Below are 72,089 nucleotides of genomic sequence, written 5' to 3'. Positions count from 1 at the left end.
CAATCATAAGTATGTGGTCCCACCAAATCCAAAACTAATTCTAAAATATAAGATTTTAAGAATATAATTGACATGCAATATAGTTTCTATAAATGAGGGTAATGCCATATTTTTTACTTCTTAATTTTAAGGGCAAAATAGACATTTCATATTTGATGTTAACAGCCACTTAACACCTTTAGAAATGAGGGGGCAATAGTAATTTCACAAAGAAGGGGTTTGATTAGTAATAAAACCAAAGTATAAGGGGGCAATAGTAATTATCTCTTTTTTTTTTTTTGTTAAAACCTAATTTATTGAGCCAAAGGACAAGGGAACCAAGAAACATCCATATTACAAAGATCGAGAAGCCACTAAATAGCTAAGGGCCAAATTATCCTTCTTGCTAAAGGTAGGTCCCGCTGGGCTAGAGCATCGGCTACAAAATTAGTTGTTTCTAGAAATAATGTGAATCTCCAAATTTGAGATTGGCCACATGGTTCTCACATCCTCAATAACATTACATAAGTCAAAAGGAGGAGAAATGTAGTCTTGGAGATTAAGTCCACCAACTTAGCACAATCCAATTCCACAGTGACCTGGACATCCTAAATCCCATTTAACTCGAGAAGGCCAACAACAAGGCATGGGCTTCACCATCTAGCACTGAACCACAAGGGGTGACATTTGAAATAGCCCAAATAGGGATGGTCCCTTAGGATTGCGCCAGCCCACCCAACTGTCCATCATCCTTCCATGCTACGTCAACATTTAATTTGAGAGCATCTACCGTTGGAGGAACCCATCGATCTGCATGGAGCTCTGAAGCCACCGACCCAACTATATTTGTTTGTGCCTCCCAAAACTCGGAGTGCACTCTTTTGGACTTGCAAATAATCTCTTGAGGAAACCATCTTTTTCCATTGAAAATCAAATCATTTCGAAAAATCCACAAGTTCCAACAGAGGTATGCAGAAAGACTAAGGGCTTCCTCTTTAGCTTTCTTATATGGAAAATGAATCTTCTTCCAACTTTGGATGAGCTCAAACAACGTAGGTTGAACATGAGAAGGAACAACAAATGAGAGTTTGCTTCCAAACCACGTAATACAAGCTAAAGGGCAATCCAGAAGCACATGATCAATTGACTCAACCAGGGCACCACACGTTTTGTAGCTTGGATCGACTTTGTACTGTCTTTTCTGCTGCATATTTTCACCTATTGCCACCCCTTGGGCAAGTGATTTCCAAAGAAAAGATTTCACTTTGATGAGAAATAGCATGTGATAAGTTTGGCCGGTATAAGCATTGTCTATTACCAGTGCACTGTGCCCATTCCTTAGGTGAAAGTTGATGAGTTCTTCTCTGGTGACATTTTGCAAGGTTGACCCCCTCAATGTTGAAGCAACCTTTTTGTTTCATGTGGTGGACTCATGGGTCTCCAATGGCCTATTCATTTCTTTTTAATGGATTAATCACCCAAAAAAAAAATGTCCTTGATTTTTTTCACCCAAAAAAAAATGTCCTTGATTTTAGTGGACTCTGCTAGGGATGGGAATTGAAGAATACTTATTCTAAATAAGATCAAATAACAATTATAATTAGGGGTGTAAATAGATAATTGAATTTTATATCTAAATCCACATTCATATCCTTTTAAGAGATTAGCTACATGAACTTGTAAATGAAATGTTAAGATCCATCTCCCATAGCCTCACAAAATGACCAAACAATTTAGAGCAATAAATAGGTTAATGATGGTCATTGAGGCTCAAATTGTTCTACATATTCCACAAGTGTCTACCCAAGAGAGTCGCTTGTTTTTATTTTTTATTATTTTTTTTGGGGGGGGGGGGGTTTAGAAAAGAGAGTCGTATCAAAAGGATAAATCCTCCACATGAAACATAGATATAGAGAAAAATCAAATACTGATTCTAATTAAAAAAAATTCAATAAAACATCCATAAAATATCATATCTTTGCACATCAAGAAAAAAAAATAAAGGAGCAAAATTTACATAAGGAAATAAGTAATTGAAACTTAAGATCTTATACCCAATGAACAGAGATGCTAAGAATGTTTTGTAGCATAAGCAACAAGAATGATAGTAGAAGGGAAATCTTGTATACCATTATTGCCTTTCTCGCATAGTTGAGAAGAAGCTCTTCAACACCGATCAATCTAAATACCTACAACTTTGACTGTGAATATATATATGAAAAGATATGGTTCTGCCTCTACTGTGCATTTATGATTTGCATGTAGATTCTGCAAGAAATATACCAAAAAACAATATAGTGAGATACGTGTAGTGCCAGTCAAGCATCGATTGATAATTGCGATTGCATGTTTAATTAAGGAAAATTACTTTACCAAAAGTACGAAAAATATAAAATTTCAATTATCCATCTTTTTAATAGGATACATTCCTCCCCCCCCCCCCCCCCCCCAAAAAAAAAAAAAAAAAAAAGGTTTCAAAATTCTCCAAGCCAAACAGCTTTGGTAATTTGACTGAAAGAAGGAAAAAAAAATAAATCTCATCCCTCTTTATTTTAACTCTTGGACTTAAAATATATATATAGAATGAAAAATATAATATTTCTTCTTTCTTCAACCATGCTTAGAATAAAAATGGGCATCCCATGTTTTTTTTTGGCCAAAACAAAATGGCAACGATTATATTAAATGAAAGAGTTTAGGTCAAAGGACCTATACAAATGAGAGGAATCCACAATAAACAAAGGTGATATACCCCACCAAGAACTGGCTAGAGATAACCTGCAAGCACCCTTAGCAAGGAAATCAGCAAAGCCATTACCAATTCTAGGAATATAACTAAAAAAACCCTAGGAAAGAAAGAACAACACTTCAAAATATCTTCTACTAAACTGAGACACATCCAATCTAAAGATGAGTGGAGACCCTGGAGAGCACTAACAATAGGTAAACAATCCAGATGAATATGCAAATCAACCGTTCCTAAAGAGAAGCCCAGAATAATGTCATCTTTAATTGCTTCAAGTTCAACTAAGGTTGTTGAAACACTATGACCACATGATGCACCATCTACCTCTTTTGTGTGAAGTACTATCCCATGATCCATCAATAAAAATTTGAAAAAGAGCAAGTTCTTCAGAAATGACATGACTAGGCCTTTGATAAGGATCCCCATGAGCCCTTTGAAATTCCACAATATGAGATTGTATATCTGCACATAGATTAGAGAAAATAGTCATTGTAAGAATTATGGAGGCATCAATCCCTCTAAAAAGTGCAGCATCCCTAGTATTCCAGATACACCAAGCTGAGGCACTCCACATCTGATTCACTAGGGTTAAATTGTCACAATTATTGAACTTTATTTTGATAAAATCCATCCAATCAAATAAATTTGTCCCTAAAAAATTAGATGTATTAATATGGAGGGGAGATAGTCTCCAAGATTATTTTGCATGATGACAGAAAAACAAAGCATGACATACATTCTCCGAACCATGATTACAAATTAGATAAAGTGGGGTAAGTGAAACATTCCTCAAGAAGAGGGAGTTCCCAATTGCAATAGCCTCATATGAGGATCTTCACAAAAATTGTTTAATCTTTGTAAGAGTAGGAATCTGCAAATAATTTTCCAATACATTGAAGAGGAGGAAGAAGAAGCAACATTACCTTGATCATCAGGCATAGCTAAACATTGATAATAAACAGACTTCACAGTGAACTTACCATCCTTTGTTTTGTCCCATATCCAAAAGTCTAAAGTATCGGGAGACAATAAAGAGATTGTTAAAATAGCTTGAACCTCACCTGGAGAAAATAAAGACTGAAGTAAAGGTAATTTCCAATGGCAAGTGTCCCAATCAATAAGCTCTTGCACCCAAATTGAATTATGTCCCAAAGGAGCACTACTAATGCCATGGAAAGGCAAAGAGTGAAGCCATGGGTCCTTAAAAATATGCACATTAGCACCATTTCCCACTTGCCTAATAATGTCATGTCTGAAATATCCCTCCCAGACAGCATACTTCTCCAACTTCATGAGCAATTATTTGGGACATGACAATCAAAATATGGAATGTCTTTAATGTATTTGGCATGTATCACCTAGGCTCATAATGAATTTGGGATGGTTAAAAGTCTCAAACTTTGTTTGGCAAGGAAAGCTTTGTTGAAACAATGTACATCCCTGAAACCCAAGCCTCCATCTATTTTGCCCTCGCACAAGGTTTCCCATTTTACCCAATAAATACCCCTTTCTTGACCATTTTTCCACCAAAATTGTCTGATCTTTCGATTCATTGGTTTGCAAATTTCATTGGGTATAAGAAAACACGACATAGCATAGACAGGAAGAGCAAATGCTACTGCTTTGATTAAAATCTCCTTCCCTGCATGAGAAAGTAATTTCCCCTTCCACCCAGATAATTTAGAATCTAGACGCTTCAAAATAAAAGAGAAAGTCTGCACTTTAGATTTTCCAATAGAGGAAGGAAGACCCAGGTAGGTTCCATGAGAATTAATCTCTTTAATATCAATGGCAGAGACTATGTCAGTCCAGAGGTCATGAGGGGTTCTGGTACTAAACAGAACAACAGACTTTTCAGAATTGATGTGAAGGCTAGAGACTTGTTTATAATTTTGCAACAAAACATTTATTTGTGATGCATTAGAAATAGATGTAGGGGAAAAATCATGCTATCATCAACAAAAAAGAGATGGTTAATTTCTGGAGCAAAATGGGAGAGCCTAAAACCCGGTAGTCGAGAGATACCTAAATTGGAACTAAGCCTTTGTGAAAAAAATATCTTGACAGAGGATAAAAATGTAAGGGCTTAAGAGACAACCTTGTTTAATCCCTCTTTGTGGCACAATAGGTTTAGACAGGGCACCATTGATTTTGATTTGATATTCAACAGTGGTGATGTACTGAATAACTCATTGAACCCATTTAGAATCAAACCCTAGATGTCTCAAAGTATGTTCAATGTATGACTACTCTAATTTGTCATAAGCCTTACAAAGATCCAACTTAAGAGCCATATATCCAGATTTGGATTTGGATTTGCGCATAAAGTGTAAGTACTCATGAGCAAGATATATATTATCAGAAATGGCACGACCTGGAACAAAGGCACTTTGAGTCTGACTAATAATGGACCTCAAAATGAGTTTTAATCGATTAGCCAAACATTTTGTTATGACTTTATATGGAGTAGTGCATAGACTGATGGGTCTAAAGTGAGAGACATCCTGATGGTGGGTTTTTTTGGGGATTAGGGAAATAATGGTTTTATTAAGACTGAACAACATATATCCCCCATTAAAGAAGTGTTGCACAACAATGGTGAGATCATTGCCAATGAAATCCCAGTGTCTTTGAAAGAATTTATTAGGGAGCCCATCATATCCAAGAGCCTTGGTGCCTTTCATTGGAAACAAAGTTCTTTTAATCTCATTAGGAGAAAAATGTGAGCAAACAAGAGAGTTATTTGAAGCCGTAATGCATGCAGGAGTGCTACTGAGAAACTCCTGGGGAGGGATAGGGTGAGAAGTGGTGAAAAGGAAATTGAAATGAGACCATATTGCAGAATTGATTTGAAAGTTTTTAGACAACCAGTTACCTAGATGGTCTTTTAATTTTTGTGATAGAAATTTTCTACCTCCTTTGTGCAGTGGAAGCATGGAAGAACTTTGTATTTCTATCACCTTCTTGTAACCATTGGACTCTAGATCTCTAGCACCATATTTTTTTCCCCTGCTAATAACTGTTTCTCAATCTCTCTTTTCAGCTCAAATTCTTCCTTTGTAGAACTCTCAGAAACATATTTGGTCTGACACTCTTCCAACAATTGGGATAACCTAAAAAATTCCTTTGAGGCATTATTAAAAGTATCTTTACTCCATGACCTTAAGGACTTTGTGCAATTCTTGATCTTTTGATGCAATCTGTATGTAGGGGAGCCAAAGTTGGGTGAGTTCCAACCAATGGAAATTTGAAAAGTAAGGTCAAGGTGATCTTCCCATTTGGTCTCATAATGAAATTTCATTAGGGTGTTTATTTGCTAGATGTAGGGAGACCTTTAAGGGAGTATGATCCGATCCCACCATAGCATGTCTATGACCTTGGGTACTTCCAAATAAATCAAAAAAGTCCATATTGATGAAAGCCCTGTCTAGGTATTCTTTGACAAAATCAGTCCCTTGTCTTTTATTAGATCAGGAGAACTTTGGACCCGTGCATTTTATCTCAAGAAGATTATAAGACTCATTAGCATTTCTAAATCTATCCATCTGAGCCAAGGGTTTAGGTCTACCTCCTAACTTCTTTCATTATTAAAAATCTCATTAAAATCACCTAGAACTAACCAAGGAGAGCTTACAAATAGACCAAATTGTGTAAATTCCTCCCAAATTCTTGCTCGCTGCTCTACCAAGGGGTGGCCATAAATGAGTGTCAGGCGAAACTCTACACTAGAAGAAACCACCCCAATTAGCAAATCCACAATATTAGAAGAAGAAGAAAGAACTGTGAGAGAAGTATTATCATTCCACATTATACCCATTCCGCTTGAATTGCCAATTGCATCCACACAAAAATAGTTATCAAACTTAAGTTTCCTTGATACTTTAAAAATTCAAGTATTTTGATGTTTGGTTTCAAGTAGAAAAACCATGCTGCACCCAATCTTCCTACAAAGCTTCTGTAAGTTTGTTGAGTTAGGGGAGGGCCAAGTCCCTGACAATTCCATGCTAATAGCCTCATACAGATCTTGGGGGCTGATAAAGGGCAGCTTGCCTCACCCATTCAATGTGGGAAATCATCCTTCCCCAAAATCTCATAATTTCCTTAAAACAAAACACAAAAATGCTAGAAGGGTAGATTGAGTAAAAAACATACCATGTTGAAATAGGGAATATAAAGAAACAAGATAAATAATAAAACCGAAGACTCTGTAGATATGAACAGGAAAACAGAGTAAACTAATACAGTAAGAAGACAAAGTATAGAATAAAATGAAGTGGAGATTGTAAAGGTTAATGAAAAATAGAATGATCATGAATATACATATGAAAATCTGCAATCCTAACAAACTAAACAGATGCTAACTACATCGAAGCCGGAAACCATCACAGATAATATTAATTGGGGAAAAAGAAAATTTCATGAGATAAAACATCCAACAACTTCGAAAAGCTTGAAGCAAAAGAGAAAATCAAAACCCAGTTCAGATATAAAGAAGAAAACATAGGGAAAACATAAGAAAGGGGAAAAAAATAAATAAGAGAAGAAAAGAGTACAAAGCATACCATGATGCAACAAATAAAGAAAAAGAAATTAGAGGAGAAGCAACTAAGCAAGATCAAAGAAGTTAATGACAAAACAAAATGATTACAAAATATGCATAAAGTTCTACAAATCAAAACAAAAAGATCATATACTACCTGTAGCAACGATGGAACCGGACACAAAGAAAAAGAGGGAAGGGAGAAATAGCAAACAAGATGGTGATTGAGCATTGAGAATTTAAGGACAAAAATTGAAAAACAATATGTAGAGATAACGGCAGTCACTGCGAAAGATTACTGATGAAAAGACCTACTAAAATAAGCCATCAAGGAGAAAGTCGCCTATAAAGTTGCCGGAGCTAAAAGAGTTGTAAGATAAAAAACAAAGAGAGAGAAAAGAAATGGAAGAAACAGAAATTTGGAGAAAGAAACCCCTCACGGGAGGAAAAACCCCCTCATGGTTGAGAGGATGAAAACCATTACGGGGGAGAAGTGGCAGTACTCACTTGAGAGGAGTCCGATGATCTTCGATAACATCGAGACGGAGAGAAAAAATGTCCAGCACCATTGGAAAAATGCCCTACAAAAGAGGGGAAAAACCCTATCGAAGGGTAACCACCGATAACGCCGCCATTGGAAAAATCCCTAACGCAGAAGGAAGAAACCCTATTTGCAGGGTAGAAGACATCCCTATTTGCAAGGTAGACGATGACCCTATTCGCAAGGTAGAACCAAAGCATACCATGAGCTGGGCATCCCATGTTTGAGCCTTGGAATGTCTTTTGGTCCTAGAAAGTGACTGTGGGTTGGACTTTTTAGTGTCTTATAGACTATTGTTATGAGTGTAACATGCTAGTCTCCCAACTCTATAATGAAATTAAGCAGAGAGGGGGAATCATATTAGAACTTAACTTCAACTTATGTGAAACTCTAACTCTTTTCTATTTAAAGATAATGAAACCTCATCCTAGAAACATGTTGATTGGGGTTCTTTTGCCGATATAGGCTTCACAATGAATATCAAATCACATTAATTCTTGAATTATTATGTATAGATGTTTATGATAAATTTAACATAAGACTACAAAGCCTTGGTGGGCTCAAGTCCACTTAGAGATCTTGAAAGGAGTAAATCGGACCAAAGTTGTATATCCTCCAAACTTGGACTCCACGTCACACTTTTACCCTTACTTTTTTGTGATAATTATACCCTATTAACTTTAACACTGGAAAAAGGTAAAATTGAAGCCTTTCTAGTGCTTGGAAGGATCAAATTTCATCATACCATCCGTTGACAAATAATGTAAAGGTACTGAGTAATTTTTTTCTTATTTCTATACAAAGGAGAAAAAAATATTTGAGTTAATTTTTTTTAATGAGTTTTAAGTTCTTAAAATAGAAGGTTATGTTTCGATAATAAAAAGATAATGATGCCCTATACCTTTTTAAGAGATTTTTTTCAAAATCATGTCAAACTGCAGGATCTCCATTAGGTCTTTTCTGTCCGGAGCCTCTTTATGCCCATCAAAGCACCTTGAGATGCTAATCCACAAAAAAGAATACGAAAAATTCAAAAGAACTCATATACGGAACGAGGGCGACCAGTAAAAATACATCGATTTCTACCCGTGCAAAGGAACTATTTCTTGGCTTCCTTCAGAAATTTGAAAAATACCAAACATGTTTTGGGGCCGTTTCTGTTCAAAAAATATGAAAAAACACAAGAACAAAAAACGTTACCATCCAACCCATAAGAGCTTTCTTCTAATAAGAATTCAAAATTAAAAAAAAAAAAAAAAAAAAAAAAAAGAAGAAGGGTAGTCTAGCAATTGAAGACGAGCTTTATTTATCTATTAACATCAGAAAATTAGCATTGCAGCATTACATGCTCATAATTTTGTTAACCCACCCCACCCTCAAATGCCCTGGAACTCAGTTTTTCTTCTTCTTCTTCATAATCAGTGGAGACAAAGCTGGTCTGAGACTGACTAACAGATTCCTCTTCTTCTTCTGCTGCTGCTGCTTCTTCTTCTTTATGATGATGATGATGATCATCAGTAAATCTACATGGAAACAACTTTTCCATGTCAAGAGAAACAAGATCAAGAGTCAGTCTTCCATCAGCTCTACATGCACGAAGATATTCATGGCGTTCTCTGGTGATCATATCTATCTTGAGACGGTTACCATCTATGTAATGGCGCCTTAACTTCCATGGAGTTTGTGACTTCTTGTTTGAAGTCTGAATCAGAAAAGGGATAGGAGGTGGAGGTGAAGATGGAGAATAAGAAGAAGGTGCAGCAGTAGTGGTAGGTTCAACAACAACATTCTTCTCCTTGTTCATTGGGGAATTAGGAGTGTTTGGTTCTTCATGATCATCGATATATTGAAATTAATGTGCAAGTAAAGCAGTTTTGTTATGGAAACGAAATCGAATATTTTCTTCATTCTTCTTTTCAGTTGAAGACACACAGATTTTCTTTCTATTTTGGAGGAATGGAAATCTTCTGTATAAACTCCGGTTGCTTAAAGTGGAATCCTGGTAAAATTTGAAATTAATTTATTATCATAATGAATGTTAGATTTTGAGAAGCCATTTCTGATTTGTTTTTCATGGATTGCTTTGATAGGGTTCCAAGAATTTGAAACGTGGGTGTGGCCTGTGGGTACAATTATAGAATTAACACGATTTGGTGTGATTTACAATTTCTTTTTACTTCTTCTCTTAAAAGCACGTGTTAAATACAAATATTGTTGGAACGAATACAATTACGTAATTTTTTAGTCAGTTTTCACATTTTTTGTTTTTGGGTAGAAATGAGGTTTTTATACTAAATTATATTTTTGAGTTTTTTACGATTATTCTCCTTAGTGAGCACGAACTAATGTTCGGTCTTTTTAGTCCAATATATTACATGTGGGTCTCAACCATGCTGTCATTAAATATATTCAAATTTAAAACGTAGAGGAACCAAAATCCCCCTTAGATTATTTAATACATTGTGTAATTATACATTTTTTGGGTAATTTTCATTTGGACCCCCTGAGATTTGGTCCAGGTCACTTTTAGTCCAGTTTAAGTTCCTTTTGCATATGGTTCCCCTATGGTTTCAAAAAATAATTAAATAAAAACAAGTTTAACAGAAACCGTTAGTTTTAAAAAAAATCATAATTTTATATATTTTAATATTAATATTCAAAAGTTTAAGATTTTATAAATTTACAAATAGAGTTTTTGCTTCTACCAAACTCTAAACCCTTTTATTTCATAAACCCTAATAAGCCAATTAGGGTAAGTCTGCATCACAGGTGTAGAAATTTTGATGGGTCTTTGTGTTCCAAGTAATTACACTTATAATTGTCTGTTAGAGATCGTTGCGAAGTTCCGTTCGATTGATTCAGTTCAAATGAGGTTGAGAGATGCAGAATATGGGATGAGACTCTGATAAGTTCACGTTGACACCTGTGTTGTAGGTTGGGTTTAGAGTTGGGTAGAAGCAGGGACTATTTGTAAAAATTTATAAAATCTTAAACCTTTGAATATAAATATAAAAATATATAAAATTAATTATGAATTTTTTAAACTAACAGTTTCTGTTAAAGCTGTCTTTATTTGATCATTTTTTAAAACCACAAGAGAGCCATAGGCAAAAGAAAACTTAAACTAGACTAAAAATGACATTGATCAAACCTCAGGGTCTAGATGAAAATTACACTTCTTTTTCTTCTTCTTTTTTTTAACATATTTTTTTAACCATATAATTAACACTTAATGACAAATTATTTCTTCCTATACATTAACAAAATGTATTAAATAACCTAATGGGCAGTTTGGTCCCTCCACATTTGAAATTTGAATTTGCTTAACAACGGCTAACAGTATTAGTCTGGTTGGAACTTACACCAAATACATTACATTCAAGGGACCTAACATTATTTTATGGTCCCCTAAAGGGATCCATACATAAAAAAAAAAAACTCTTATTTTTTACTTCATCTTAAATTGTGTATCCTAGGGTTATAACAGGGTCAGATTGAGTCGGAATTTTTAAAACCCTGGTCTTTTACCTTATTCAAACACTTCACTTGGACTTAACCCAGATCTTAGAGAAAGCCACCTTGAACATCCACCATCAAAACCAAAATTTTAAGCCAAGACAGGACAAACCATGTAGTGTTCAACTGTCCATTGGCAAGGCAAGTATGGTTTGGTTCATATCTTGGATGGAGAATTTCAATGGTTGGAAACATGGCAGAGTTTTGAAAGCAAGGACAGTGATGATGGGAGTCAGCTGGAAAGCCTTTGTTCTTTTGTTATATGGCAGTTGTGGAAGGCAAGAAATGATACAACAATTGAGGGAATAAGATGGAAGGCTGAAGAGGTGGAGTTAGACTGCAAGCAATTGGTTTCTTTTGTTGGAGATTCCTCTTTAACTCCTCCCCCTCCATGTAATCTCACCATTGTACAAGCCCAATTTAGTAGAGGACTTTCTAGCTAGGAGTTCGACTGAATGGCCTTGTTCCTCTCAGTGGTTATTAGAGCTTTGCTCGACCATTTTCTTGCGCCTTAAATGATATGAATTTCTTACCAAAAAAATAAAAAAGAAAGAACAAACCAAGGCGGGTTCGGCCAATAAGGCCAAACTTACTTTCCGCTAGTACTTTCCACTTGCAATTGTTTTTCATGGTTTTTCCTTTAAGATTTCTCTTTGTTTCTTTACCATTTTCATCCCTCTAAACTTTCTTTAGGATTTTCATTTGAGCTTTTTCACTCATTAGGGCTCTTCTTCTTTCGATATTCCTTTGAAAACTTTACATTTTGAAAAGTTTTCCAGATTGATGAAAACTAACATTGGAAGATTTTTCAAGATGTTTAATTTCTTTTTAAGTAAAAATTTACATTGAAACAAATGGAGCTTTAGCATCTATCAGATGTTTTCCTTGCTATTTTGTCAAGCTTCTCTTTACTTTGTTTTGGGTCGTAGGTTAGATTTCCTATTCTCTCTTTTTTCAGTCTATCTTATTTTGTATTTGATTAATTTATTTTAGGGTAATTTTCATATGGACCCCCTGAGGTTTGGTCCATGTCATTTTTAGTCCAAACAAATGGACACTTTGCATCTGGCTCCCCTGAGGTATTCAATAAGATCAATTAAGGCCAATTTTTAATTTTTATGCCCAAAATACCCTCACATCTATTCTACGGTAAGATTGCATATTTTCTCTCTTTATCTCCTTCATCGTCTCCATCTTCCGTCCAACCTCGTCCCATCTCTCGCCTCCGGCTCGTTGGATGCATTTGCGCCCGAAACCTGCGGATGGCGTTGCTCGTGCTTCCGGTTGGCGGATTTCTCCTTGCGGCCGATCGGTTGATATATCAAATTCCCGGAACTATAAGCATGCGGCAGCGGTGAGGAAATCCATCATTAACAATGGTTTGATTCCATAATCATCAGGCCTCGTCGAGAATCAAATCTCATCCGGTTCCGGTCGTTGCGGCGTCGTCCGCTTGTCGCGCTCATTCCGGATCGTCGCTTGCTTGATCTCGTCGTCATATTCCGGCTTGGGCTTGCAGCGTCAGCCGGTCCCGTGTGGTTGCTCGTGTGTCGTCCGGTCTCTTCGATTCAATACAAAATGAAACAGATATGATGATCGGAGGGTAGCGCTGCACGTGGTGTTTTTATGATTAACAACTCGGTTTTTGTTTACCCTTCCTTGTTCTTGTTTCACAATCTAAGCGTGGTACATAGGATAGATATCGGAACTTCACAGAAACAAGAATTAACGGGGCGGGGGGTGAGCGGTCCGGAAAAAATATAACTAGGAGAGCTTACAGTTCGATTCCTACAATCGGGTCGGGTTTGTGGGTTGATCCTTCTTCTTCGGTGTTTCGGTTTGACGGTTTTGGTTGATTTGCTTCTTCTTCGGGATGATTTCGGGTTTGACGGTCACTCGGCAACAATCCTTCTTCAACCTTTTGGACCTGTTTTCTCCGGAAGATCATCTTCGTCTTCCATGTTGTTGCGCCGGTTCTCCGGTTTTCCCGTCGGCTGAGCGCTCGAAGTGCCAACACGTTTTGATTATTTCCAAAAAAGCGTCTTCGATTCAAGAGCTCGTTCCATCAATTTTGTATGATGCATCGAGAAAGCTTCAATGGAGTTTGCAAATGCTCTTCTGGTGAGTCTACTCTATCGCTGAGACTTCTAAATGGGGAAATGGTAGTGGTTGCGGCTCGTGAGCCTTGCGGACGTCGTTTCCATCCGCTAGGTTTCGTGGTAGCAAATGCTTTTATCCAACTATCGCCGGAATTGAAGAGGAAAAAAGGGAGATGGGGCGGGTTGAAGATGGAGAGTGGAGAGAATATGCAAATCTTCCGTAGAATGTGTGTGGTATTTTGGTCATAATTACAAATTGTCCTTAATTGATCTTATTGATACCTCACGGGTCGGTGCAGTGTCCATTTATTTGGACTTAAAATGACATGGACCAAACCTCAGGGGGTCCATATGAAAATTACCCTTTATCTAATATTATAAATTAATTTCACAAATAAACTATAATTTAAAATAAATTATATATACACTCTTAAAATTTGTAAATCATTATGTTTATTTCCTTAATAATTTATTAAGTTACAAACGTTCCTCTGTGCTTCATACAATCATACCATTAGTTTTATAATAGAAAAAAATTACATGTGAGAAAAATTTTTTTAAAAAATTTAAAAATTAGTTATAGTTATTCTTCACCCTCCCCTCTTATTTTTGTTTTTCTTTTCTTTTTTCCCCTTGTTGTTTTTCCTTTCAAAAGTCAAAAATAAGTTTGAGGGTCTTAAAAAAAAAAAAAGAAGAAGATGTGTTCATCAATTAACCTTATTATTCTAATAGTAAGGTTGTATTTGATGTAAATCTAAATCATAGAGACAATTCCAAGAAAGATAAACATAATTTGGAGACTCAGGGGGAGTACGGTGTAGGAGGTAGGATTTAAAGACAATAAATCCAATGAGGTCTTGGGTTCAAGATTCGTCCCTCCACATCTCTCCTCCCCTTCCCATCCCCAGGACCTTGGTCATTGTGACTAGTTTGATAATGTCCAAAGATGAACTCAAGAGGTATATATGTAATTAACTTTATAAATTAAACTTCCAACAACAAACAAACCCCAGGGTGAAATTCTTTTATTTTTATTGATTAGAAGACATTATTCCATAGGGTATTCAACATAGGGTTGATTTCCTTAGATAAACTAGGACCTAGGATGATGGCCATGGATACTTCAACTCACATTCTCCATCTCTATTCTGTTGTAGTATATACCATCAGATCTCATTGTGTAATAGCAATGCCCATTAATGTCCAAAAACAATCCCCACATTTATGCATATCTTTTTTCTCATTAAACATTTCGTGCAATTGACATAGCACCAGAAAAATCTGTTTTTTTTTTTTTTTTTTTTGGTAAAAGGCAGTAGTAGTGTTAGATGGCTCAAAAACCTGCTAGTAGACCTTTCACTGTTAATACTAGAGTTGAGATTAGATACTGCAACCTCAGGTTCAGGTTCAGGTTCATCTGATCGAGTTTCTTCCTGCAGACCAACAAGCTCATGCACATCTGATGTGGCCTTTCAAGTCGCAACTCCCTCTCAAAGCTTAGTTTCACATTTCAGTTGTAGGAGATTTTACTTTGTTCAGTTCTCAATTCACTTTTCTTATTTTTTTTGGTGGATCTGGGCAGCGTTTGTTTGTTACTGATTCTGCTTATAGTTCATTCAGGACATTAAACACAAGATAAAGAATAATATATATTTCTGAAATTTCCAGAATAAATCAACCAGTGGCTCTGGTTTCAGTAAGAGAGACAAATAACAGCTTCTCACCCTTAGATATTGAGGTTTCAGCGGCCAAGGCTGATCCATGCCTTCAAATTTTTACAAGAAAATTTCACGACTCAATTCAGAGTTCACCTCAACAAAGCCAACACAAAATCACTCAATGTAACGAGCAAAACTCACTTGAAATATATCATGGACTCTCTACAAACAAATATCTCACTCAAAATACACCATGGGCACTCTACAAGCAAATACATGTCCTTCTGTACAGACTAAACAAATGCTTGCCTCAGTTATGAAATCGCCTTTACCTCAAACCTCCCCCACTCTCTTCTCGTTCTCTCTTTTTCTTCTTCGAAGTCACCATCCATTTCAACATCCCAAATTCATTTAGTTCTATATTCTTTTGGTGGTTGGGAGGGTGGGAGGGTGGGGGGGCGAGGAATCCTTGACAGTTCACTTCAATACAATTATTTAACCAAAGAGGGGCTCCCAACCTTCTCACACATTCAAGGGAAGAACAAGTTAACAATACTTTAGTTGCACACCAGCACTTTCTCTAGAGCCGAATCACGCCCAAGATCAACTGCCCACCTTACTCCAAATAAAGAGCAACCATTTCAAGACTATACAAGTTACACATTCAGTTGGATTTTCTTACATCCTGAAGCCATGATAGATGTCCCTGCCAACCCATCTAACTATGGTTAGCATCTAAAGCGCTGCCTGTTCTGGCTTGTGAAATTCGGTTAGCATAGATTGTCACCAACCGCAACTGCATACTGTTAAGCCCCTCCAAATATGGCAAAAATGCTTTCCCAAGCATTATATAGATATCAACTAAACAGAAAACCACAGTCTGCAAGCAGGAAAACCTACGATTAGGAGAGGGAAAGAAAAAAAAAATAATAATAATAAATAAAACAACGAAAGAAAAGAGAAATGTAAGTGTTGTTAGGATGTGAAGAGGTAAGGGCCTGTTGGGTTACATGAATCTAGGGATTTAAAATGAAATGAGATTTCAAATCTACAGATTTATGGCTCAAAAAATTAACTGTTTGGTTAGCCTCAAATCTATAGAAGTTCATAGAGTTCCGGGGTTACTCTGCGTGAATCCCCAAATTTCATCAATTTAATACTTATGGATGGAATCCATGGATTCATGGATGGAATCCATGCATGGATTTCACCCAATACCCAAGAATGGTTTAATTCATGTTTTTAGGCAAAAGTGAAATCCCCAGATTTCATGAATCTAGGGATATTTTACAACCAAACAGGTATAAATCTCCGATTCATGAATCTAGGGATTTGAAATCTTTGGATTCAGATGACAAAACAGGCCCTAAAGACATGCTATCAAAAAGTAAAGAGTCTATATATGCAATTATCTATGGTTCTACAACTTAATTATGCTCCAGTATCACATGCATGTCACATGGCATCGAGTTGGGTCTATCCTATTTCCGTTCAAAGTTGACTGATAATTTCTTTGTTACCATGGTTTGCAGGTTTCGGTGCACTGGAAAATGCACAAATAGGGATACATCCAACTTGACTGGCAACAATATTTGGAATATAATAATAGGCAAAAAGAAATCTGCCCTGGTTCCTGTGCCAGTGCACTCTCATTGGCCCCACACTGATGGAGGGTCATGCTCCCAGACAAGATGCATAGACACAAAGGAAAACAATTCCTCAAGAACAAGCATATAACCTAAGAATAGCCTGTACAAAATGGAATGGTGCTAGTGGATAAAATTCACCTCGAGTACTTTCAGATGTACGCTGAATCTATTAAAAACGCTGTAGGTTCATGATAACAACATTTTATACACAACCTTCTTGTATTCAAAAATCCCCTTCCCCTCTGCCAAAAAGTCAACACCACCAAGAAGGACTCCGCACATTCATAACAGCACTAGAAAATGGAGCTGACTGAACTACATCATGGGGGCCCCAATTTTCTGAAAAATTTTCTTCTTTTGATTAATTTTTTCCCACTACCCACATGTGAAATATAATTATCCCCCCCCCCCCCCAAAAAAAAAAAAAAAATTTGAGAATATGTAAAGATAACGGGCATAGATGTCATTCTCAATAACCATCCAAGGTTTAAAATCAAAAACCCTATATTTAAGGAAGAATTAGTTAAAGCACAATTAGAAGCTAACTTCTCCATCCCTAAAATTCCTCTCTATTGTTCTCTCCTCTTTCCTTCTCTATTTCTTCTCTACTCATTCTTCACACTTGGCTTACAGAAAAGTTGGAAAGCTCAGAACTCGTTCCCATATCTTCTCCACAGTTGAGTATTCTCTCTCTGTCGATTTTTTTTTCTTTTGGGTAATTCTTTTTATTTGATTTTATACTGTCTCTATTTCTTTAATTTTTTTTGTTATCCTTTTTATTTGATTTTATATTGTGAATGGAAAATCTATAATTTGTAGGGTAACCAACTACCATGATTTGTTTGGTTTTGCATCTAGTCTTTTATGTTGGAATCATGTGCCCTCTTTCCCCCCCCCCCCGCCCCTCATTTCGATTTTGTAAGATTTTTTGTGAAAAAAAAAAATTCTATAAGATTTTTTTTTTTTGGGTTAGCAATCCTCATGCTTTAATTCACCTATATTTTGTAATGGGTAAAAATGTCATCATCAATAATTTACCTATATTTTTAGTGTGTGGGTTCACGTCTGAATATGATAAAATAAATCAAATGTGGGCCTCGCATACTATGTATGGTGAAAAAGCATCAGTGTAGACCCCTGATACAGATTCATCACCCATATATAAATTTTATTAGGATGCACATTCTAAACAGCACTAGAAAATGGAGGCTGGCCGATCATAGACCACTGATGCAGATTCACCACCCATAGAAATTTTATTAGAAATAAATTTAGGGTTCTATATAAGCCAATTCTATTGGTCTAAAATGTGGGCACTTAAGGTTACTACAGAATTAGCTAGTTTCTTAGTTTATTTTTCAGTTGTTTTCAGTCGATTAAACTAAACAGGTTCTGTGTGGTTCAATCTAAGTGGCAAGTAATTACAAGCTAGTATCTAATAGGCTGGACTGCATTGAGTTGGTTCTCTCAAGTGATAAGGTGGCAGCAGTTTAATAAATCTAGCAAGTTTGTTGAGGGTCAAATAAGTCACATAAGGGAACATTAGGAAAAATAAGTATGAAAGATCCCAACATTAACTTGGGTGTTTCCTAAGTTGTAGGTGGGGCGTCGGGGAATTCTTCAACGGGTATGACGGTAACGGGTGAATTAGTAGCCAACTGTAGGAAGTCATCACTATTTGGGTCTCATTATATGTGGAATAGTCAATGTAGTATAAATATAACTACAACAACAACAACAACAATAGGCCTTGTCCCAACTAAATGGGGTCAGCTACATGGATTCTTGCCTTCCAATCAGTTCTATTTGAGGTCATTCTTAGATACAAGGCCTAAGCTATGCATATCCTTTCTCACCACTTCTCTTAAGGTTATCTTAGGTCTACCCTAGCTCTTCTAGTTCCTTCAATTTGGATTATATCACTTCTCTGTACAAGGGCATTTATATGTCTCCGTTGAACATGGTCGTGCCACCTCAAATGACTTTCTGAAGCTTATCACTTATGGGAGCAACTCCCAAACCAACTCTAATACATATGAGGAAGAATAATTTAATTATGCTTATACGGGAGTTTGGTTCACTCAAAGAGACCATATCTTTCTTCCCTTTTATCCAAACAATATAGCTCAAAATAGGAGTAAGTCTCAATCCTATGATCTTTCTAACGTAGCTCAGGATAGCCAACATCCGAGTTTCGACTCAATAAGAAGGATTACTAGATATAGTGTCCACAACCTTAACAGATTATGACTGTTTGTAGTCAACTTCAGTTTCCTAGTCAATTTAAGTTCCCTAACAAGTCAAGGATTGGGTTAGGCTTTTTAGTATGTGACTCTATTCTTGAACATTTTATATAAAAGATTGTAAGAGGATAGTCTTTATGGTGCTCCTCTCTTCTTCACCAGTGAATAATTATCTTATGTTTGATCAAGGCTGGTCATGTTGGAGTTTGAACCAATCAATTCCTCGTTGGCGTGATGGGAGGTTCATTTATGGGATTGGTGTTTGAATCAACCAATTCCTTGTTGATGTGAAGCTCCAGAGGTTCATTTATTGGATTGGTGTTTGAATCTATCAATTCCTTGTTGGTGTGAAGTTTGGGAGGTTTGAAATTAAGCTGTCCATCAACTTGTTTTAAGATCTCCTTTTAAGTTATTGTTCAAGTTCTGATTTTCATTTGAGTTTCAACATTAAAGAAGCTGCTACCAAGATTCTACAACCACTCCAAACCCTTAACTTCCCCACTTTTTGAGTTCAATCTCCCCACCACATCTGGATCCTGTCCAGATCTACCCAACCAGCCACAAAACCCCAAACTTGGACCAGGTACTCCTCTACCCCACTGGATGGCTTGATCCAAAGCTCAAGTCCATTCTCTCCAATAAAACCCTAACAACCCCCATTTCAAGTTCTTCCCAGGGAACCTTAAAATTCATCCAACCAAACTATCATAGTTATCTGAAAGTATGACCAATTACCCCATACCCTTCTAACAAAACCATTTGATTGATCAGCCAAACCCTAGGACTTCGAGACTATTCACTTTCCTGAATCCCTAGAACCCATAATTGCTTAAAGTGCAATTCCAGCAATATCCCACAATTTGCAAAAACTTTGGAGTCTTGGACCTTCACCGAGAGCTTCACCTACACCTGCCAAGCATAACCAACGTATGAAACCCTAACCATAAATTGGACCAAAAAGCTCCATAGCCTTTTCAAACCTACCTGTTCACTAGATCCTAGCTGACATCCTATCAATCTTAGGACTACATCAACAACACTCCATCCCCATTTTCCACTTGAAAGCCAGAGTGGCTTGACAACCAAGATCTTTAGATTTTCTGAAATCTTACAATTAAGGGTCCTCAAGGAAATGCTTCAACCCCTGATGGTAGGTCTCACTCCACCATGTCATGGCCTGCCTTAATGACACAATTTTCACAAAAGTTACCCTTAATCAATTCTATTCACATAGATACTTTCATCTCAGAGAATTATGAGAATCACCCCTAATCAATTCAATTCATATAGACAGCTAAAGCAAACTTTTATCGCAAAGAATAATGAAAATCACTCCTAATCAATTCCATTCATATATACACCTAAACCAAACCTTATTTCAGAGTATAATGTCCATAAGACCCTTCTGCTTTCGATCTCGAAAACTTGATTAAATAATAGCTGCACCACCACTTCAAAAACTTCCCAGTAGTGATTATCTTCCAGAGCCAAACCAATCCCTACCACTACTTAATGTAGGTCCCAGAGCTACACCAAGTGGAAGGCCAAGGCATAAGACAAAACCCTAGGCTTGCTGCCCAGAAGCACAATAATTGGCTCCAGCAGGTCCATGCATTTTATCTATTATATAAAGTTTTGGCTTAGTAACGGCATTTCAGTAATTCTACCCAGCTAAGGTAGAAAAATCAGGTCCTTTTACTTAATTCAATTATGTCAGTATTTTATTTCAATAATGCAGCCTATGAGGAGAGTCCATGTAAAGGTTCCAAATATAAGACCTAAGTCCAAATCCAGCTTGGAATTCTGCTTTAAGTCCCAATTCTATTAGAACTCTATTTGAAAGGCAATAAAAGAAACCACCCCAACCCCCCCCCCCCCCCCCCCCCAAAAAAAAAAAAAAAAAAAAGAAGAGTTCTTCACTAGTGGCTTCCTTAAGTGGAGGTGAAACTGAAGGCACCTCCCTTAAGTGCCAAATATTACTGGTGGCTCACCTTTTTATTACTAGTGGCTCACACTTAACAGAGTTACCTAGATTTTGTTTACTAATTCAAATTTTGAATATCAAATGACCATAATGCCCTTATGTGAGGTGTTATGACCCAATTACCCCCTTCATTGTCACCCATACTCTCCCTTATGTGGGTAAAGGGACTCCCCCTTCACCTTGCCTGCCGAAAATCACCCACCACCGCTAGAAACCACCACACCCCTCCCCCTGCCAGAAATCACCCTCTCCGGTCCTCCAACATGCACCCAGGGCTATGGCATCCCTCCAAAAGTCCAACTGATCAAAGACATCTAAATAAAGCTAGACAAATAATGTGAACCAGAGTCCTAGATCAATCGTCCAAGTCACAGATCGTATATTGACTCATTCTTCTTGGGGGTGAACCGAAGCTGCTTTCTGCAAATTCTGTCGGAACAGAATAGTCAAAAATCCCATTTGAAGAAGGGGATAATTTATTCCTGAGTTTTTGTCTTCATGACATTGATTTTAACGGTAAGGAACAACGATACATTACAAGTTCATCAAGTGGATTGGGATCTAGGGAAGGATCTGATCCATGACCCGGCCGGAGATGTTCAGCTAAACTAGTTTCCAAGTTTGTTATCTTTCTTTTTTTTTTTTGTCCCTTTGGGAGATGGGTTTCTAAGGTTAAGATATCAGCTTTACCAAAGGCTTTTCACTGAGATTTGGTCATGTTTGCTTGTTCTTTTGGGGGGCATCTTCATGTTGTATATCTCTTGTGTGTGTGTGTGTGTGTTTTTTTTGTTTTGTTGTTGTTGTTGTTGTTGTGTGCGGGGGCTGACTGGTGAAGGTTTTCAGAAATTTGAAGTAGGTTGCAGTCATTTTGAGGATTTTCTGAGAAATTTCTTAGTTTTAGGGCATGAATGCAGTTTGCAACTTGAATGTTAAATTTTTTGAATGGGGTTGGATTTTTTAAATTTGGGAATTGTAGAACCCTTACAGATTATCGAACAAGACATGTGCATTAAGCACGGGATCAGCGATAGCTATGTTGGCAATATGGTGGCAATGTCGCTTGGAATAGAGAAGGACAACCGGAGAGGGTGATTTCTGGCAGGAGGAAGGTTGTGATGGTTTCTAGCGGTGGTGGGTGATGTCCAACAGACAAGGTGAACGGAGATGGGTGAAACCTAAGGGCGAGTGTGAGTGACAAATGATGGGGGTAATTTGGTCATAACACCTTACATAAGGGCATTATGGTCATGATATTCAAATTTTGAATTAGTTTACAGAATCTAGGTAAATTTGTTAAGAGTGAGCCACTAGTAATATTTGGTACTTAATGGAGGTGCCTTTAGTTTCACCCCCACTTAAGGGAGCCACCATTTAAAAAAGGGTAAATATCACTTACCTCCCCTCTTAGCTGGACAAATAGCACTTACACCCCCTCTTAGCTGGATAATATCACTTACCTCCCCTCTTACCTAGCAAATATATCAAACACCTCCCCTCTGTTAACTTTCTCGGTTAAATTTAACTTTTACCGTTAAATATTTTTCTAAAACCCCAAACTACCCTTGGATTAAAAATATTTTGTATTTTAAACCCTAAATTACCTAATCACTCTAGCAATTAAATACTAAATTACCCTCAATTAAAATAATTGTTAAAAATCAAAATACCATAGTTAAAACCCAAATTATCTTTAATTATTAAAAGCCCAATATATCAAAAAATTTATCAAACAATTAAAAAAAACCCAAAATAGTAGTAAGTATTTTTAATTTTACTTGATAGTAATATGTGTTTAAAAAAAAAAAAAAAAGAGGGTATGTTGGGCTTTTAATAATTTAAGTTTTAATTATGGTATTTTGGTTTTTAATTGAGGAAAATTTAGTAGTTTAATTGTTAGCGTAATTAAGGTAATTTAGGGTTTAAAATAAAAATATATATATTTAGCCAAGGGCAGTTTAGGATTTTAGAAAATTATTTAACAGTAAAAGTTAAATTTAACCGAGAAAGTTAACAAAGGGGAGGTGTTTGATATATTTGCTAGGTAAGAGTGGAGGTAAGTGATATTATCCAGCTAAGAGGGGGTGTAAGTGCTATTTGTCCAGCTAAGAGGGGAGGTAATTGATATTTACCCTTTAAAAAATAAATAAATAAATAAATAAAAGGGAAGCAAAATAAATGGAACACTTCCCCCTTTGTTGTATAAATGAAATTCACAACATAGCGGTGCTTGTAACGAGGTTCTTTGTGAAGTCAACAATAGATCCTATAATTGGTTGTAAATTCAGCCTCCACAAGCCACTCCAGCCCTTCCACAGTTCAAGATAAGGCTTCCCCATCGAGGTAGCCAGCAGCCAGCATTTCCCATCCCAATTCTCTCTTCCCCTTTAATTTCTATTTGATGCCCTACACCATTTGTTCCTTTCTCTCACAGAAATCAAGAAACCTTGCATCTCCATAACCAGACAGAATTAAACCAAACTACAGGCAAACATATTCACCACATTGTCATTAGCCTTGAACATAAAGTGCACCCAATTCTGCCCAGTCAAACCCCAGTTATTTACTTTCTTGATTTGAAATCCTAAATTCAAGAACTTCAAGATCCAGAAATTTTACCATCAGAAACAAATCAAACTTGGGAACCACCTTCTAGGTACTACTGCCTAAGTTTGATCCAAGTTTCATCCCAAACAGAGAAGTCTATAAGCTCCCGAAACCTATCTCAAGGATTTACACCAATAAAAGCCCATTTGCCCAACATCTCTGAAACACCTTGAAGCTTTACCCATTTGCCCTGAAACCAAAGCATAATCACCCCTATGAGATTAGATGGAATTTCCACAGAACTTTTCACCTCGACTACCATAACAACTAATCTCATCATAGCCATATTCCCAAGAATCCGCCCACAATCCTTAACTGAAATTACTCTAGCCAATCCTAACCTAAGGCTGGCTTCCTGCCTTTGTCCTGGTTGCAGGATCTCATTCAACTGAGGCTACATCAGTACTGACTTCAGAATCCTCAAATCTAACAACCCTTTCATTCATCGACCCAAATTCTCAGATAAAAAGATACATTTAAGTCTTAAAGTTTCCAATTCATAAATTGTGTTGTTCTCTCATCCATATTTCCCTACGTTGAGTACATTCTACAGTAGACCTATATAAACCCTCTGTACGGAGCCCATGAATCCCTCAAAAGAAGAAGTTTTAATTGGTAACACTGGAATCCATTCCTTGCTATTGGTGGAAATTACTTTTTACACCACAACAATATTCTATTTTCTCTATCCACTTCACCATATAAGTTGGCATCCTCAAGGGTAGCATCAATATGCAGAACTTGTATGCTAACCATCAACTATCTAAACAAAGCTTACAAAAATATATACTGTGTTGAATGAATTAACATCAATATAAAAAGAAACCCCAAAACCAGCCAAATCATTCTAACGCTCATGTTAGTTGATCCAATGATGAGAGCCATAAAACTCATACAGATATATATTTTTTCATTCTTCTATTTTTTAAAAAGCTGTGCATACCTTACGAACATCAGCACTCTGGTTCCCAAATGCATCAAAAAGAGCAGGAAGAAATGAAGGCAACTGAGCCATTAGCTCCTCCTGTGAAAGCCTGCCCACAAGCTGAAAACAAACAGAAAGCTTGGGTAATATCTCTAAGAAGAACAATGACATCTTCAACTCTAATACAAACAAGTACTAATGGAAGTCAATTCCAATTTTCTCATCAACATCAATATACTTGAGGCAATGACAAGGTTGCTCCATAGTGATCAGGTGGTCATCGGTTCATATTGGGGAACAGCCTCTCCTCAAAGTGGGGGTAATGCTGGATAGATATCTGCCCTCCCCAGCAGTGGTAGAAGCCTCATATATTGGGTATGCTCTTTTAATAAGCCAATATACTTGAATCAGAAAATCTGTAAGTACAACAGAAGAAATCCAGTGTAGGGAGCCTCATTATAAGATGCATTAATAAGTGCAACTTACTGAATTATTAGTTATCATGGTGATATATATGTAGTTATTGAGGATAAGTGCGGGGAGTGTTCATGTGAAATCCCCCCTCCACTTTTCTTTATTCTCATCTCCTTCTTCCCTTCACTATCTCTGCTGTTCTAGTTTTCCAAGACTGCAGTGACTGTTACAATGCTGATAATTAATTTGCAGGATCACATTTTGATATTATGAGGGAACACAAATTTTTTTCTTGGGGTCCTTGTTTGAACTTTGATGAGTAGACAATGGAAATCAGCCAAAATTGGAATTCGAAGCATCAGCGCTAGGAGCAAGAGAGTTTTGATCGAGAGGCAGAAGGATACCAACTTTCCATGAACCAGTGATTCTTAATAGACTCCTCCTTGGCCAAGGGTTCCGAACTTCCAATGAAACCCAGCTTGACTTGGACCAAGTCCTATCAATTTCTTAGCCTACACAAGTTTCCAAACTCTTCACCAGGTTTCCTTCAATTCTGACTTCACTCAGCTGAAATTCAAGCATCAAATCAGAATGCATTGCTAAGTGGGCCATCAAGATACTATTTAATGTGGTCCTAGATTGATGGGAAATCAACTAGGAGCCAACAAACCAGGATCTTGATCTGAACAGACCGTTTGTATGGGCTATAATTAGGTCTTTAAAATCAGGGTTTGAGAGTTATGTCAATTAGAAGAAGAGGAAGCTATCAACGAAGATTTACGGCTTTGCAGATGACGTGTAAATGTTGAATTTAAAGTTTCAGCAATTCAGAATTAGGGTTTCGAGTTTCAAGGTAGAGAGCAATGTGGAATTCTAGGGATTGGCTGATCAGAATTCGAATTCAGACGGTTTTTTAGGAGGGTATGAGGAGTAATCAATCAAATTTTTGGTAGATAATTATGATGATTGGTTTGGTCTAGATAAAGTTTTGGGCTTCCAGAGAAGAACCAACGATAGCGGTCTCCCGGTTGGAGAGAGGGGCCTGAAGGTAAGACTAAGCTTCCCACAGGGGAAGGGAAGGTGTTCAATCAAAAGGGAAGGATTTTATGGTTGGAATGATCTCTGGATGATTTCGGGTTTGGGAAAGTTTAAAATAAAAAAATAGGGAAAGTTGGTTATAAGGCCACTGTGTAAAAGTATCACATATCGGGTTGGGTGATTTTACGAGATGTTTCATTTTGTAAAGTACTGTTATCATATCATAGAACTACAAATTAAAGGAATCCTTGTGTGTAGGACTCTGTCATCACTTGACTGAAACTAAACCAAGCACCAGAATGAAAGTAGGTTCGACTCCTAACAAGCTGAATCCAACTAACCTTAATTGAACTTAACTAAAACAGATCAAAATTACCAAAATGCCATTAGTTATGCAAAACTTCCTGTAGGACCCCTAGAGTGCTGGGCTACCACCCTAGGCGGCTAGGCCATATTTCAACCCCAGGAACTTGGTTTGTCTCAGTAATCAATAGCAAGAAAGGTAGCTTCTCTGGTTGCATGTCTAGTGCCACCTTTAGTTTCTAATTGGAAACCTACAAACATATGATGCTATCCATTAATAAATGGTTTGTGCGTTTGATAAGTTTCCCACATCATAGTATATAGTGATGTTCACTACTCATGACCTACGATGCTGCGGGACAAGGGTGGATAGATGTGATGAGAGATACTCATAGAAATTACTATCTTATTTACCTCATTTGTCAAACTTCTAGCCCAGAGTAACAAAGTGAACGAAAAATTTAATCCAGTAAAAAGTGAAGCTCCAAGCCTCCAACAAAGTTTTAAGAGAGATTACTATCGAAAGGTAGAAAAGCAGAATTTTTTGCAATACACTGGTTTTCCATCCCCATCAAGTTCCTTGAGAAATGTAACCAATAAAATTAGGTTTTAACTTATGGTCAATACATGCCAATACATGCTAGAATCAAGGACAAAATAGGCATAGAAAAAGGAAAATAAGGGGCCACCAAAAACCAGCGCTAATTTTCGATAGCCTTGGAAGCTGGAGTTTGAGTCAGTTTAGGACTTTGTGTCCTATTTGTATTTCTGTTTTGGGTGTTTTTGGTTTCTCCAATCTATGTAATATGCAGCTATGAATAAAGGTATTGTTATTCCAAGTCTTTCACAAGTTTCTGTACAGCTCCGCAGCATATCCTGGGCTGTTTTCTCCTGATTCTTCTCATCTCTCTCCCTTATTCTGAGTTCTATTTACATGCTATCAAAGCCAAGCCATTAAAGAGAGTATTCGAAGCCTCTACTGTGGTTCTCTTCCATTGCTGTTCTCTTCTTCTGTTGGGTACATCATTGCTGAAGTCCCCTTGAAGAATCTCCATCTTTTCGAGTAGAGGGCAGCACTCTTGCTGCACTTTTTCTGGGATTTTGAAGACTGGTTCATGAATGATAAAGAACTAAGTCTTCCTTGTGGTGTAGGGACAGCTACATATCCTCTTTCAGGTTCTTTGTTTCTCCCCCTCCCACTTCCCCTCACCACAAACATGAACAACCCATGTTTGTGGTTCGATCTTTGGGGTTATTTTCTGTTGTTTCAAGTTCTCCACTGGCTCTCTTGTTCAGTGGATGTGTTTTGGGACATCTAGCTGTTACTGCTGTTTTGAGTATTTTTCTGTGGCTTGAGGATTCTTCCTTTGAGTTCTCAAATTTTCATACAATTGTTTTGGGCTATTCTGTGGTTCTGTTCTAGGAAACATACATCAGCTGTTTTTTTAATTCACCACTGAATAGTAGTTTTGGGAACATACATCTGCTATCTGAGTTATTTTCCTTCAGTCAGCAGGTATGCTTGTCTGGGAGATAAGTTGCTTCAAGTTCTTTTTTGGGGTGTATTGATTGTCTGGAAAGTCAGTGGTGTTAAGTCTGCTTTTTTCGAGATATATAGCAGCTGTTCAACTCTGTTTTAAGGGAAAAACGGTTGTCTACTGTTTTGAAGATATATATATATATATATAGATATATATATATATATATATATATATTTTAGGGGGGCGGGGGAATACAGCTTGGTCTAATTTGTTTTGGAAGATATATAGCTGCTGTCCTGTTTCTGAGGGAAATACAGCATTGGGGTTTGCTTCTTCTCTTGGGTGATTAATTGAGGAGAATCCTCACATCTGAGACTGCTACGTCCGAAGTATTTTCCTCATCTTCATATCGATCGACTAAAAGAACTTAAAAGGCACTTCCAATTTTCATCAATGGAAAACAATTGTAAAAGTTATTCTGACTGGAAGTAAATAGCATTCCCACTCGACAAATTCAGCCTCCAAGGGTGATAAGAATTGGAAGATTACTGATGCACGAATTTTAGGGGCAGATATCTAACTCCAATTCAAAATTCTTGGAGGAGATACCTTTGCCTGAGACTTTCATAGTGAACAAAAAGAGAGACAGAGTCCCTAGAAAGAGCTTAAACTTTCGCTTGACAAGACTGCCAGAGAAGACAGCCAGGAAAGAACTTACACCTTTGGCTTCATAATAAAGCTTAAAAATAATAATAATAAAAACTTTAAAAAAAAAAAAAAAAAGAAAGAAAAAAGAAGAAAAGAGTCGACGTACCTTCGGGACAGAGTCATCGTAGAGAGCTTAAACATTTGACTCTGACTATGTAACCAAACTTTAAGAAAGAATTAAAAAAAACAATAGATGGAGAGAGAAGAGTCGGCAGAGGGAGACCACCTTCACTTGAGAAGATAACCAAGAAAAAGTCGCTGCTTCACTAGTTCACTGTGCCGCTGAGTCGAGTTTCTTCATTTTAGGTTTGGTAAATTCTTTTGATTGAGATTTCTAAGACTTATGTTGGTTTTTTCTTTTTCTTTTTTTGAACTCTTTAAATGATCCCATGTAGTTGCATGACTGCATCACATTAGATCATTGTAGCATGCACCTAATCTTGTGTTTATTAGAATCTATCGACCTATTCAATCCAAGTTGTCCAAATGGTATCAAGGTGTTAAAAATAAAACATAAAAAAATAAATAGAAGTGATCACCTTGGTCACCAAGGCATCCGAGGAGCCTGAGGAGTCACCTAGACCAAGGCAACTGACTTATGTGATTTCTATAAGGCGACCATCGCCTTACCAATAGAATTACCGCCCCGACGCCTAGGTGTTGCCTTCACAACTATGAAAGATACACTATGGAACTTTAAACTATAAAGACGTGTCAGCATCTAGTGTCTCAATGGCTTGCAATACCAAGACATATCGGACCGTCTCGCCCATCTCCACTGATACTTTCATCAAGGGGTTGATTGGATTAGATACCAATCCCACCAACGAAACAACCTGGTTGTCAAACCTCAACGTTGATTGGATCAAACACTAATCCCCTTAGTCTTGTTCAACAAGACAAAATCTTCACTAGGGAAGAAAGGAGCATCAACAGCTAATCAAAATTTGGTTTTTATAACTACTTAAAAGGGAACACTCCTTAAGACAAAAGGAAATATCCTAAAATAACTTAAATTGAACCACCCAGTTCAAGCTAGTAAGACTTGTTTAATTTAAAACACCATGTAAGCACTAAGTAAAAATATCTAATTACATATGCAACCTAACTACCTAGTTTAGGCCCATTAAAGTGGCTTGTTACATAGCTAACTCATGAGATCAAAGTCCCTACATGTATATAACCCAACCCTAGACTAACTCGTAGCAAATGAAGCCATTTAGGGTGACGATCAGCATCTCCATTTTTCCCACAAGAAAACAGAAAAATGATGGAAATATAACCCAACCACCCCTTCCTCCCCCCCCCTCCAAAAAAAAAAAAGCGAAAAATTAAAAAAGAAAACGACAATAATGATAAAATAATAAAAAAAACCAATATGAAGATCCATGGGCCTACCAGCTAATCAAAAGAGACAGAAATGAACATCAACCTCAATCATAAAGGTAGACATAATTAATAAAAATTAATTAGTGTCAATAAATAACAAAAAGAAATGAAAAAACAAATAAAAAGTAAGCAACACATTCACAATAGAGATTATCCAAATCAATAACAATAAGGGGCGATGCACAACAATATTTTCCCATGAAATAATTGAGATATCTATAATAGAGAATACCTTGGTCAAACAGTTGATACAAGTTACAAGAGTTTTCTCATCTTCAGTAACCAAAAGAGGTACAATCACCTACAGTGTCCAAAAGGGAGGAAATCTTTGTTCTTGTAAGGCTTCAAAACTGGAACTTCCAACAATTTTACAATATCACAATGAACAGGACTGTTTGAATCAACTTACAGTGAGACATCTGAATGGATCATACTGGGATAATACAATAGTTAAACAATTCTCCGCTTCATTGGAAACCTGGACAGAGAAATGGAATTGATATCTGGTACAACCGTAAAAGTTAAAAAATCAAAGACAGTTATTGTGAGGCAGGATACCTTGGCAACTGTATCCTTTGTAACATTAAGCAGCTTCTCAATTACAATTTCAACAGAATCCTCCATAGCATCTTTCTGCAAGTACAAGAACTTAGAATTTTCATCAACTCAATTATCCAACATGTTCATTAAAGCCTTCTGAACCACAATGATAGTTCTGAGAATCCAACAATGGTCCAATGGAAGATGTTTTGTGCACCTGATTATTAAGCATTTCAACTATCAAAGAAAGAGCAAATTCCCTTGTTGAAGAATCCGAATCATCCAATACCTCAAGTACTGCAGTAAGTATCTGGTTGAAGTACTGCAACCAAACCAATTGAAATGCCATTAGCAAAGTATGAAAGCAGAATTTAAAATAGTTCAGTCATAAGAGTATCTCAAATAAATTATAGACAAGAATGCATAATAGTTTCTTAATATAAATACAAAGGGCTCTAAATACATATTTAAGGCATTTTCCCCACAAGAATAGATGCTTCTGCCACATGATATTATAGATAAACCAAAAGACTGCATTACCAATAGACAATACACCTTATGTGAGGAAAAGGGAGAAAAGGAGGGGTCCTACAGTCAAGTGATAAAGGTATATTGAACTTCCACATTTCAACAGACTGATTATTATCAGTATCATTATTTGAAGTACTGTTGTCGGTATGGAATTACCAAAGGAAAAACAGGTAGAGATATATATATATATATATATATTTAAAAAAAACTAAAGAAAGATTTGTAATCACTGAGTTTGTAATCACTGAGATTGATGAGGACACTGCATGCATTTCAGTTCTGATATCAAATTGTTCAATGGCCACTTAGACAATGGGGAAATCTGAGATAGGCTCTAGAAGGGGAAAAAGGATCCTACAGGAACCCAATCAACTGTCTACTTCAAATCTGCTCCTTTCATTGGGTACATGCAGTTATATAAAGGGGCCAAAAAAAAATCTAAGACTCCCATAAGACCTTTAAACTCAAAATTGAAATCAAAACCCATATCTTATCTCCTACAAAATATACCCAAAGTAAATATCAGAAAATAAAAAAAATTTAAGACTAACTAAACTACTACCACCTCTTATTAGACCCAAAAAAACTAGGGTTAGGCCACTTCCATCTGAGTTTAGGTTTCCAAACCCAATCAAATACTGGTCCAACCAGTCGATGCTAATGCATCAGCCCCCTTGACTGGCCTAGTCAGATTCATTTCTTGAAATTGGTTCATCCATCAATGGTTTTTCGGATGATACCAAGAAATTTTTGGGCACTCTTCTTTAGGCAGTGCTGATATCCTTTTTAGGGTATTTGGAAAGAAAGGAACACCAATTATCCCCTCGAAGTATCATGGAATCGGTAAGGTTGTGGAATGACCTCATGGCACGGTGTTTTTTGGGCCTATTTAAGAGGGTGATTCTACCAAGATTTCCTTTGGTGAGTGTGTGTGTGTGTGTATTAAGATCAATGCAAAGAATTTTTCTTCCACAAAAACAGAGAAAAAACAAGAAACAAGGAGGGAAATGAGGAGAAGACTCAAGTACAAGAACCAATCCCTACAGTCAAAAAACTGGAAGGGAAAGCCAAAGGGAAACAAAGATATTGAGTCCAAATAACTAACAAGACAAACCATAACCACTCAACATCTATCCGTTTGCTTTTTCAATTCTTTGAGTTCCTTTCCTTATTCTTCTTCTGATGAAAAGACCTTCGGTTGATATGGATAAGGAGGACTGGAAGGCCCCCGAGACCTATCAAAAACGCCTTCATAGGAAGATCCGCCATCAACATCGATCAAGGACAAAACAGCTTTTATTGGCATTAATTCTTTTGCTCGTCCAGCATTCCTAAGAGGTACCCTTTAAAGCAACACTACAATTCTCAATCACATGAGTATTGGTATACTGCCCACTCAAACCGTCAATTATCAGATCAGAAATGAGTTGTACTCTGTCGCTACACGCAGCAGTGGAATGAACAGAGGGATTCAGGGTTGCGGTGCAGTCTGCATCACTCACATCAACTCCACTGCTACATGCAACAGTGGAACAAACAGAGGATAGGGCTTTGCTACGGAGTCTGCATCACTCACATCAAAGTCAGGGAGAACCACTGTGTGAAAGTGAATAACTGAAAGCAACAGGTTTAGGAGAAGCCACAACATAACATCAGTATGATGATTTACCTCATCAATACCCAGACAAGGCTTAGGAGGCAACTGACTCCCATTTTTAACGACAGTGCATGACTTAGTGGCAACACCGTTGCCACCCACTGCAAAGTTACCCCCATCAGCGGAACCGGAGGACTTGGTTTGACTTCATCACACATTGGCCAAAAGAAAGATGAGCACCTAGGTGGGTGCCAATCATACACAACTGCTTGTTCAAAGGAAGAGTAATCTTCCATCACAACATCAATAGACTCCACACAATCTTTAGTTGCAGAAACACCCACAGAAAACCTTAAATAAGAGACATCAGTCAGTGAAAAGAGGAACTTCAATAATTCACCCAATGATGCTCAACACCTACTTCAACCAAAGATGGGAAGGTAAATTGGGAAGATTAGCCCAAAGAGGAACAGTTGCAATAAAAGGCTTGGACAGATCAACGAATGGAGGCCATGCTTGTAGTTTAGCCCGTGCTAAGGAGGAGAGTATCCATGCCAGAGCAAACCCATTTTCTTTTTAAGGAATCCTTCACTTAGTTGAGGGGAGGTCTCCTGCCCAGAAACTGACCAATCAAATGATTTTTTCAGAACTTCACAAGTATATCCAGGCAAAGAGAAAATTGGATTTATCTCCAGAAGATTGAGTTTCAAAAAAGTAAAGCAGCAATCCCTTAGCTTCACTAAAATTTGAAGATAAATCCAGTTGGAAAGCAAAGTGAGCACTGCTCACAGCTCCAACATAACAAAAATTCTCCTCATTAGGAACCCCAGAGCCAGCAGGCTCAGTTGGGGCTTTGAATTGATCCCAAAAAGTCTTATCCAAAATGATAACAAACTCTTCCTCTTCCAATTTACCAGCTTCAGAAAAACCACAACTGTCATTCACAAGAACAGCCATCTCACCATGTTTAACATGCTGACAACCAACAGTGAACAGCTTCACAAAGGTAGCAACCTCAGAAACAGAGGAGTGAAGCTCAAAATCATGTGACTCATGTCGAATGCTGCAAAGAGAACCTACAATTTCTCTGGTTGCCAACTTGAAGCAACTGTTTCTCCCTCAAAAGCATCAAGACTGCATTCAGAGTCCAAACCCTTTGTTGGTTTCAACATTCATACCTGATAAGTTGATTTCTTGCATAGTATTTTGGTTAATTAATTGGCTACATTTGCATGTGTTTACAATTGTTTTATACTTATTTACCCTAATACCATATGAAATTAATATCTGGCACTTTTTCCTTTTAATTCTTGTAATTTTATATATTTTCCAGCAAATCCTAATTAAGATTGATTACTTGAGCTTGAAGGAAATCACCAACCAAATCCTGCAGGAGCATCATGGAAATTTGAAGAGAATTTGGCCAGGATTTTATTGCACTAAAAAAAGGAAAATCTTTTTTTTTTTCCTTCTTCAAGTTAGAGAGTTCCACTCTCTAGAAGATTCCTCAATTAAAAATGCACGAAGAGGAGGAGATCTAAGGGCTTCAAGATTTTATTTCCTTTTTTTGTTTGATTGTAATTAGAAAGCAAGTTTGCTTATGAGTTGTATTTGATTCCGGTTTAGGAAAGTTCTGGAATGTATTAGATTGAGTAAAGAGACCTACCAATCTAGGAGACCAGCTTATAAAAAGGGAAGAGACTCCAGCCAAAAACATTTTTGGTGGAAGAGGCTGTTAGAGATGAATTTGAGAGGAGCATTGCTTGGGATGAATTTGGAGAGAGGCTGCTGGAGTTCTCTTCTTCAACTCTAGAGTGATGTTTCCCTTACTTTCTTCTTCTTTCTCTATAATGTTCTAAATTTCTGTTGCTAGGGTTAGGTTGATCCTTACATGAAATAGTTTTTTTAATTTATTCTTTTTTCATATAATTCAATCCTCCCTTTTGTTTTCTTCAATTTCATTCTCAATGTTTAAATGTTTGGCCAATATTTAGTGGTATGTTTTCATTCATGTAATAATGAGGAATACATGCTAGACCTAGGATTGAAGAATAACTAATAAAATCTAATGCGTAACTGGTAGGGGTTCTAATATGTTAGGGATCCTCATGCATAACAGATGAGCTAATCTAATTTAGGGAATCTTGTCGGCAAGGGTGGAGATTAAATTGGTTGTATAAGAAAAGGGGGAAGATCAACAAAGTATATCATGTTTGGTGAAATCGAATCCCTAGTGATTTCCTTCATTAATTTGTCTTTTCGTGAGCAACTTCGTTATTTCCTTCGTGTTTTATTAGTTTAACTAGTAGCTTAATTAATTCTTGATAATTCGTTCAACTACATAATTAAAGTTGTTTTTGAAGTTCGTACGCAATTTTGATTCTTTTCTATCCTCACAGAAAAGACAACTATTAGGACCCTAGGATGAAGCCATGGGGAGGAGAGAGAGAGGATTAGGGTTAATTTGGGGTAATAAATAGAGGGACAAGGGAGTGGAGAGGGCATCGAATATTATGGGAGTGAATTTGGGCAACCGTAGGCTGAGGGGCACCTCTGGGTGTGGGGGTGATTGGCACCAGTAAAATCACTTTATCAATGTTATTTCTTGCATTTTAGTATTGATTTTCTAAGATATTAGGAGGGTTTTATCAACTGGCATCAGAGCTGTAACGATCCAAGGAGGTGATGGCACTGCCTTTGTTTTCTGGTGAAGGAGGAGTTCGGAGATGGATTCTAGAGGTTCTTCTCTTCTGCTGGGAGAACCAGACCGAGGAAGAGCAGTGGTTGGGGGTGGCGATCCAACATCTGGAAGGAGAGGCACTCGACTGGATCTATCGCAAGCATTGGACGGCATTTTATTGGACGAGATTCAAAGAAGCCCTGAGGTGTGAGTTTAGCAACGAGAGACAACCGAGATAAAATCTGGAGATAGACACCAATCAGGTTGGATCAAAGTATAGTATCAATGTGACTGAATTGCCAAATCGGGCTGTAGAGAAGGTTGGAAAGAATTATCGAACGGAGGATGAAGTACTACCGGCTACAGAAGTCACGCATCACCAAATGTGGAGTAGAAAGACGAAGATAGGATTGAGTAAAGATACCTACCGGACCAGAGTGGAGGAGCAATATTCTGCGATAAAATCGAGATGCGGTGAAGTGAAGAAGCATAGAAGGAGGCCAGGTACAGTCGGCGGCAACTTGCAAGCGGTGAAGACTTCGGTTTGCAGGAAAGGAAGAAGACGATGGAGTTTTAGGGTTTTGGGGGTTGGTTCGATTCACCTCAAACCGGTTCGTGGGTTTGGTCCAATCCCTATGAGCCAGAGATTGTGCTATTTGGGCCTCAATCAATTATGTTTCGTCTCAAACTTAGGGCCCAAACAAACCCAACACAAAGATTGGGCCGCTAGACCCCCAAAAGAAACCCCCTTGGGTTAAGCCCACTCCATTAAACCCTAGCCCATCTTATTTCATTAACCCAATATCCAACCCATATTCCTTAATCCACCATTTTAAGTGCTTAGGCCTAACCCATTTAAAAGACCACCCTTGGGCCCAACCCATTCCATTAACACCAAGCCCATCTCATTTCATTAATCCATATTTCCTAACATGTTCAAAAGAATTATTTTAGGCCCAATACCATTTCATTAACCCAAAACCCACCTTTTCTCATCATTACTGTGGGCCAAATTACTCACACAAACCAAGCCCCCAACCCAAGACCAAGCCGACTCAACCAAATAAAAGGAGAACCCGAGAAGAATGTAGGATCTCTATGCTGGAAATGTTTGATCTATGTCACCGGTTCATGATTTTCACTAGACATGGTTTTATGTTTAAGACCTTCAAAGCAGCCAGATTTTAAGTAAAAACAAAAGGTAGGACATGGTTGGATGTTGAATTGATTTTCTCCCATTTATGTAAAATCTGGTTGGATATTGAATTGAGTGCAAGGCTACGTAATACATAGGAACTTCAAACTACCCCAAATGTTTCTAATAACAAATTAGGGGCATGACCATTGTGTACTGTGGGGATGCACATTCATCATTCATATGCTCATTGTTCCCATTATTAGTTTCTTTATATTCTAGTTTATCTCCTTTTATGTCATGTTGGTTAGATGTCAAGCAAGTCTAGTTTAGGATTGCAATATTTGTTTCCTTTTTCAGTAATTGTAATCAGATTGGAAGATACTTAAAGATCTATCTAATCTTGAAAGATATTTGAAGATCTTTTTTTAGACCGGAAACTTTCAGCTATATAATATATTAATGAGGGGGAGAGTTGTATCTTGCATTACTCTCCACTCCCTCCTCCTGCGCCACTTCTCCTCTCTTCCTTCGGACCTCTGTTAGTTCTAGTTATTTTAATTCTAGTTCTGTTACAGTTTCAAAACCAACCATGCCCATTTGCCCACTAAAGCATCAATTCAAACACAGCCCCCCAACCCCCACCCCCCACCCCCAAGAGCAAGCCGACTCAACCAAATACCGAAGGAGCGGTCCAACCAAACCAGAAAATTGGGAGCCATCGTCTTCAACCTTTGAAAATCAAGACGGACAGCAAGGCGGCGATATTGGGGTTGCAGCGTTTGCAATGGGGGATGGCTTCGTTGCTGGCGACAGAATCGAGTGTATCGCTCCTAGTCTTGCCGATATTTCTCCAGTTTTTTTTGTCGCAGCTTTGTTGTGGGGCCCTTGCGCAGAGGACTGCGATGCTCGTCGACTGTTATCAGGCTACTGCTCTGAGATTCACAGATTGGATGCTTCACGCAGCAAATTGCATGCATTTCGCAGCTGCTATCCTTGGGACTATCTACGATTTCATTGCCTCACCCCTTTCAGACTCTTATCATTCTGAACCAGCAATGTTTTGATGCTGAACTACAGACTCGCACCGTGCTACTCCCTCCGGTGGCCATGCTGCCAGGCGACATTTGAGTGATTTTGACTGGGAGATTGATGCTGAATTAATACGGTTATGCGGCAACCATGTGACGACTCAACTTCCAAATTTCCATCACCTTGAGGACAAGGTGATTTTCGAGGGGCCGGTAGTTGTTAGCCCTAGGATGAAGCAATGTGGAGGAGAGAGAGAATTAGGGTTAATTGGGGGTAATAAATAGAGGGACAAGGGAGTGTAGAGGGCATCGAATATTATGGGAGTGATTTTCGGCAGCCGAAAGCTGAGGGGCACCTCTAGGTGTGGGGGTGACTGGCACCATTAAAACCAGTTTATTAGCATTATTTCTTTTAGTATTGATTTTCTAAGATATTAGTAGGGTTTTATCAACTGGTATCAGAGTTGTTGATAAGCCCCTTAATCCTTATAACTCACCTCTACAATAGGAAGCATAAGAAGGGAAGCAGGGGATCAGCACCAACAGAGAGCAGGGGGGCAAACCAACCGGCAGGGGACAAATAGCATAGTACTATTAGGAGCCTCCACATGATAGTGAAGGATTGGTGAGCAGTGAGAGTTTGTTAGGAAGGTAGAGAATAAGAGAGGGCAGGAGAGGAGTGAAAGGGGGAGAGAAAAGTAGACAAGCGAGTGCTTGAGGAGAGGGCAACCACTCAGGGAATGGCCTAGCCATTGGGATGAACTTGTTCATCAATGTTCTACACACAACAACAACAACAACAACAACAATAAGCCTTTTCCCAACTAAATGGGGTCGGCTACATGGATTCTTGCCCTCCAATCGGTTCTGTTCAAGGCCATGCTAGATACAAGGCCTAAGCTATACATATCCTTTCTCACCACTTCTCCTAAGGTTATCTTAGGTCTACCCCTAGCTCTTCTAGTTCCTTCAATATGGATTATATCACTTCTCCGAACAGGAGCATTTATAGTTCTCCGTTGAACGTGGTCGTGCCACCTCAAACGACTTTCTCTAAGCTTATCACTTATGGGAGCAACTCCCAGACCAACTCTAATATGATCGTTTCTTATCTTATCCATCCTAGTTTTGCCACTCATCCATCTTAACATCCTCATTTCTGCTACACTGAGTTTATCTATATGATTATTTTTAACAGCCCAACACTCTGCACCGTACATCATAGCTGGTCAGACAACGGTCCTATAAAATTTTCCTTTAAGCTTTAATGGAATACGCCGATCACATAAGACCCCGGATGCACCTCTCCACTTCATCAATGTTCTATGTAGTTTTTCTTAATTTCAGAAGTTCTTACCAGTTAGTAGGAGCAGTCTGTAATCATCCGCTATATCCAAATCAGGGAAGCTTAAGGAAGTCGATTGTTATCCCATTATCATTCTATAGTTAATGCAGTTTTTGAGTTCATCTCTTTCAGCCATTAACTCTTTATATTTGTCAGCAGAGAAGAGATTAATGGGGGTTAATGGTGCCAGTCACCCCCACACCCAGAGGTGCCCCTCAGCCTACGGCTGCCCAAAATCACTCCCATAATATTCGATGCCCTCTCCACTCCCTTGTCCCTCTATTTATTACCCCCAATTAACCCTAATTCTCTCTCTCCTCCACATGGCTTCATCCTAGGTTCCTAACTCCTAACAACAACCCTCTTATTTCTATATTACTTAGGCGACCTAATGCACTTGCAAGTACGAATGCGACAATACCAGAGAAAAATTCAACATCAAGTTCCCTTTAAATTAACTCACTCCCCCTATCTCTAGCTTGAATAAAGAGAGAAAAGTCTCCACCAATAGCTTGATCAATGGCACCATCCATCATGACCTTGTTAGGCTTGTTTTGGTACTTGTCCCTGCAAGTATGTTAATGAATAAGGATTGTACGGCACATGATCCTCGTGTACCACGGGGGTTGGCATGCTTGAACCTACCTACTTGCTCCATAGTAAACCATATTGCCGTCTACCTACCTACTTGGTTTGTAGTAAACTATACAGCCTTTTACCTGCCTACTTGATTTGCAATGACCCATATTGCCTTAAACCTAACTACTTGGTCTGAGTAATCCATAATGCCTTTTACTTGCCTACTTGGTCTACAGGAGCCCAAACTACATTTTACCTACTTGTATGGCTTATAGTAACTTACATTTGGCTTGTGCAGATCTCCTTTTAAGGACTCATTTCTGCCTTTAGCTGAGCAAAATTATTGCTACTAAGTACTAACCAAGTTTCAAAATTTTGGTTCATCTCGCCTTTAGCAAAATGACCAAAATTTTGCTGAAATCTCTGTAAAATCTTAGGTCTGTTTTTTCGACTCAATATTTTGGTGAGTTTTTGCGGTTTTTTGGGGTTGGCATTCGGGACCAGCCTAATTTGAGGCCAATAAACAAATAGAATTGTTATTTTTTACTAAAACCTATCCTAAAGGGGTGTTCTTAACCAGCACATGCCCGGCTCTATATGAGCAAAACTCTGTCTGAAACATGCATTTTCACAAGTGTAAATATAGATATTATGCAAGACAACACTAAGATTTTCATTAAGATGCAACAAAAAATACATATACAAGTATCTGCAAGGCTACATCCATCCCCTGGGTCATGGAGTACTCTAAATACTGGACACAACCAGCCCATGACATGGAATGGATGAAGTTATCCATATAGTTTGTCACTAGCCTTCCATAGGTAGCATCATCAACAATAAATAGATATCCTATCCTAAGGAATGTGTCATACAGCCATGGACTATAACCCGGTCATGGAACTTGCATAACCAATTGTGCTAGACCTAATGGATATCCAAAGATGGAGTCCAAAAATGATGCACCTAATCCATCTCCATACCCATATACAGACATGCTATTAGAATCAGCAGATGAAGCACCATATGCCCCACCATATCCATATCCATAGCCAGAGGCCTTGTACAAACCCTTGGAATTTTCAAAATTTCACCATAATTTTCAAGATTTTGGCAAAATTTTTGAAATTTTCACCTAAATTTCGAAAATTAATAAACTTTCAGCGAGATATTGAACCTTTTCATTTTGGAGCCTATTTCATTTTTGTACTTGCTGAGATGGCAAAATTTTGCCCAAATTTCATACTAGGGTCCTAACTACTACTTGCCTTTTTGTGAAGAGCTTATGTGCGGACACTGGAGCTACACTTTTTTATCTACTTATGCGGACATTGGAACTGCATTTTAATCTACTTGTGGAGATTCCTACCTACAGGCTGCCTGTAGTGCCTATGATATTATTATTGTTGCTATGCTTATGGATGTGGTTCATGTTTACTACCACCTATCAACATATTGTTGGATGGTCCATTTGAGATGACAATCTTTTATTGAAGTTACTGTTGATTATCTCTTGGCTGAAGGACAACGCAGGAGCTTTATTTATACTAGTAACCTTCCAAAAATAGAACAAATCAAATCTTCCAATGTAGGAATATTACAAGAGAAAATAAAAGATTCTAAAAAATCCCAACAAATCTACCCCATAGAAACTCTAAATATGGAAAGTAGATCTAAAATCTACTACTAAATCAGCCTTACAACAGAGGGCTTAACCTCTTTTACAAGGATCCTCTATGTATTTGGACCCTTGTGTTCCCATGATCTAGTTTTCTCTTAATAAATTGCTGCTATTTATCCTGAAAGGAAAAATCACACACAATATCAAAGAAGTATCTCACCTTAGTCCAAATAGAGTGATTGTTAGCCACAGAAACTTCAATCAACTGCTGAAGTGCCTCCCGTTTGCTCACAGTCCCATCATTTCCATTGCAAACCTATGAGCATAATACCATTCCTCTTGTTAGGACAAAACTTTAATATTATCATTGAATATGAAATCTTTTTTTTTTTTTTTTCTTTTTTTTTTTTTTTTTTTTTTTTTTTGGGGGGGGGGGGGGGGGGCAGCTGTAGGTTATTCAGATGACCAGCAACTGAAAATATGTTTATAAAAACTTCTAATTTCCGGTACTCACATGGTGAAGAATTTGAGGAATGCTCGGTCCAGAATCCGAAATGGAGTTAATTTCAACACCATTTCGTTTCTCTTGATTAAGATCCAAATCAGGAGAACTTTCTCGACCAAGCCCCAAACCAGCTCCAAAGTGATCAGAGTTCACAAGTCCATTAAGGTCAACATGAGAAGTTGCTAAAGAACTCTCCAAACCTAAAGTGTGATCCACATCTTCAGTCCGGCTAACCCATGATCCGATGTTCTCAACCACTGTACTAGTATTGTAATCCGGATCCTTCCTTTTGAAACTAAGAGCCTCAGTATTAGAAATACCATCAAGATTTTGATAAGAATAGTTCCGAGTTTCATCTGAAGGTGCTTGGCCAATGGAGCCAGGCATTTGAGTGGATTCTTGCATGGGACTCCACTTCCTGCCATTATCGCCATCAACTGAACCAGCTGAATACCTTCCAGAGAAGTGACCTTTCTTTGATGCACCAGCATATCCATCATCTGAAGAAGTCCCAACAACATCCGATGGGTCGTAGAAAGCTTTAGATCGCTGACGGTCTTTCTTATTCTGTAGGAAGTTCATCAAGTCCACCTCTATTCGAGGGGTGTACTGCTTTAGTGCTCGTCTCACTGAATTTTGTTCTTCAACTGACAGACCGAGAATAAAATTTAGGACAGCAGTAGAATCAAAATGAGAATAAACTGATATGATTCCTGTAATAGCTGCTTCCTTCAGTTTTATATTTTTATCATGCACCAAAGGTGCCAACTTAGCAAGCCACAACTTCAGAATGCCATTATTACCAGACCCTTCAGAATTTGTAGCATGCATATTGAAGGAGTTGATGGCAAACTCAATAACAGCTAATTTTGCCTTCGGTGACCGCTGTTCATCCAATGAACGGAGCAAAGCAGGTAGGAGAGAATCTATACCATAAGTCTTGCTCACAGTTTCCAAAGTTGATGAACTAGATTGCCGAACTAACTCCTTAGGATCAATTAACCGTGAAAAAACATGGGGCAAGATTCTCTCCATGTAACTTTCAAATGGCTTTCTACAAGCTGGAATGATCTCAGCAAGTGTTGAAAGAGCCGCCTGTGCAACTTTATGGTGAGGGTCATCCAAGTGTTGGAAAAACAACTTCATGACCTTCTCAAAACTCAGACTGATTTCTTGGACCCCCTTTGGCCCTTGCTGTAGCAAAGCCCGGAGACAGTTAAATGCAGCAACCCTAGCGCACCAATCAGAACTAGAACTGAGACCTTCAGTCAGGGCATCTTGGAGAGATGTTGGACCATCCATACAGCCCGATAGTTCACCAACTCCTAGTTGACTATCATCAAAACTTTTTCTACTGCTTGCAGAAACCCGCCCTGCCACATGCTTTCTCAAAAGCGGCCTCTGGAAGTTGGGGATATAATTGTTCTGTGGGTCCCTGAAATTTGCATCTTTGTAGGTACTGTCTACATACTGTCTGTCAAAGTGTGTGTTGAAAAAACGTCTGCTTGCCCTGATATCTGTATTCTCTTCAATTGAACCTCCTTGTTGTCTTTCAGAAGCTCTTTTGGTTGTATATGACGTTGAAAGGGCAGACAAGGGCACGGCTGTCGGATGATAAGACAATTTACCATTATCTTTGGACGCTTGAATCTCTGAAGTGATGAGATCAGACATAATCAACCCACCGTTACGATTACTACCTTTAGTAACATGAGACGTAGTCATGTCTGTCAACACAGAATTCATGCGATGATTTGAAGCAGGAACAGCGGAAGGAAATGGAGGATCACGAGCTGATGGAGGGTCAACTCCTGCGCTAGGACCAATAAGTGAAAAAATTAGCGAGTCACAATTGACTCCCAAAAGGAAATCCAAAAAGTCCTTTTCATCATTCTTTAGAGAATGAATTTTCACCAACTCAACTAAAAGGAAATTCTCAGATGACAACCATAGATGGAAAAGAAACTTTAATAGGGTGATTCATCAAAATACCTAAGTCCAAGCTAGTTGAGCGAACAGTTGAAGAATTGCGTCTGTCAGATAGATCTAAACCTCTCAGCATGCTTTCAATAGCTGTAACCTTTTGTTTGCTAGCATGCAGCACACTTTCAAGACTTCTTTCAGTGACTTTTCCAACAGACTTTGATTGAGATAGAAGCAGACCAGAAGAAAGGGATGATACTGACGGGATACTTGCACTTCTGTCCATAGCAACAATAGCAGAAGTTCCATATGCAGGTAGATTTGAAGTAGCCATTTGCGATGCAGCACGCGATAATGGCGCATTTCTCTCACGGAGGGAGGGAGAAGCATGTCTTCTGTGCATACTCCCATCTTCATCATTAATGATCTGTAAAGACTTCATCACATTAGGGACTCACAGAACAGATAGACATGAAATTTCTTACAAACATGGAAAGCAGATACCCTCTGAATGACAGGATCAAAGGATGAAAATAGTCGACGGGAACGTTCCGGCCATGTTTTGGCAAACATCCTATAGCAGGTTCTAGCAGTTGCACGTACCTGCAGATTTCAGAGTCGTGAATTATAAAATTGACAATCAACATCCAGAATATACCAAGCAATATGAAGCCAAATGGGGTAAACTTATAACATCACAGAGCTTTTTACAATATTTAGAGATCAAATTAAAACCCTAATGTCGTTCTAGTTACAAGTTTGCCACTGCTGGTATCAAGTAGGCCTTCTGTATTCACAAAATTGCCACAGGTGCATTGAGTGGTGGCCCTATGCTGCTGGTCAGCAAGCCTATGGCTTTCCTCGGGCCTTTACATAGGTCTTGGGACCCACATCAAGGTGTGAGGGCCCTAATGAAATTTTACTTGAGTGATACTTTTAAGTGATTGCACGACCTCTAAAAAGAACCATATGATATACGTAACACAAATTGAACCAGAACTAACCTGGTTCAACCTCTAAACAGATATTAAACTAACTTAACCTAATTTCCTATGCAGCCCTTGTACCCTATTTGAGGCCATGAAGAAAGCCCATTATACTTTAAACTAAGGAACCAAAAGCCCATAAGTACAAAACCCATCCAAAAGCTTAATTTACGGAAAATAAGACCATTTGGTGGTGGATCAGCATCATTTCTCTTCTCTTTTTGTAAAGGCAGGATCATGTCATTGGTTTGGGTCTCTTCTTCCCTACCCCCCCCCCCCAAAACATGCACACAGAAAAGAAAAGCTGCCCAATAGCAATGAATTTTTTATTAATCCAGGAAAACAAAAATCACAACCAATTCATTGAGACCCACAAACCAAGAAAAGATGCAACAAATGACCAGAAAAGACAAATTAATTTACAAAAATGAATGGTTTGATACCATGATATGAGAAACTGAGTCATCAATAATATGTAAATTTCTGACATGAAACTGGTAAAATATTCCCTTCTTTCCCATACCCCACTTCTGTTCCTGCTTTTTTCACAGATCCCTAGAGAAATGACCATGTAATACCTCACTCATTGCATCTGCTACACAGCACTTAATAAGATCTTCATAAAGATCAGCAGATCGCTGTATCTCCGGTGCATCAGCCCAATATTCTAGTATGAGAAGTGCATACTCACAACACCTGCAACATAGTAAAACAGAAAAGATTGATCTTGAGGTTTTATTTTATTTTATTTTATTTTTCTCTCTCCCGAGGGGAAGGAGGCGTGGAGGCAGGAAGAGTACAAGGAACCAGATCAGCAATGACTTAACTTATCGCTGCACAAATCTTTGCCAATACACAAAGCCATACCTGGCACGAAGCACTGAATTACGGTCATTCTTTGCGCAATCAGCAATTCGTGGAAGTACACGAGCAACTTTGCAGTTTCGCAACATCTGAAAAGCCCTTGAAGTAAATTAAAAAGGTAAATAATTGAAACAACTGAATAAGTAAATAGACACATACCATTTTTATGCAATTGTCGGAAGATTCTGCTATTACCAGGACAGTTATTACGACAAGCTTGAAAAGAACCTAAAGAAGGTCATGTCACACATAAGACAACTATCACAGAGTGACAGCACAAAGCACAACAATATTCAGCAAGAAGAAAAGTTACCGGAATGAACATCTCAGCACATGCCTCAAAATCTCCCAGAAGTTCCTTTGACAGTAAGTTCAAAAGATGACAAGCCTATAGAAAATAAGAATCCAATTAGAAAAAAGTATTTAGAATTACAGTGCCCTATCTTACATTCATTGATTTATTTTATTTTAGGATGCATCCCAAGATCGCAACCAATGTGAAGACACTAACGCCGAAGTTCTATAAAACATAACTAATGTCCAAGCTAAAAAACCCAAGGTCTAGAACCTAACCAATGTTAAAATTACCAACCAAGTATTGTTACTTGACAATTGAAAAACCATGTTACTACTAGAACAACACAACTCGGCCTTATCCCAACTAAATGGGTTTGGCGACGTGAATCCTACCGAAGAACAGATAAAGGACAAAGGAAAAGAAAAACAGAAGGCAACAACAAATCAGCCTTATACACACTAGTCGGAGTTGCAACATAAATCCTTTCCCTCAAAACAGCTGTATTCTTATATCATACTTGAAGCAAGATCCAAACTGGCAATGTCTTTTCTCACCACTTCTCCTAGGATCTAGCTTTCTGAGAACCTTCAATCAGTATCAGGTCACCTTCCAAGCTGGGGCATCCGTGGACCTCTGTTAATATTATCATGCTACCCATCCAGCTTTCCTGTGGTTTTCATGAATTGCAGCTAATCCAAGGTCATATCTAGTAATATTCATCATTCTATCCTTCTTTGTTCTGCCACTCATCCACCTTAACATTCTCATCTCCAGTACATAGGCTATCTCCACAATGCTTTGCTGGGCAACATTTTGATGTCACTAGAATGGAAGAATAAATGAACAGGACTCATGCTTTGGTTGCAAATAGAGATCCATCTGGCATAGAAGTGAAAAGGAGGAAGTCTCACCAGAGGTACCCCACATTTGTACCTTACTGTTACCAATTGGCAGGGCCAGAAGATCAATTTAGTGCCAGGCACAAGAGACAATCAGGAGCTCCACCTTCACAAACACTTGACTACCAACAGGTCCAGCTTCCAAATTTAGTTGCCGGAATGTATTGTAGTGTCTTGTAATCAGTGTTGTCAAAGCGTCCGCCTTGTTTCGAACCGCTTGATTGACACACTGTTTTTTTGCCGCTTTTTCACCTAGTGCTACCACTTTGTCTCCTAGTGTGCCTTATTACCGCCAGACACTAAAGCAACCGCTTTTTTGACATTTTGTACATAATATTTTTCTCTAAATTTTTTTCTTTTAAATCAAAATTTATTCTACAAAGCCGTATATAAATTTAAAAGCTTAGTCATTTCGGAATCGATGCCCAAATTGCAAAGGAACTCCGAGGCCCAAAGTGACATAGGACCTCTACAAGCTCTGTGCTCGTCAACAACAAAATGCGAAGAATGAGTCATACTCAACATCGAGAATCAATGAATCAATGAATCATTAAATGGACAATGACTTGGAAATCGGAATAATGAGATCTATTAATTTATCATGTTGGCCCTATTAGTACATAGTCATTGTTATGATGCTTGATGAGATGAACTTATGTTTGTATTCTTTTTTTGGATAATTTTTCATAATTATGATTCTTGAACGCTTTCTTTTTTGGAGTGAATGAGACTATTGAATGTTTGCTTAGCCTATTATAGAAAGTAGTTGTATTGAAAAGTAGTTTAAAAGTAGTTGTATTGAAAATTTTTGACCCAACCGCTTTGGTCGCCTTATTGTCCCCTAGGCAAAACTCCAATCGCTTTGATCGTCTTGGCGCCTTGACAACCTTGCTTGTAATCCATATTTTCCTGCATGTCTTGCTTAAAACTAATCTTCAAGGATCATTGAGCTTTGATATATGAATGGCAGCTCTTATCCATCCCTGTTCAATCAAACACTCTAAGAGCACCTAGGGCATCTAGCAAATGCCTAGATGGGAGCTTTGCACCTCAAGTAAACTAGACACCATCCTAGCCAAGCTTAATTAATTAGAATTCCTCTCACTCACCTCCAACCAGACCCAGATTTTTGTTGTTGATAAAAAAGTGTAGTTCAAAATCTCATCAAGATCTCCAATATCAAGAGAATCTTAGTCAAGTCAAGATGAGATCTCATAAAAAACACAGAAATGTCATATATTGGCGAGACTTCGGGAGAGTTTGGGACAAATTCCATATTCAAAGACCAAATTCAAACCATGAGTATGGAATGTCAACACTTTGGGCTTCAAAGTTTGTTGTTCTGGTCTGAAGAAAGATGAAAACTATATGTCTGCACCTTCTGGTCACATTTTCACTCATTGCTTGGTAATTTGTATCTTGTTAATTTGGTAGGATGGTGACTATGACCATGAAAGTATAAAACATGCGATAATATTGACTTAGTTACAAACCAGATGGACTTGTACTTTGTCATTTACGCATCCTAAGTAATTTTTAATAGTTGCAATAGGAACTTCAAAGTCTTCAATTTATACTAGTCAATTTGGCTTGCATGGTAACATTTTTGTTCCTGTTTCTTGTGATTTTTTACACTTTAAAAACAGAAATGGCCCAAATTATGCATTGATAATCCAGTCTGTTTCTTTTCCTTTCTTTTTCTTCTTTTTTTTTTTTTTTTTTTTGGGAGCCCTTTTCCCATGGGACCATTTCTGCCTTTTTGACAAACAAAACATAAACCAACCATACTCAAACCCTAAACTCGAACTGCTCAGTCTCCATCTGCAAATCTCATCGTCTCTCTTCATTATCCCTTTGTGAAGCTGCAGAGGTATGAAAATCATCTCCTCCTCTCTCATTCATCATTTAGGTCTTGCACTGGATTTGGGTTTTTTTCAAACCGATATGGATATCTGAAAGTGTTGAAGGGGGATTTGGGTTCTTTCACCTTCATCTTTCCATTTGTCATTCATCTCTAGTTCTGAGTTCTAGGTTTCTTCTTATTATGTCATATTCTGTTTTCTTGATAGGAAGAAGAAGGAACACTGCTCAGATCTAACACTCAAAGATATCAAATTCTCAAATTTGTTAAAGACAAAGTAATTTGATTCCATTTGGAGCTATTACTATCCAAATTGAAGTATTAATTTGTTTATTTTGGTTTTGACCTACTGAGACCAGTACTTCATGGGTAAGAGCCTTACCATTGTAAGTCCAATGGCAATTAACTTTGGTTGCACTTTGAACTTCCTGCTTGATTTACTGACATATTCCAAACATTGATTGAAGTTGGAAGTATCTCCTAGTAATTTCCCAAATACTGCCACTAGTTTTTATTCTTCTGTTACTGCATTTTTTTTTTGAGGGGGGGGTTGTAAACCAAGTGCAATTTCCCAAATACTGCCACTAGTTTTTATTCTTCTGTTACTGCAATTTTTTTTTTTTTGAGGGGGGGGGGGGTTGTAAACCAAGTGTACACTCAATTACTTCAGTATGCTATTGTTAGAATTTCCTTTGTGTTTGTTCTGCTGTTTAGATTTGCCTGAAGGGTTTGTAGTAATATTGGTTTTATATCAAGTGTTTCTGCTTGAATTGGGTTTCACTCTTGGTTGCTTTGTTGGTTTTTTTGTTTTTTCAATTTATCTCTAAAACTTGCCATTTGTTGTCGATCTTTTGTTTGAAGGATTGAGCTCTCTTTCAAATTGGGTTTCATTTTTGAATGCTTTCTTTATTTTTGTGTTTCAAGACATAATTTATGTATGTCAATATATGTGTTTCCAGACATTTATGTATAGTTGTATACAAACTAAAGTTCAACTCTGGAACATCATTAGCTTGTTGCTAGTCTACATCGAACTTGTGAAGAGTTGAATTTGCTTCTTGGTTCTAGGTTTTGTCGGATTGTGAGGTAGAACCTGGGCTGAATCCAACCCGTTTTCATTGGGGCAACTGGACAAAGTCAAATCCGCAGGACCAAAAACAGGCCAAAACATGTTCAAGTAACATGAACAGTGTCACTGCCCTTTCTGCCCTTTCTTGGTCTTGAAGGAATATTACTTAAAGGTTCAATGGGGCCCAAGAGCAGATTCTGTGAAGGTCTTTTATGAAGACTGAAGATTGCTTTATTTTATTTAGTTTCTGTTTTAGAGTTCCTAGTTCCTAAAAGTTAGTTTCTACTTTAGCATTCAAGCTTGTGGCTAATTATAAAGCCTAGATCCTAATATATTAATTCTAGTGAGTTTTTATTTTTTGTCACTGAAAATATTAGCTAGGTCAGCAAAATATTCTCAGCCATTTTCTATCTTTTACGTAACTTGGAGAGCAAGTACTAGCACTCTTAAAATGTGTAATAGATGTTCTCAGCCCACAGATTTTATAAAATTGGTCAATAAAGTTTTGCTTTGAATTTATTATCTTGTCTCTTTGCTTGAGTGATAAGAAGGGCAAGGACCTTGCTGTTGAGCTAAATAACTAGGGCTGAGGAACCTAGCTGAAGAGCTGAAACACCTTTAGCCCTAATTCTTTTCTTCTCTAGTTCAAGCCTGCATTGAAGTTGTTGCAGTATGAACAATCGCTGTCCTTTATTCAAATCCTTGTCTAGTCTCACCACCATGGTTATCAAAGCATCCACCTAGACGGCAAAGTGGTTTTTGAACCGCTTAAATTGTTGCCGCTTAACTAACAGGCTGATTTCTTGCCTTTTTTTGCTTAGGCATTACCGCTTTGCTGCCTTTTGCGCCATATTGCTGCCTAGATGCTAAAGTAACCGCTTTTTTTACATTTTGTAATTTGTGAATATTAATTTTTTTTTAATCATAATTTATTCTACAATGCCGTATATAAATTTAAATATGTGAGCCATTTTGGAATCGAGACCCAATTTGCAAATGAACTCCGAGGCCCTAAGTGCATGTCGGCAACAGAATGTGAAGCATGAGCCATATTCAACATTGATAATCAATGAATCATTAAATAAACAATGACTTGAAAATCGGAATAATGAGATCTATTAATTTATCATGTCTACACTATTTGGTTAAAAAAAGGGAAAAATGGATACATCAATTCTGATTACTGATCTATGCACAAGAGTACAAGAGACTTATTTGGCGTCACACTATCATAAAGGTAAGTAAGAATGTAAAATTACTACTTTTATTTTCATTTTTCACATTGATTACTGATATAGTACATACTACATAATTATTGTTATGAATCTTATGATGCTTGATGAGATGAAGTTATGTTTTTAATCTTTTTTTGGATAATTTTTCATAATTGTGATTCTTGAATGCTTTTTTATTTTTATGAATGTGATTGTTGAGTGTTTGTTTAGTACTTTAGTTTATTATAAAAAATATTTGTATTAAAAAGTAGTTATATTAAAAATATTGAGTAAACCGCTTTGGTCGCTTTATTGTCGCTTAGTCGCCTAATCACCAAGACGAAGCCCCAGTCGCTTTGCCGCTTTAATAACCTTGCTCACCAATCTGATTTGGCCATACACCTTAGACTTCTAATCATGGTTGTCAAGGCGACAGGGGCAATGACAACCAACGCATTGCCTAGGTGACACCAAGTCGCCTTGATCCAAAGATGGGCCTAGGGGCCTAGGCGGAAACTTTGACAACCATGCTTCTAATCTCTTTTAGTTTTGAATTTTCTGATTTGTGGGGTATAATTGGGGTAAGTCATCCTTGATATTAGCCCCATATTAGGTAGTGATGAGGTTCATCAGTTGGTTTTAGGGCTTCAAATTATCTTCATATACTGAGAAATTGGCTTATTGTGTCTCTGGTATCATATAACCCCCTCCCATTAGAATAATGAACTCAACAACATTTCCTAGATCTGGTTTTGCATTAGAAATGGAGCTCCTGCTTATCATTTTAGAATTTTCAGACTGCAAGAATGTAACGTAGGGTAGGAACGTTGACGGAGCAGTGGCGTAGGGCTGAAACAAAGAGTTAGCATGGAGGAGTTATTTACTGGGGAAAGAAAAGAAGGGTGGGGTGGAGGAAGGAACTGTTACTTCTAGTATAATGAACTTTTCTTTGTTAACCTAGTAAAAATAAGCTCATACATCCATTGTCATGTTGGTCAAAATTGGTGCTTGTCCAGCCCTCCCAATGGAATTCAAACAGAAATTAGACTCCAATTTAGCTTTTGACTTACTGTACATCTTAATTACTGTAACATAAAACTAAACCTGAACTATTACTATTTTCAGTTGCAATTAACCTGAGCTATGACTCAAACAACCTTAGTCATTTTTGGCATTGCAAGGTTGTCAAGGCATCTAGGTGTTTCTTTGGGAACCGGTTGGTGTCACCTTAAAATTTGACACCCTGCAACCATCTTGATTAGCCTTAAATCTTGACAACCCATGAGTCTATGACCACAAATGTGCTGACTTCCACTAGATATACCTGAGTTGAGTTGTTACCATTCCCACTTACAAATTGCTATTGATTTGCTCTTTAGAATCTGTACTTCATTGACTTTGATTGAGCCGTGTGTGAATATTTGAGATTGTAAAAATAGTAAAATATCATTGTGATTGCTTACCAATAGATGAAACAAATATGGATTACCAAACAGATGATGCAGTTCCTTCGGCTGCCGGAAGGGCCAGATCTCTTCTCTTGGACTAAGGTTGTAATCTGGCTCTTTGGAATGACAAGAATCTGGTGAACCCAAAAAGTCCCATTTCATTTTCATGGGTAGGGAATGGGCTAGTCTCTTTTCTCCAAATGTTCTTCATAACATTCCCTTGAGTTTTAGAGTCAAATGGGGCTTGTCTAATGAAGAAATTAAGCAGGATAGAATTATTTGAAATCTGGATGGAGGATATAAAATTTGGACACTGGTTTTTATGTGCTAATGGAGCTTCTACTATAATTTTAAGTTGAAGGGTCCCCCCCCCCAATCTTTTGGTTTCTTTTTCAGGTAGGGGTGATGAAGCAGAGGGTGGGCGAGGGTTTCGATGTGCATTGTAGGAAATAAATGGAGAAAGGGAGGGGGGGAATGCACAGATAGTCTGGTTTCATGGAACTACTAAGAAAGGAAAGGAGAACCCGAGAAGAATGTAGGATCTCTATGCTGGAAATGTTTGATCTATGTCACCGGTTCATGATTTTCACTAGACATGGTTTTATGTTTAAGACCTTCAAAGCAGCCAGATTTTAAGTGAAAACAAAAGGTAGGACATGGTTGGATGTTGAATTGATTTTCTCCCATTTATGTAAAATCTGGTTGGATATTGAATTGAGTGCAAGGCTGCGTAATACATAGGAGCTTCAAACTATCCCGAATGTTTCTAATAACAAATAAGGGGCATGACCATTGTGAACTGTGGGGATGCACATCCATCATTCATATGCTCATTGTTCCCATTATCAGTTTCTTTATATTCTAGTTTATCTCCTTTTATGTCATGTTGGTTGGATGTCAAGCAAGTCTAGTTTAGGATTGCAATATTTGTTCCCTTTTTCAGTAATTGTAATCAGATTGGAAGATACTTAAAGATCTATCTAATCTTGAAAGATATTTGAAGATCTTTTTTTAGACCGGAAACTTTCAGCTATATAATATATTAATGAGGGGGAGAGTTGTATCTTGCATAACTCTCCACTCCCTCCTCCTCCACCACTTCTCCTCTCTTCCTTCGGACCTCTGTTAGTTCTAGTTATTTTAATTCTAGTTCTGTTACAGTTTCAAAACCAACCATGCCCATTTGCCCACTGAAACATCAATCCAAACACAGCCCCCCAACCCCCCCACCCCAAAAAAAGAAAAAGAAAAAGAAAGAAGCAACCAACTCCTCACCGAGATCTCAAGAATCTCGACCTGGTTGAGATGGCAAACCGATAGAGTTTTCGAACTTTGTAAAAAAGGATGCAGAAGGACATTATTATTTTGGCCAAACATGTTGTTGATGCATATCTATAACTAAGGACACTTAAAGTAGGCACCACTTCAAGATCAAAATAAAATTGGTTAAACCTGCTTTTAATGTCTGATAAGAAGGGATCTTCTCAAAGACATATTAGCATGATTGGCCTACACATACCAAATTATTCCACATTTTCAACTATGTGAGATACAAATGGTGGTTCATTTTAAGAAGAGTTGCAGATGAATGTCATACTATTACTTGAAGAATTTTACCCGAAATGTGCAACCTATAATTCTGGATAACAAAAGATAAAAAAACCATTATCTATTCATCAAGGAAAAGGCTTCAGCATAGGCTTCAGCATAATTTATTTTTTATAAGAACAGAAATGAAAATAAGAAAAAGAATATTCCTCAAAAAGTAAAAGTGCAAACATACCTGCTTTACTATGCTAGATCTCCGGTCAGATAACTGAGTGCACAGAGGTGCAACAAGCTGCTTCAAAAGTGAGAGGAAACTTGGATAATCGGTAGCACCTGGTTAAAAGTAAATAACAAAAGCAGTAATCATTATTATCTGTCATTGCTCCACCACCAACCTTCACTTACTTTACCAACAGCTAGTAGGAAGAGCTTAAAATAGGACATGTACGTGCAGAAGTTTTGATAGCTACATGGCCCTGCAATAGCTATATTGGCCCTTCTCCAACAACACAGTGAATTGATAGCTACATGGCCCCGCAATAGTTTTGTTTAATTCCAAAGGTGGCCTGAGTTCACATTCTGTTTTCCTCAAGATCCCTTTAGTTTTCATAAGCAGTTATTCTTACTCCAACTAGTGAACCCCAATGGGCTTGGAACAACAAATTGCACATCTGGATAAAGTTCAGACCTATCTAATCCCATGGATCCAATCTCACATGTCTACCCAGGTGCCTGCCACCTGAATAACAGGTCACACCAGTGCAGTTCAGGATCAGAGGATTGCAAAAACATGGGTAGGGCTCAAGCTTGGCGGTCAGCTTGCAATAATCTTCACATTGCCCTTGACCAGCAGAGCTGGATTCATCTTTTTCAACTTCTAACTAATATTGTTCAATTTCTTCAACAATTGCTCTCAAGGAAAGTAAGATCAGTACAAACCTCCAAAGACAAGGCCTTCAAGTCTCTGCATGGCAGCAATGCGGACAGACCAATCCTTCTCCGGTACTAGAGTTGATGCTATCTTCTCAATTTCCCGGATAAGCTCCTTTTCTGAGTATACTTTAACAGGGTCTACAGGTTTTTCTGTAACATCACCATCTACACACCCACAAATACCCACACAAGGAAAAAAGGAGACTGAGATTCAAGATGCACCCAACAATGACATTAATATGGAGACAAGGAATCATGCAAAATGAAGAGCACCTACAAACTAAGCTTCTAAAAGGATAATTCTTAATAAGATTACTAAGAGAGACATTATTGAGAAAGAAGTCCACAGCAAAACACAAAAATAAATGACAAAGGGTTCTTTGCACAAACCACATAAGAAGGTCTCCTATGTGATCAACCTAATTTTGTCATGTAGAAGGATGGTACGGAAACTCTCATGGTTCAATAGGCAAGTCAGGGCCTGCATTTGTCCCAAATTTCAAATTTTAGACAAAATTCAACCATGAGTCTTCCATTTATTGGTCAAGATATAAATAAATAATCAGCAATCAGTAACCAATCAGTGTTTATAGATGTTGAAGGAAATCTGTATTTGCAGATCACTATCAAAAACTATCCAAATCCATCCAGTAACAAAACAGACACGAATAGGATAATTCCAATTTCCATCCAAGTACCTAAAAATAATCACTTCTCCAAGTCTCCCTCTCATCAATTTTCACCTCCTCATTATCCATCATAGTTTCACCAAAGTCACACAGCATCCTTTTGATTTTAAGGTTGATCTTTGCAATTCCAACTAGGCACTAATCCCTGCTTTTGTCTCATCCACCAAAAATGATGCAACAAACAAAAGCACATAACAAGGAACCTCACCTTGAATGTCTCCAGTCCAAATCATTAAGTACCATGATACGCCACCATACAAAAGACAATTATAATTTAGCCAAGGGGTTGGAAAGAGGTGGACAGGTGAAAAGTAGAACAGATGGAAATCCATAACTTTTGGTACAAAGGCTAATAGGGAAATGACCCATACTCTATGGAAAACAAACAAACAGAAAATACTATGGTGGAGAAAGTGATAAAATAACGACTAAGATATGAAATAAAAGCAGTAGGAATTGTTTCAGATCACACCTGGGAGATCAACCATTAAAACACTCCAAGCTGATGGGCAAGTTCAAACCACAACAAAATTTAAGCCTTCAAAACACCAGCAGCTCAAATGCAAGAATGATAAAGTTTAGGCATCCAAGAGACTTGAAATGAGGTTTCTCAGGTGCACCAATAAAATCCTAGTCAACGAGGCATCAACTATACTAGAACCATACTTACTTCAATCAGCTACAAGACCAAAAATACTTTCCCAAATTAAAGAAATGGTTTTACAAGTTGATATTGGCTCAAATTAACATGGAGAGTAGAAGTTCCATTGCACAGAGTTAACATCACACAGAAAAATGGCTGCAATAACTAAAACCAGATGGTCCAAAACATTTGGATCCAAAGCAGCTAACCTCCAGAAAGAGACCTCACATGCGTGGAACTCTTTGTCTTTGGACTGCTCTTTTTCTGGTTAAAGCTGCTAGGCTTCATTTCAGAAGCAGGGAAATGACCAACAAGGCCATCTGATGAGCAAATCTTTGGTTCAATTCTCTCCAGTCTGGCATTAATGTCTTTCATCTGCAGTTCATTAGTGTAATTTAATAACATAAAGAGAGTCATGCTTAAATATGCATGAATAATATTCTTTCTATTAACAAAGCAAATATAACAGAATACTCTGCAGAGTTAATAAAGCCTAAGAACATCGAACATATATCAGGAAAAGGAAAAGGGTCAACATAATCAACGGTTAGATGATCACCATGGATGTGGGAAGATGATGGCGTTGCAGGTCATCACGAAGTGGTTGACCAACCTGTGTATACATTTCCTGCAAAGAAGAAAGCAATCAAAATAACAAAGAGACGACAAAGTCACTTGATTAATGTTCATTTCTTTTTCCTTGTGTACTTGCAAAGCACAGCAGTAGCATCTAGTAAATACTTTAAAACTAAGCAAAGCAAGTATGGGAGTTTAAATTACCATAAACCTCAGATTCTACACAAATGAAAGGGAAACATTATAGACCGGCAAAAAGAGCTTTTAGATGTAATCATTCAGCTCTGTATTCACTTAATTCTTATGAGTGATTACAATATGACCCATGTAAAGAATTAAAGATGCATGAGAAAACGGAAAACCACCATATTTGAAACATAATCTGAAATAAGCTGCAGTGGCCCTAGTGGAATGTCAAAACTTCTGTCTTTACACAATTCCTATCTTTTCCATCATAAGTAAGGCCAGATATAAACTCTATGAGGGGGGCCTCTGTCTTCTTGCGTAAAAACTGTATTCCTAATGGTTTACTAAAAAAACGTACATTTAATGTTATAGCATAAAAATACCGTAAGGGAAGAGAATCTACTATATTAAATTATTCATCAGAAAGAAAAGAAGAAGAAAAATTCTGCCCCCAGACAAAAGAATCAAAACCATCATCAGTCTCCAATGGACAATGATAATACAGATCATCAAATTACCCCATCCCCTCTCTGACAAGAAACAGTGGTTCTAAGTTCTAACCATCACTTGCTCAGACAAATGATCAGAATGTTTTTATTTGTCAACAGCTCAAATGAATCAAACTACCCAGCATATTGGTAAATCCTCAATGGTATTAAACAACCTTCACTAGACTAAAGAATATACAGCCAACCATCTTCACTACAAAAAGAGTAAATCTTCGGAAGCCTGTCCTTGCCAAAGGAGGCAAGGGGATCTGACCTTGGCTATCATTATCGCCCCCTCCCCAACTATTTTTTATCTCATTTTTATTTTTGTAAGTTCTCTTTCTCAGGAATCCACCCCCAGGCCTATTTCGTTTCCTCCATGGTAAAAAGAGGAGGGGGAAAAAACATATTCTTGAACTTTCAGAATCTGGGAACCATAAAAACAAGAACCTAAAGCTAGCCTAAAACAACCATCAAATCATCAAAAAATTTTAAGGTATTTTTTATCCCGCTACACCATTACCTACATTCCTCCAAGCTTCACCCTATTTTGACACCTGAAAACGCTAGATCGTCAGCTCAAGAAAGCCGCACCACAACCAATTTTCTCTCGGTGACTGATTGATCCCTAACTTTACCCAAAATCACTTGAGCACTTCATTATCACACCATCCAAATTCCAGGACAAACAAATAACCCAGTACATCATTTAAGAGCACACCATTTTTAACCACAGGGCTCAAAGTGAAATTCCTAAAAGGCCTATCTTTTAGGTATTTGAGTTGGTTTTGACAAGATCTTGGTTATTCACTTATTTGGCTCTCATGAAATCAAGGGTGGGAACATACAGTTGGTGTCATAGCAACTAGAAAACCAACACTTTATGATCTAATATGATGCTCCAAAAGAGCAGGACTGAATAAGCTGTAATGGCTAAAACATTCAAGAAATGTTCGACGTATTCTGACCTAAGATGCAAGACTCAGCTGACCAGGTATGGACACTAAAAGATTCTAATCTTACTGATGCCAAAAACATTCCTTCAACCAGATCGATCTCCAGAAAACAGATCAGCTGGAGTAAAGATTAAAGGGGTTCCTCTACTCAAAATCAAGCTCACACAGCCCATCAATCATCTGCGGGCCATGTGCTCTGAAGTGACTCCACAAGAGGTTATTAAAGAGATCCACATCAAAGAGATCAAAGTTGAAGGCATACAAGCATGGTTGTCAAGGCAACAATGCCAGGCAACAAAAAACAAGGCAACGCCAGGTTGCCTTGACCCAAAAATGGGCCTAGGCACACGCTTTGACAACTATGCATCCAAGGAAACAAGGGGGAGATAGTACTGTGGAGGTTCACAAAGACATGATCAAGAGAATGGTAGACATTCGTGGTCAAAGAAGACCCCAAGAGAACTTGTTTTTTAACTGAATATATCAAATTTGTGATCGGTCATGCCACCATGGGTCAACGGAGAAGAATCGCCCGACTCCCAAAATTGAAGACTTCATCCCTAGCATTCCTAATTTGAAAGAGTCTTATTTAATAAAGGACAAAGTTACCACACATGCTAACCCCAAACCAACCAACCCTTCCCAAAAAAAAAAAGAAAAAGAAACACTACCAAATTCAACAGTAACTTTTCCAAGATAAGAGAGTTGTTGGGGATACAGCACTTATTCGAGTTTTATTTTGCTTAAGATAAGCCTAGCGTTGGGTTGCATAGGTCAATGGCCCTTGGTCCTTTAGTCTTAAGGTGAAGTAGGCTTCTTAATGGTTCTATAATGGGAGTGATGTAACTCCAAGTCAGGGGCCAGTCTTCAGGATAATCTTTTAGAGAACCAGCAGTAACTTAGGGTAATTCTCAACAGACAGCAGTTGTATATGATCAATTAAGACCTGTAGTTAAGGGTATTTGACTTCCAAACCCTGGAACTAGGGTTAGGGGATCTAGGCTAAGTGGGGAATGATTGGGAGAAAGGTGTTGAAAGAATTAAATCTGTTTTAACAGATATGAAATTTCAGACTTTAATTCCCAATGCTTAGGGTTTTCAAAATTAGGGTTTTAAGATTTCTAGGGTTTCTAGGGTAGGGTAGGGTTAGGGTTAGGTTTGGGGTTGAGGCTGAGGTTGACTGTAGAGGAGGGGTAGGGGATGATGGTCCTAAAAAGAATTAGGGTATGGATGAATGGTGTGAGAATTATGAATGAATGAAGGTTTAGGGTTCCTAGAGTTATTGGGTGTTTAGGGCAGCAAAGTGGTTAGGGTTTAAACTAGGGTTTGGTTGGTATGATTGGGCTAAAATTGAGAGGGAATGTCACTAAAGCTGGAGAGATGAACCTCTAAAGTTTGGGACAGATCTAACAGTTAGATTCCCGTAGATCTGACCTTGAATCTTCTGTTTTAGAAAAAGTCCCAAAAAGAAAGAGGATATGGGGCTTAGGGTTTAAGGGAAGAAGGGCCTCTGTTTTCCAAGGATGAGGGTGCAGAAGGAAGAATGGAATGATGCAGAGGATAGGGATGGGGCCGGGGTTGAACTTGATGTAGAAGGAGATCAATCACATAATTGCTGAATTTTGCAGGAAAACAGGAGCACAAGTGCACAACACAGCCACAGGCCTGCCACCTTGGGAAACCCACGACTTCTCTGAAGTCACCTTACAACAACAACAAGCCTTGTCCCAACTAAATGGGGTCAGTTACATGGATTTGTGCCTTCCAATCAGCCCTCACGTCACTTTCAAATCTTCAAATTTTATTAATCATCAAGTCTGTCTCTTTACAAGCTTTGGGGCTATGTTTATAGCCTTATATGAATAGACTCACTCTGGGACTCAACAAAAGAAGGTGAATCAAACTCCAACTTCTACTTGGACTTGGGACTCCCACTCTACTAATGACTCTCACATAACTCATCCTAGGATGATCCAAATCACAGAGCAGGAGAAGAACTAGACCCCTTGTAGAAAGTGGAGTGCAACTAAGGAGATCTGTCTCTAACTGGGACTCCTAAGCTGACTGGGGCTCCTCCAAAAGAGGGAGCAAATTGGTCATTTTGCCCCTGATCAGATTCAGCCTTCCCGGAGGGCTGCAGGAAAAAGGGCAAGGTCCTCCCTAGTTACATCAGGGAGAATCTAGCTTTAATAAGTACAAAAACCGCTTAATATTTACTTTATTCTTAAGTAAGGATAATTAAATCTTTACTAGCATTGTAATTAGGTTTCTCACCTTCCAACGTAAGGTAGTGTTATGTTTTATTTTCAACTAGTTTTCCTTTTAGTATTAGGATTTTCTAATTAGGGCTGATAAGCCCCTTCATGGCTTCATAAGACCCATTGTAGAAGAATTAGATTTAGATTTAAATTGATTAAGCTTCTCTTTTCTCCTCCCAAAGTTGGCTTTTGCCTTTTGTGCTACCAGAGAATTGTCCAATCTTTAAGGTCTAGATTAAGGTTTCTTGGTAATAGAAGTCCAAGGATAAGGGATCTATGGTGTTTCAAGTCCATGCAGGTTTTGGGCCTTGGCGTTTAAAGTCAATTGTGTAGTCAACCTTCTACCTTCATCCAACAAGCTGCTACATTGATGAACATATCAATAGGTCAATTCATACCCACCCCTTCCATTATTTTCTTGATTCCAAGAACCCCTCCAATTAACAATATACCGACAAACACAGTATGAGAACTCGCGGCAAGATCTTGTTTTTTCACCAAGTTGAGATGAGATACAATGCAAGATCCAGAAATAACCCCAACTTCGACCAGGGATCTTGGTCAAGTTTAGCCCCTCTTCCCCCCGTCTCAGTCAAGTCAAGATGAGATTCCTATCTCATCCCAACTCAATCCCCATGCTCTCAGTCTCCTCTCTCAACGACAGCTTCTTCCATCACTTTTTGCCTGATTTTTGGCTAAAATCTTATTGGATTTTCACCTGCAACACTTCTAAGGAGTCCTTAGCTCATCTACAACAACAAAACAACATCAATCGAGAGTATTTGAAGGTGTTCTTTAAGCAAGGTGAAAATTTTCCCAAGCAATCAGTTGAACTACTACAGTAAAGTCCTTCTCGGAGTCAAAATGAGGTTGGAGCAACACTTGGCTAGGTCCCATACGCATACACCCAAGTGCCCTGCTGTCCCAAATTTTGTGAGGGATAATATTCTTGACCACCTCATCAAGTTTGGCTAAACGACGTAGAGCCAATAGAGAAATTGCAGGACGTGGTCGTGGTGCTGGTGGAGCTGGTGGAGGACCTGCTTAGTTACCCTTGGCCTTGATTGATTTCATTTCACCTTGTTCTTATGAAGTTATGATGCTTGTACCACTGTATTCTCAAGATTTATGATGTTGTATTGTTCTATTGAGTATTGAACAACTGATAATGGATGGAATTCTTAAAATTTGAAGTATTTGATGTATTTATCACTTGGTTTTCACTTATATCAATTAATGGATTTTATATTTCATTTCATGTTTTATAAGATTGTATGTTCATTCCCGCAACACTTTGATTGCAAACTTAGGGTCGAGTTGGAACTCATACATAGGCGTGTTTTCACAAATTTAAAAGCACCAGTGTTCAGAAAACCTAAAATAGGCTAACTACCAAGTTTCAGCCTAACTTGACCCTTAAAACCCCAAGATGGACCCTCGAGTTCACTCAAATTGGATCCAAAAAATTACCGCATCTGGGTTTCCCGGCTAACTGAGATCAGCCTCAAGACCAAGATTTCTTACCATGCCTGCAGAGACATTATTTCGTCAAAGCAGCCCTTAGTTTCCCTTAGATTAAGCCGCTCACAGATCCCTCGTTGCCCCCTACATTTGACTATTAACTGCAGCCTTTCCACCAAGCAAAAACGGAGAAACACAATTTTCCTGAATTTCTGGACTCCCTAAAACCCAAAAAACAAGAGCCTCAATCTAGCCAATATACCCCAAGGAAGTAAATCTCTGTCAAAACTTATTGAGATTTACAAGTTGTCATAGTTTCTCAGGAATGGAGTTCAAAATTTCCATTTTTTGGACCCAACTAGACCAGCTTTGATCATTATTCGCAAGTCTCAGCCAAAACACATAGAAGTTTCACTGAACCCGCTGAAACTTGTGGAAATTTGGGTGGAAAGCATTATAGACACCCAAAAACACTTATCTATTCCTAATACTACTTGAAAAAATATTTTTGTATCTAATTTTCATTTACTTAAGATATTATATTAAAAATTAAGCAAATAAACCCGCCTCCAGTTTGAATACAATAAAATAGTAGCAAAATCAAATTCTACAAGGAAAACAAGTCACCCCCCCCCCCAGGATGATAGGAGTTATTGTCAACTTTCTAATGCTAAGGCTTTTATCAAATCTAAAAATCTAATAAATATGGCAAAATATTGATTTAAAAATAAAATAAAAAAAGCAACTCGGTCAAATATTCATTTTCAACAAATATCTTCATTCAAATTATGTTGACAACACTCATGCACGCCAATGGGCACGTTTATTTGTGAAATCCTAGAGCTTAAAGCATGCATTTTACACACTTAGAGTGGAGTTATCTTGGGTTTTTTGTTGTTATTGCAGATTTTAGGAGCTCAGAGAACATCCGGGATTTTTGGGTGCGATAAATGCAATTTTACATGTCAAGAAATCCAATTCAATTTCTCAATAGCAAAGATAACCCAATTTTAAGCGTGATGGGCCAAAAGCAGAACGAGATGAAATTTTGGGCTAAATCGTCTCACTCCAGGAATATCTTGGATAGAAAAGAAGACAACTTTGATCGATGGCTAAGATTAGTTAGAATTTTTTTTTTTTTTGTTAAAAAAGAAAAAATAAACCCAAGCCTATGTATGGGGCCCACAAGCAACCAAAGATTAGGATTTCCTTTCCCACTCTCATTAGATTACCTTTTATTATTATTATCATTATTTCTCTCTCTCTCTCTCCATCTTCACTTTCCCTCTCTCTCCACTTTCTAGTTCCTCTACCCTTTTTTCCGTTTCCTTTTATTTTATTTTCTTTTTTCTTTTTCTTTTTCTTTTTCTTTTTCTAACCCACATTTCTCTTTCTTCCCACTTTCACTTTTTTACTCTCTCTCCTCAAATCTCTCTCACTTCACACACCCACTTTCTTAAAAATGTATATTATTTATTAATTTACTTATTTCACCTCTCTCCATTTTTTTAATTCTCTTTCTTTAAGTATCTCACCTTTATTAAGTCTCTCGCCTTCTTTAAATCTCTCACTTTCCACTTCTTTCTCACGTTAGGTTTCTATTTTTTTAATTACCATTATTAATTATTTCTTTATTTGCACCCCCTTCACCAAACCTTATAAATACCCCTCTCTACCTTAAGCTAACATACATTCCCTCTTTCTTCAGGTTTTTTAGCCTCTCTTTAACCCTGCATGCATTGTGGGTTTCAATTTTCAGTTCGAATGTTTAGGCTTTCAGTTCTTATGTAATCAGCTAATGCTTCTAGTGGTTTAGTTTCTTTATGCAAGTGTACTTTTTAATTTTCAATCAATGCAATTTCAAGTTTCAAGTTTCGAGTTCAAGTTTCAAAGGGATTCGTTTTTCTCTGACTCTAGCAATTTCAGATTTGGTTCACTCCAGATCTGGTTGTTAGGGTTGGTTCAATTTGTAATCGATAAAGTTTTTCAAGATAAGTTAAGTACCATCACCAGTAGTCTTCTCTCTCCCCTCCATTCCCACTTTTGTCTTACCCTCTCTATTCTTAATTTAGGATTTACTTATCAGTAGTCTTCTCTCTCCCCTCCATTCTTGCTTTTGTCTACCCCTCTCTATTCTTAATTTAGGATTTACTTTTCGGCACTTTATTACTATTTCCCCAACCCCCCTTGGGTCCTTTATCAAATATGTCAACAGTCTTGCTTCTCTTTGGTTAAGGTTCCCGTTGCATTTATTGTTTCATTTATTTGTTATTCTGTTATTTTCCTTTCGGCAATTTTCATTACTGTTTCCCAACCCCCTTTGGTCCTTGATCAAAGATGCCTATAGTCGCACCTCACTCTAGTTAAGGTTCCCTTTTTATTTATTGTTCCATTTATTTATTATTTTGTTATTTCCTTTATGCATTTTTTTTTCCTTTTATACCATTTCCCACATGGGTCCTTGATCAAAGATGCCTACAGTCGTGCCTCTCTTTGATTAAGGTTCCCCTTTTATTTAATGTTCCATTTATTTATTATTCTGTTATTAGTCTTTTATTTATGCACTTCTTTTATTATTTTAGATAGTGAATAGTTAGGTTATATCTATTCTTGTTCCTATTCAATTTCATTAGATGCATGTGTTAGGACCATTAATTTATTTAAAGTATTTAATTAAAAAGTTAATTTTCTCACTCTTAAGATTACAATCTAATGCCATATATCTCTAAGATCCACCAGTTAGTTACACAAACCGTGCGCTTGTAGTTACTTTAATTTCACGAACACACGCTGAATTAAGTTTTAGGTCTGTTTAACACGAATCCCTATATAAATCAGATTTAGCAATCTCAGATTTGTTGGAAAGCTTTCAAACAAATCCAAGATTGCTTACATCTGATTTGTATTCAGGGAGTAATGTTCTGGTCAAACCTTATTTAATATCACGTCCATTAATAATATAGTATCAAACTTGGGTCAAAACCACAAGTATTATTTTGAATGTTCTCTATGTGCAACTAATTTATGGATTGGGTTTAAAATGTCAAAAACAAGTAGCACAACAAGAGTCAAGGCCAAAAAAAATTTTAAAAAATTATAGGCTTTAAAACCAAGGTCTGAAGCCTGGAGAAAATCCCAGGTGTTGACATACATATGATCAAAATCAAGACAATCTTGGTCACTGGCTCTTCAAAAACAGTGCCAAAAACGAGATCTAGAACCTTGATCTACCCATCAAAGCATCAACAAATTTGGAGGACCATTCTCCCAACATCATTACCCACATTCCATCCACCCCATTCTGAAACATGGAATCCCTAGATCCTCCTCACAATTAAGTTACCCCATCTCAGGAAACCACCCCAGAAGCAATTTTTCTCCCAAGTGATTAGTTTAATTCCGAATTTGAGCCACAAGCACTTACCCTTCAGTCTCACACCATCAAAATTCTAGGTCAAACAAATAACATAGGACATCATTTGAGTGCATATCACTTCTAACCACAGGGCCCTAACCAAAATTACTAGACAACCTATCTTTGAGGCATTTGAGTTGGTTTTTGTCTTGACCTAATGAAAAAAAAAAGGTGGTTTTTGCAATATCTTGGCTTTCTAGACCCCAATCAATTGAGGCTCCATCAATGTGGAGTCAGTGTGTAATTTCATCCATGAGTCTAAGTGAATCAGTTTAGGGAAGAAAAATATGTTCTCTTTCACAACTCATTACCACCAACTTCTTCTCTTCTTCTTCTTGTTCTCTCACAACCATTAGATCTCAACTTCAAACTCCAGCCATTTCCAACATAGTCAGCAAAAACTGAAAGAAATTGCTTATTGCACTGCATGTAGTGAGAGCCATATCCAATTTAACATAATTAAGGTGTAATATTCTTTATAAATCCTCCTCTTCGTATTGTATGCTTCCAGCTCCATAAACTTGAGGACTGAGAGCAGAACACTTGGAATTATTGTACCCCTTAACTTTTAAGTAACATTTAGAATGAAAGTCGGCAAAGTATATCTGAGAAGTAGAAACTATCATGTAATGAATCTATTAACCATGGAGCTTCCAGAAATTAGTAGTGAACAAATTCACTTAATAAGGACCCCACAAAAAAAACACTAGTTCTACGGACCTCAATACACAGAATAGCCGCTTCCCTAACACCAGGATTTGGATCGGTCAACAGCTGCAAAATCTGATCGTGCAAAAAGTAAGTATTACCAAGTACAAGAAAAACGCTAGTAGGAGTAAAATGATAAGAGAAAACAATCAGTTTTCCAAGTAGAGGGTAAAGGCCATACTGGAGGAAGTATAGCCCGCTGAAGGGGTAGCTCAGTCGAGGCAAAAAGACCAATAGCCGACGTGACAGTGCGTGCAAACTCTTCCCGGACTTTCCAGCTCTTGTGCGTCCAAGCATAAGACCCAGCTCTCTCAACAATGATGGTTGGGGAAGAAACCTAGATTATATAAAATGATGAGCCTTAATCAGTTCCACGAGTAACAACAGGACAATTATTTACATCTAAAAGTAAGATCAAACATAATCCAGATATATAAGGGTGTTTGAAAAACACAATAAATAACATAACATAAAAGCCAAAAAAATCATCTCCAAAAAGAATGCAAAATCCTAGTAATGGAAGCAATACAAAGAAAATCATAAAGTCATCATCCTATTACTATTGTAAAACAAGAAATAGGCAACCTATGAGTGGTAAGAGAGAGAGAAGGTGAGGGGCAACGAGTGAAGGATGTCTCTGGCTGTCCAACCCTATAACCTCTACAATAGCCTGAATTCAAAAAGGAACAAATGAGCCACTAGGCAAATGAAAAATGATAACATTACGAGTAAATTCCCACCAGTCTTAGGCATGTATGTATCCACCTGATTAGGTTTCCAATTGACAGAAAACAAAAAAAAAATCCTAACTCTTTGAATTCGATTGTCATATATCTTCCAGTTACACCACTATTTAAATTTGTCAGAAGGTCGTAGCTTCAGTATATATAATATCTGAAAAAGAAATTAATTTGGAAGCGATAATCAGAACATCTTCTGGTATAGACAAATAGGTTACCTCCATGAGAGTAAGTAGCAACCTTCTTGCAGCATCTCGAACAGGCTGCTTCCCATCTCCCAATCTCTCAACCACAGCCGGAACGAGAGCATTGAAATGCAACTTAAAATGCTCACCAGAAAGCACAGCAGCAGAGGCAATGGCTTGTAGTGCCCCCTGAGAAACCTTGAAATTATTATCTTTGAAGAGATCTAAGCAACAATCGACAAGAGAAGAGACCTCCGCCGACGACAAACTCTTTGTAGAAGATTCAAGAAGTTGGTACAACCGCTCCACTCCTGCCATTCTCTCCTTAGTGTCCTTAGAACGAGCAATCTCCAAAGCCTCCTCCATTGCTGAGGAAGAACAGATTCAATTAGGGTTTTCCGATCCAGTAAACAAACTGTAGATCTGCTCTAAATTTTGCGGATTTGTGTCGCTAAATTTGGCGAAAGAGGATTGTATTTTGTAGAAGAGGCTCTGTAGGCAAGAGAGAGAGAGAGAGTGTGTGAGTTGTTTGTTGTGTGTTGTGTGCGTTATGTGTGTCAGCAAGCGAGGAGTGGAAGTAAAATTTTGGTCGAAACGTTGCTGGATCGACGGACTCGACGATATGCGATATATCTGTGTTGCTTACTTGCTATAAATCTTTAATTAATAATCGCTGAGTGGTGGGTTAGTAAAGCGGTTAAAGGCCCAACCTCCCATGGAGCGGTCCTGGGGTTCGCATCCATCCGGCTGCATTATGTATATCCCCTCCCAGGAAAAAGCTTGTATCTTGCGCATTAAATGCGCAGAATCATCAAGTCGAAATTTCGGCCGTAGGATCCAAAATTTCGACCGAAAGTCCGATCATACCGTCCAAAGTGAATGGCTTGATGATCATGCGCATTTATTGCACAGAACCCAAGCAAGCTCCGTATATTCAATCCCCATATATAAAAGTTTCCAATCCAAAAATAAATAAATAAATAAATCTTTAATTATGAGATTACCAGACATTTACGAGTAATTTACGGTATCATGCCACTGTCTTTTGCACTAACTGGCATATAGCACTACCAAGTGAAACATCAACCGTTAGATAAGCTTCCCAATCGTTAGGCGCAGTGCATGCTGCATGCATCACTAGCAATGAAACACCAACCGTTAGATAAGCATAATCACAATAAATAACATCTGCTCCGAATCGTTGATATTATTTTTCGGGTTTTACGTTGAAATTTGATGAGAAAGTAACCAGAAAAGTGATTATTTTAGATAGTTACCATTGAATGTGGATCATTTCCCTTACGTGTGCTCTCCCTATGGCTTTACAACCACAAACTATGAAGGGCCCACAAATAAAAGTAATTAAATATTTTTTAAGAAAATCCAGCACCCTAATCTTATGGGCCCTTATAATTTGTGGTCAATAGCCGTTAAGGAACACTATGTGCTCTCCATTGGGGGAGATGATCCAGACTTATTACAATTAGGGGTGTAAACGGATCATTCGGATCAGATAGTTGTAATACCATATCCGCATCCTATTATATTAGTATTAATTCGGATAATATCCTATTGGTTGTCGGACGGATTAGTTGGATTTGAATGATAATCGGATAGTTATTTTCTTAAGTAGATTCTTCTAAATTGGCATAAGTACAGATTGAATTCAAGTTTTTGACTACCTATTTACATCTTTACCATTTTATTTGTGATGGCTATGTTTGAAATTTAAGAATTTAGCAATTTTGGTAGCTATTCTAGTAGAAAATCTAAAAAAATAATCATATATCACAAGTAAAAAATTTATAAAAATAAGAAAAATAAATTTAAATAAGTAACTTAATCGGATAATTTTATCAGACGGATAATAATCAGTAAGATGAGGGTATACCGTATTCATATCCTATTAGTAATCGGACTGATTCGGATACCCCTAAACGGATGCAAATGTGAATTCGGAAGCGGATTTCGCTTATCCATTTACACCCCTAATTACAATCAAGTGTGAATCATCTCACTTGAAGGGGATTGCTTCTCTGACGGCGTTACAACCACAAATTATGTTATTAGCACAAAGTGCTCATTGTCAAGGGAGATGATCCGGACTCATTACCATTGGGTCAGTCGATTGGTAAAACCAAAATGGAGAGAGGCCATGGGTTTGATCTTATTTGATAGTACATTATGTAATACCCTCATTCTAAATATATATATATATATATAAAAAATCGTCTATTCTCAAAAATAAAAGATTATTTTAGATAGTTTCAATCATATCATAAAAAAATCAAGGATACAAATAAATAGTGAAACATCCCCCTAATAAGTCTGAATCACTTTCTAGGGTTCTCATTCCTTATTAATATTAATAAAATATATTATTGGGGGTATTTGTACTTTTTGCTATTCATTTTGACGTGTTGCTATAATTAAAATAAGGTGAATGAAATAAAAAGATCTATCTGAAGTCTTATGTAATTGACATATACTCCTTAAAAGTTCAAAGAAAAATTATATAGGACTATTATATGATCAGATATGGTATATGGTGTGGAATACTCTGCTGTCTTTTTTTTTTAACAATAAATTTATAAACTTAGAAAAAAAAAATTCGTTTGTTGTGCACGGTAATGCACTCTCACATCGCGACATGTGGAATATGCTACACAGAGGTTTGAGATTAAAAATGTGATTTTAAGTGAAAAACCTAGTTTTGACTTTTGAGACCCGTTGAGTTGACTTGATACCCACCCGTTTCCACAAACCTAGTTCAGATTTTCTTCAACCCATGAATTCCCTCTCACTTTCTTTCCTCCATTGTTTCTCTTTGAACATCTATGACGTTCTTTCATTTGAGAACTTTTTCCTCGAGACGAGAGAGGAGCCCAATGTTATGGAAAACGGAAGAAGAAAAGGAATTGACAAGAAGAACCACAAAACGTGAGGAAAAAAAAGAAAGAGGAAGAATCTGATTTCTGCAAGTTGAGATTGCTTCTCAAAAATCTTTTTGAGATTGGATCTCTTCTCAAAAATTTCTGCTAATTGGATCTCTTTTTCACTCCCACTCTTCCATTGTTTTGAAGTTGACATTTCTTTTTAAAAATCGTTTGAAGTTTGATCTCTTCTCAAAAAATCCTGCAAGTTGAGATTTCTCTTCCACTACTACCTCCCCAAAATGTCTATTTCCATTCCATTTTTGTTTTCAATTTGAGGAAGAAAAAAAAAATTCTAATTTTATTCAATACCTTCAAAATAAACAAACTTAGCTGTAATTTAATGGAGATCTCTCCTGTTACCTCCCTGCAAACAAATGATCATTCAAAAGCTGAGAGGAGATTACTAGATCAATATCTATAAAATCAAAGTACTATATTTTCAAACTATTGTTCTCTTTTTCTCTTAACCTTCTTTTTGTTAGCCTTCAGCTACTTGAATCATAATTCGTTCCCTTACCCTGATCGGTGGGGCCTTTCGCTCTTCCTCTTCTCTTTTTTTCTCCTTTTTTTTTCCGTTTCTCTTTTTCGCTGCCATGTGTTCTCAGATGTGGAGAAACCATGGAGGAGGGGGATCTTGAGAGTGAGAATTCTTTGAACTAGGTTTGTGGAAATGGATGGTTAATAAATTAAACTGGTCTAAGATGTTTTTTATATATAGGGAAATTGGGGATGGAGATATTACATATGCCGCCAAAAAGAATTGAACCGATGACTTCTCCACAGAAGTCAGATTCTTAATCATTCTACTAACCCTGTATTTAACATAGGGTAAATATCACTTACCTCCCCTCTTACCTGGACAAATAGCACTTACACCCCCTCTTAGTTGGATAATATCACTTACCTCCCCTCTTACTTACCTCCCCTCTTACCTGGACAAATAGCACTTACACCCCCTCTTAGTTGGATAATATCACTTACCTCCCCTCTTACTTACCTCCCCTCTTACCTGGATAAATAGCACTTACACCCCCTCTTAGTTGGATAATATCACTTACCTCCCCTCTTACCTAGCAAATATATCAAATATCTCCCCTCTGTTAACTTTTTTGGTTAAATTTAGCTTTTACCGTTAAATATTTTTCTAAAACCCCAAACTACCCTTGGCTAAAAATATATTTTTTTATTTTAAATCATAAATTGCCGTGATCACCCTAACAGCTAAAATACTAAATTACCCTCAATTAAAATTATTATTAAAAACCAAAACTAAAATTCAAATTATCTTTAGTTATTAAAAGCCCAAGATACCCTTTTTTTTTTTAAATGATCAAACAATTAAAAAAACCCAAAATAGTAGTACGTGTTTAATTTTATAAACATACCCTTTCTTTTTTTAATTGCATTTTTAATTTTACTTGATAGTAGTACGTGTATTTTTAATTGTTTGATTAAAAAAAAATGGGGACATGTTGGGCTTTTAATAATTAAAGATAATTTGAGTTTTAGTTTTGATTTTTAATAATTATTTTAATTGAGAGTAATTTAATATTTTAACTGTTAGGATAATTAGGACAATTTAGGGTTTAAAATAAAAAAATATTTTAGCTAAGGGTAGTTTGGGGTTTTAGAAAAATGCTTAACGGTAAAAGTTAAATTTAAGTGAGAAAGTTAACAGAGGGGAGGTGTTTGATATATTTGTTAGATAAGAGGGGAGGTAAGTGATATTATCCAATTAGGAAGGGGTGTAAGTGTTATTTGTCCAAGTAAGAGGGGAGGTAAGTGATATTTACCCTTTAACATATTACATGCGTCACAATGTTTTTTTTTTCTTTTTTTTGTAAACGGAAGATTAATTAAAACTGGGACAAGAAAAGCCCGAAACATCTTGAGTACAAGTTTCAAGAAGCCAAGCAATGAAAATTGGCCCATACAGTCCTACTTGCCATGGACTGAACCTTCCTAGCTAGATTGTCAACCACACAATTGGCCCATCACGTGTCACAATGTGAGAGTACACTATTGTGCGTAGTAGAGAGATGTGCACATCAAATGATTTTTACGGATAAATTCACTATAGTAAATGTAAGAGTGCTAAGATAGATTAGTGGTAAAACTAAAAATGATAAGACAAAGAAAGTTCATATTCTTTTACATTTTGTTGGTTTAAAAAAAAATACAAAAAAATAACTACGCAAGTCTCTTATGGCAAGAAGTTCTATAAGCCAATATTCAAGAAAGAGGTAAAGGTGATTTATTTCATTATTTTGTTGAATCATGATTCATGCCTTGTTGCCCTTGTAAGATTGTATTAATGCATTAAACTTCGTCAAAAAGATTTTAGGGTTGAAAATCTTCTAGTAGTGATTTAATATGTTACATTTAGTAAACTTTTTGTACTAGAGCGCTTTTTATATACAGGAG

At 37.5% G+C, this 72,089-nt stretch overlaps 1 protein-coding gene across 1 annotated transcript; it reads right to left on the bottom strand.

Annotated features, from left to right (window-relative positions):
• Window positions 1-14,621: 14,621 nt before the first annotated feature.
• CLASP (CLIP-associated protein) lies at window positions 14,622-67,342 on the bottom strand. Its single transcript, XM_089150736.1, has 21 exons — window positions 66,763-67,342; window positions 65,986-66,141; window positions 65,817-65,879; window positions 56,316-56,384; window positions 55,966-56,131; window positions 54,431-54,589; window positions 53,727-53,824; window positions 45,468-45,542; window positions 45,314-45,382; window positions 45,158-45,243; window positions 44,869-44,986; window positions 43,809-43,907; window positions 43,374-43,731; window positions 41,391-43,192; window positions 41,097-41,192; window positions 30,575-30,679; window positions 30,376-30,450; window positions 30,227-30,295; window positions 30,050-30,118; window positions 24,503-24,604; window positions 14,622-15,959 (listed from the first exon to the last, which is right to left on the bottom strand). Exons 1-21 carry the CDS (start codon window positions 67,093-67,095, stop codon window positions 15,798-15,800), a joined length of 4,329 nt encoding a protein of 1,442 aa, XP_089006862.1. The 5' UTR covers window positions 67,096-67,342; the 3' UTR covers window positions 14,622-15,797.
• Between the last annotated feature and the right edge of the window lie 4,747 nt (window positions 67,343-72,089).

Source organism: Hakea prostrata, chromosome 3, assembly GCF_041222555.1.
Source record: "Hakea prostrata isolate BN-2017 chromosome 3, UWA_Hpros_2, whole genome shotgun sequence".
In the NCBI taxonomy this organism is placed as follows: domain Eukaryota; kingdom Viridiplantae; phylum Streptophyta; class Magnoliopsida; order Proteales; family Proteaceae; genus Hakea; species Hakea prostrata.
This window is presented reverse-complemented; position numbering and strand designations above follow the sequence as displayed.

Excerpts from the sequence above, each read along its gene's own strand:
- CLASP (XM_089150736.1), bottom strand. The coding sequence starts at position 67,095 with ATGGAGGAGGCTTTGGAGATTGCTCGTTCTAAGGACACTAAGGAGAGA. Across the intron at positions 30,296-30,375 it reads CAAAGGATACAGTTGCCAAG|GTTTCCAATGAAGCGGAGAA; the intron begins GTATCCTGCCTC and ends TTCTCTGTCCAG. Across the intron at positions 30,119-30,226 it reads ATCCATTCAGATGTCTCACT|GTGATTGTACCTCTTTTGGT; the intron begins GTAAGTTGATTC and ends TGGACACTGTAG.